The sequence below is a fragment of the Silene latifolia genome, chromosome 8 (assembly GCF_048544455.1).
Source record: "Silene latifolia isolate original U9 population chromosome 8, ASM4854445v1, whole genome shotgun sequence".
Lineage (NCBI taxonomy): Eukaryota > Viridiplantae > Streptophyta > Magnoliopsida > Caryophyllales > Caryophyllaceae > Silene > Silene latifolia.
In genome coordinates this window covers 38,773,391-38,845,479 of record NC_133533.1, presented here as the reverse complement: position 1 = coordinate 38,845,479, position 72,089 = coordinate 38,773,391, and the positions used below count along the sequence as shown (strand labels likewise).

At 36.7% G+C, this 72,089-nt stretch overlaps 1 protein-coding gene across 1 annotated transcript; it reads left to right on the top strand.

Annotated features, from left to right (window-relative positions):
* The first annotated feature begins 26,743 nt into the window (after positions 1-26,743).
* LOC141596746 (BEACH domain-containing protein C2-like) lies at positions 26,744-59,065 on the top strand. Its single transcript, XM_074416988.1, has 32 exons — positions 26,744-26,906; positions 27,616-29,689; positions 30,321-31,108; positions 35,506-36,219; positions 37,276-37,410; positions 38,436-38,540; positions 38,748-38,861; positions 39,441-39,517; positions 40,593-40,674; positions 41,019-41,306; positions 41,943-42,562; positions 43,811-43,895; positions 44,395-44,589; positions 44,900-45,445; positions 45,561-45,704; positions 46,220-46,684; positions 47,886-48,028; positions 48,242-48,311; positions 48,427-48,510; positions 48,634-48,690; positions 48,795-48,863; positions 48,965-49,051; positions 49,127-49,243; positions 49,560-49,709; positions 49,800-49,884; positions 49,976-50,096; positions 50,208-50,304; positions 50,439-50,552; positions 54,320-54,686; positions 55,234-56,018; positions 56,590-56,712; positions 58,480-59,065. Exons 2-32 carry the CDS (start codon positions 27,670-27,672, stop codon positions 58,543-58,545), a joined length of 8,913 nt encoding a protein of 2,970 aa, XP_074273089.1. The 5' UTR covers positions 26,744-26,906; positions 27,616-27,669; the 3' UTR covers positions 58,546-59,065.
* The last annotated feature ends 13,024 nt before the right edge of the window (positions 59,066-72,089 follow it).

Sequence of the window (72,089 nt, the reverse complement as noted above, 5' to 3'; positions counted from 1 at the left end):
TTTTTTTTACAAATGATACTGTGAACTAAGATTATAACTCCAAATCTCTCTGATTTGGATAAAATCCTCATTTTTTTATCAACAACCCTAGATTTACTAATCAAAACACAAGATTCAAACTTTTTTAACATAAATCAAACAAAAACCCAATAAAAATATCAACTTTGAGTAAAAAATGACATCACAATTTAAAAAAAAAACACAATAATCAACTTTTTACCTTCGATTGTTTTTTTCCAAGCTTCTTTGGATGTGTTTTTTAGCATTTTTTTTACCCATTGTCTTGAGGAAGGTAGGAGATGAAGATTATGATGGAAATGTTACCACTTTTTTTTTATGAAGATCTTGATGGAGATGAAAATGATGTTTATAGAAAAGGGAATTAGTTTGAATTTTGAAAATTGTACGAGAGAGGAGATGATGGTGATTACTGAGCAAAAGAGAAAAAAGAGGACTTTAGTCGTTGGGAAAGCTCCATCTTTTCTTTTTTATTAGGATTAATTGATATGAATACTCTGAACTATTAGTGTGCTGCTCAAAATACTCCAAATTCTATTTTAACTACCAATATAACCAACTAATGCCCTCCTCCGCTTTTATTATGATATGTGACCGGCTACCTACTAAGCAAGTAAATAATTTTCTAACTCTCCTTTTAACCCCTCTCTCTCTCTTTTTATTTCTCTGTTAATATAATGTCTTCACCCAATCCCACCATTAAAGCTCCCTCTCTTTTTATTTCTCTGTTAATGTCTTGTACATGCCCCAATCTAAATTCAAAACTGGATCATCTGGCATGTAGATTTTTCTCTTCTAAATTTGAAATGAACTATTGGTCCCCTAATCGACCTTAAACTAGTCGACATCATGACAATGTTTTATTCAGTTAGTTTCTTCTCATATTTAGATTTACTTTTGTTCTGTTGGATTTCAGACTGGTTGTCAGTAGTAATTTTATTTCCTTATCTGAACAACAATACCAGTTGTATAATACTAAACCAAGTACTATTTCAGTTTTTTGTTTTTCTGTATGAACCCCATTGCAACTTCAGAGGATTGGCGAGAGTTTGATCAATTTGTTTTAGGTGAATCTAGTTGATAACGGCTAATGACATCCACTAATTTTGCAGTAATTACCTACTGTTCGATACCTTTATCTGATGGCAATCATTTTTTTTATTTGTGCTTCAGCAATGCAAGTGATGCTCTTGATAAGTTGCGGTTTCTTAATGTAACACAACGGAGCTGTTAAAAGATTCAGTTGATCTCGATATTCGGATTCAGACATACAAAGATAATGGCAATCCCACCATTAATGTCTTCACCCAATCCCACCATTAAACCCACCCAATCCCATCATCTACATGCCAGATGATCCATATTTCGTTAATCTGAGTTTTTCTATTAAACTCTTAATTTTAATTTTTCTTAAATTATTTTCATAGATCTTGGGTTTTTATATGAAGCAAAACCCAGATTTTTTTTGTAGGTTTGTTCAAACCCGATGTTGATGGGGGTATTAATCAAATATGTGTTCAATTTAATGGGAACTGGAAAGTTGTGTTCTTTAGATTGTGAATATGATATTGAATATTTGTTCAAACCCTTATATTATTGTGTTTCTTATTTTATGATTATTGTTTAAATCAATTATTAAAATGGAAGAGGGTGATATAATTATAAAGGAAGAAGATGAACAATGGAGAAGGAAGAAACACGGGTTAAAAGGAAGAAGATGGAGACAATAAGGAAGGAGATGGAGATTCATAAAGGAGAAAAAAAATGGAGACAATAAGGAAGAAGAAGATGTAGAAGATGACCTGCTACATTAAGTTAACAAAACAACCAATTCTATTCAAAGCGAAAGAGAGTATTAGTTGGTTATATTGGTAGTTAAAATAAAGTTCGGAGTATTTTGAGCAGCACACCCATAGTTTAGAGTATTTTTATCAATTAATCCTTTTTATTATTTGTTTATTATGTATTGTCAAATCAACTTTAGACTAATTAATATAAAAATGGGTCAACTTTACCCATATTAACCAATATGGTATGGAACCGACCCGTCTCTCCCTTGTGACGGATAGTGCATGTCACAAGGGAGACTAATTGCATTCTAAGTTAGCTACCTTTTTTTTACTATGCAAAGGCTTTTTCTAGACATGATATTATATCGAAGAGTAATACTCAACAAGAGTGGTTCTAGAGATAACTTGAAAAGATTGACCCGTTTGAATAATTTCAAGTTGCTTTCTTCACTAATTTCCTATATAAGGCGATTTTATACAAAAATTTGTGCAAAATTACTTACCATTTTACTATAATACTCTTACAAAAGAAGTTACGATAATGACCATTATTTTTTTGGGGAATGTACCACTTTAATTTTAATTTTACTTGAAGTCATTTTACAAAAGACTAAATAAGTTCATACAACCCTCAAAGCGTGAAAGACGTGAACCAAGTTGATTGGACTATGTTCTCATAGAATCAAATCACTAAAAAATATTACAAGATAAATATTGAAGATCCCGTGAATTTCACGGGACACAAAACTAATTATTTCAGTAATTAATTGGATTTTACAAACACATACATGGTCTCAATTAAATTATGATTGATTGTCGAGTAAATCATATATTTCTCTAATGCAGTAGCCACATCCGCTGATGTGGCATCATAATTTATAAGCTTTGTCCCACGTGGTAGTTTATGAGCATCAGTGAAAAAAAATAAAAAAAAAATTGATGATAATAAATTTGTCAACGTGATTATTGTGGAAATTTCCATATCTTTATATGATTGTATATTTATATGATGTGATGGTATATTCCATATTCCATATCTTTATATCCTATATCTTTATTTTTGTTTCCTAATTACACTCAAACAAAGTAATTTTCATTGATAATTGATAGATAAGTCCAAGTCAACCTCATTTCCCAAGCAAAGCACGGTGATTTCAAAAAAAAGATATTTAGGGAAATCAATTAATATCCTCCCCAAAATAAAACTAAAATTATAAAAATTGAGAACTGATTGCCCATATTTTAGGGAAGAAATCAATTAATATCCTCCCAAAATATTGCTAATCAGTTAAACCCTACTACCTAAATCACAATAAAATTCACATTCAACCAAACGTTTCCCTCTATCACCATCGTTCATAAATTTCAAGAGAAAATTTCATAACTCCGCTATGGCCTCCAACTGCACTCCCGTCGCCATTCGTCACTTGAAAGAAGGTATTTGACCGACCGGATAAGGTATGACGCAGATGATGAGTCCGAATGATAATAGGTAGCAGATGATGGTGTTTCACGATTGGCAAGGAGGATGATGATGATGATGGAGATAGCATATGATGGGTTAGGTGTGATTAAGATGATGGTGTTTCACGATTGTTGCGATTAAAATGGAGTTAGGTGAGCTTGATTGAGTGAGTCGCAAAGTGAACTTAGTTTTCATCATATTGAACGAATTGATTACTGAAGTTATGGGGGTCAATCACCACTTCCCCGCTATTTATATAATAGTAAATAAGTAATCAATTAATAAAATTGAATCATCTCAGTGTCAAACAGTCGCACGCAATAACTGTTGTTTGCTATATCAACATTATTGAAAATATAATCAAATTTAAGTTTTTAACCCAACATTTTGTTTATATTTTCATTAACTGGGTCTTCTAATAATTTGTAATATACAAATATTTATTGTATAACTACTTTACATATTTTAAAAATGGTGCAATGAGTAATTAAAATCTTTACTAATTTTATTTTAAGTCTTGATTATACTAATGAACACAATATATAATAGTTCATGTATAATAATTCGAAAATAATAGTTATCTGTATATATTTATTATTATTAAGTATGTACATCTAAAATCATAAAAGCAGACCCGTACAACCTAGTTTGATAGAATTGAGAAGTTATAATCTTAAATTTTGAGAGAATTCACTTTTTGTTTGTTTTTAGTGAAGGGTACATAAATGGAAAGTTTTACGAAAAAAATACTGTATTATGACTAATGAACGATAGCAAATGGTTCGTATAACGAGTCACAACGACAAGGACAAATGACTCGCACAACGAGTCACAATGAGAAAGACAAATGGCTCGCACAACGAGTCACAATGACAAAGACAATTTGGTTCGCACAATAAGTCACAATGACTAATGAACGATGACAAATGGTCGCCAACGAGTTAGAATGACTAATGAACGATGACAAATAATTCGTGTAACGAGTTATAATGACAAGGACAAATAGTTCACAAAATAAGTCACAATGCGTATTGCAAAGCGAAATGGAGGTCAAAAAATTGAGGAAATGAGCGCGAGCAAAGCAAGTCACAATACATCTTAATTTTTGGAATGAATCTTCGTATTTGTTTACTGGTAATACCAAAATGGTAGTTTTTGCTGGTAGTCGTCGTTTGGTGAAGGTTGAGAATTTGAGGGTGATGGATGAATGGAGAATTTTATCTCATTTGTGATTAGGCTTTTATGAAATTGTTACATTACTAGTGTAGATCCCGCGCAAATGCGCGGTATTTTAGATAATAATTTACAAAGACGTTAAATATATAACTTGATAACATGCTTAAGCGATATAATAGAGAAAATTAGATAGTTTTCATATCAGATAAGATTGACATTTTAACTGTACCTAATTATATAAATTACTTCACTATTACATATAATAATATTATACGATTACATTAACCAAAAGAATAACCTCGAGTAATGACTTAATTATACAATAAAATTAGAAAATTGGCAAAAGAAGATAATCAACTTGTAGTACCTTTGTATAAAACACAGGAAAATAGAATTACGAAAAAAAATTAAGCATAATATTTTGCCTCATATCATACTTATTACTCCCTCTATTATTTTGTGGGGTAATATCCGTATAAAACCCATTAAAATTGAGGATTATAACGTAATTTAACATGTGATTAATTGTCATAAACGAAAAACAAGAGAAACGATAAAAGAATAAGAATCAACCTCGGGTCCTATGTGAATTTGGCCTAATGAACAGAAATCATTGTAGATTTCCTCCTAATCGTTGCACCCAAGATCGTCTGAGACTATGCCCCTTGTGCTAGAAATTACTCTCTAATTGCCTTGCAATATTGAGAGAGTTTTTGTGAGGTTTTCGATGTGAGATCTAGGATTTCAGAGAGAATGCCTCCAAAACCCTAATTTTTGTGCAAATGACAAAGATTAGGTCAAAAGGAAAGAAGAACTCCCCTTTTGTTCATCTCGGCCAAACCGTGTATTAGGGGAGGGAGTGGGCTTTCCACTTTCTCCTTATTTTAACTCGTGGTCCGACTGATTTTTTGCTAAATGTATATGACGGGTTTTAATTATAAATCGTCACTCGTTATCGGATAATAAAACATCGACTAGTAACATGAATTAGTCGATATATTAATACATGTCCGACAATGACAATATTGTATAATTAATTAATTCAATATACATTAATTAAATATAATCGTTTATATTCAATTTACGAATTAACCGCTTAATTCACATTAGCCAGTATTATTTAATCCGTATTAAATAATTATCTCAACATCGCGTTTGACTAATTATTGGTCAATAACTCCGACTAACCGCTTAGTCACATTAGGCATCAACATGACTGTATTTTCATACCGTCACATCTCTCAAACGTATCCTATAGGTGTGACTTTTAGGGACCAGTTGATCACCGCCATCTGTATGACAATAACGTCAAACTTATCTAGCAAGCCAACCGTTATTGATAAACGTGGATCAACTGATAATAATACAAAAGTATACCCTTTGATCCTTTTAGAGATTTATATGTCATTGCACTAACTGTGGAGGACACCAGCCCCAACAAGCTCTCACTTGTCCGTACAAGTGTTCGTGCAATAACGTTATCCGCACTAACTGGAGGACACCGGCTCCAACAAACTCCCACTTGTCCGTACAAGTGTATGTGCGATAACCGATTCTCATATCCATTTAAAATTTCTCCCACTTAATGTAAAACAATTTGCAGATCCGTATCCGCAAAGGTCGTATTTTACAATCGATCTGTATCAAGAGTGGTTTCCCCGACTAGAGAGTAACTTAACTGATAAAACGAATTCGTATTCGAGCATGGCCATGCATTTCGATTCTGACTCCTCGAGTGGCCCTGAGAAATATCGAGTACCTGATAAAGGCTGAATATTTCCTTCAACTCGACTCATGCCGATCTAAGCACAGCATGAAATGACCCAGAAAAAATCTACTTGGCCCCCTGTTACGGATGACCGTGAGAAAGAAACTAAAGTCACCCAAAATCTGCCTTAATCTCAAGAGACAGCCGATAGTCAAAAGAATCGACTCTTAGGATCACCATGGAGGTCTTATCCACGACCTGGCACCGAATGTTATAAAACATTTAGGACTCCACGTCGTTGTCACAATTGTGTCCTACGAGATATTCTGTGATTGGTCAGTCAACTGTTTGACTTATGGCTCGTTGAACCCACCATCAACCAACGTCACAAAATAATTACCAGAGTTATCAGCTCACTTGGGCAATTAAGGACCAAAATATAATGTTTGTTCAGTTCACTTTGTGGTGTTCAAAATTTTCGTACAACTCCATATGAAAAACAAAATATATAAATATCAAAACGATGATGTCGTATAGAGTACACGAGAAAATGAATCTAATCCATAAAAGAGTACTACAACTCAGGAAGACGTTTAATTCCCATGGAAATAACATGCCCTTCATGCTGATCTTGTCGTAATGGTTTAGTGAGAGGATCTGCTATATTATCATCTGTAGCAATCTTTTCTATCACTACCTCCTTTTGCTCCACGTAATCTCGGATTAGATGAGCTTTCCGTTGTACATGTCTAGACTTGTTGCTAGACTTAGGCTCCTTAGCCTGGAATATGGCACCTCTATTGTCGCAATAGACGGTGATCGGGTCATTCGAACTAGGCACTACTGATAGTCCTTGTAAGAATTGACGCATCCATATCACTTCCTTTGCAGCTTCAGACGCGGCATAGTACTCGGACTCAGTCGTAGAATCTGCTGTAACACTTTGTTTGGAACTCTTCGGTGATGCAGCGCCATTAAGAGTAAAAACGAATCCAGACTGAGATTTCGAGTCATCTCGATCCGTTTGGAAGCTAGCATCTGCGTAACCGGTTGCGTATAGCTTTTGATCGCCTCCATAAGTCAATGCCCAATCTTTAGTCCTCCGTAGGTACTTAAGAATGTTCTTGACAGCCATCCAATGTGATTCACCTGGATGCTGTTGGAATCGACTTGTCATACTCAATGCATATGCCATGTCCGGACGTGTGCATATCATGGCATACATGATTGATCCTATAGCCGAAGCATAAGGAATCTGGGTCATGCGCTCTTTCTCTTCCGGTGTCTCTGGTGCCTGAGACTTGCTCAAGTGCACCCCTGGAGCCATAGGAAGAAATATTGGAATATGTGTCCTCCGACAATAATGCGATCACGACTGTTGATCATGATGATCACATGTTTAAGTCTCATTAAAATGAATGCAATTGGGAAGTAATATTGTTACTGTCAACTGGTCAACATATATCGGTAATGATTGGCTGACTAGAGTTTGACATTACTGTCGTGTGACGGTGGTGATCAGTTGACTCCCTAGGTCATACCTAAAGGGCAATACTCTTAATTGATTATTTAATTAATCGTATATTAATATCGGTAATGATTGGCTGACTAGAGTTTGACATTACTGTCGTGTGACGGTGGTGATCAGTTGACCCCCTAGGTCATACCTAAAGGGCAATACTCTTAATTGATTATTTAATTAATCGTATATTGTTGCGAGTTAATTAAATTACTTGAAAATTGACGGACGATTTTGGAAGTATAATTTACGTATCAAATTGAAATATGATTAAATGAGATACGGTCTGAGTAATCAAATTGTATAATTACTCGGATGAAATAATTGTTTAATGTAACAATTAAATTGAATGAATTATTATAAATACAATCCGTTGTGATTTATAAATGGTAAAATATTTTGGCACAAGTAATTATGAAATTACTAAATCAATTTTTGTATGTGACGTATTTTTATTAATACGTTGATTTTTAATATGTTAAAAATACATAACAATTTTATGTTACATGTGACATGTTACATATTGAGAAATTGACAAAAATAATATGGACTCCATATTATGATTGTACCAAAATTAATGGGGTATTAGGTTAATATTGTGTTGATTAATTTATTAAGTAAACACAATGATTACCTAATTGTCTAGCCATGCATGCCTATGAACTTTGTTAAGAGCAACAACTTCATGCATTGGCTCCCCAAAAACCCCTCCTCTTACCCGGTTTTGAGAAGACAAAAACCATCATGGTTTTTGTTTATTTTTACCTAATAATATACATAATGTTGTAGAAGATTATTCATTCATTCCATCATCCAAAATTGAGATTTCTAGAGAGATAAAAAGCTCTCTTCTCCTCCCTCCATAATACCGAAATATTTAAGTGTTAATAAATATTTTGGATCAATTTTCTACTAAGATTAATGTTGTACTAGTATTTATAATATTAATTAAATTAAGAGAAAGCCTTGGGTATAAAGCTTAGGGAGAGATCCTATACTTGGATCTTATTCTTCCATTTTAGGGAAAGCTCAAGAACAAAAGAAAAGGAGATTTCTTTTGTGCCCTTAATACCGAAATCACCAATGTAAGGACATGATTTCTCCTCTATTTTATCATATTGTTTGCATGCATAAAATCCGTATTTAATTTTATGACAAATTATTTTAACATATATGAGTATGTTAGTATGTATTTGAATCTACATTTCCTTCAATCGGTATCATGAGCCACGGTTGTTTGCATGCAAATTGGTTAAAAGTTTTTCCGAGTTATAAGAATAACAAATAAAACTTGTAAAATTTGTGTTATTATGATATATCACGAAATTACTACATGCATGTTAATATTTCTGGTCCTAAAATGTTTTAGTATATTTTGGTTAATTTTTCGGATTTTTATTGTTCATAATTTACAATAATGGCATTTAAATGTGATTTTATGAGTAAAAATGTCATTTTTGGTCTAAAATTTGCTATACTTCGAATTTTCCAGTGATTTTTAGATATGTTGTCACATATATTATTTTGAGATAACCTGTAAATTTTCATAATTTTTGGACTTGTTATGCTCGAAAAATGGATTTTTCATTTTTAATTCGGATTTAAAGTGAAAAATAGGTTAATATGAGTTAAATTTTGAATCTGGTCATAGAAATTTTATATGTTGTCACATGAAATTTTACAAGATGTGTGTAAAATAATTGGCCATAAAGAAGTCCTTATGCATGATTTATGGATTTTTGAAGAAAAATAGCATAAATAGTGACATTATTAGTTAAAATATAAGAAAACATAATCTATGACTTAGGAAAAACGTCTAATGTTGCTTTTTATTATCATTTTCAGATCTAAAATTGAAAAGTTAATGAATATAATTTTTCCTCATGTTTTATGATTATTTTAGTTAAAATCGATAAACCGCAACATTGTTTTTCCGGGAAAATTTCGAAATTTTTAACCTAAGATTTTGAACATTATGAGTGTCATGGTATTTTTCCAGAATGTTCATAAATTTAAATTTCAAATTTTGAATTTATTTGAAATTTTGTGATTTATTTGAAGTTTAATAGCTTATTTTTGTATTTTTGGACTATTTATGAACAATTTTAGTAATATAAGTTAATTATGGTCAATTTATTAGTGAAGACTAAATTTTGAGTCCTAAGTGGTTAGGGTAATTAACTAATGCATAAATATGAATTTATGTATTTTTGTGATTATAAAATGTTGAAATCACGCAAATCCGTAAAAAGCGAGTAATATACGATATTGGCAATTTAAAGGCGATTTAGCATAAAATGTAGCATGTTCATACATATTATAATGCTGCATTTTCTTTATGATTGTCATATTTTTCATTTATGTAATTTTGAATTATGTATTTTACTTAGTATGGCCTTAGATTTTAATTGGTATTTCCCGAAATGTATGGGAATATCGATTCGGTTGTAATTTTTATTGTGATCTCGTATCACCGTTTTGTAATTTAATAGATTTATTTTATTTAGTTACAAATGTATAATAGGAATTTATGTAATTTTATTCATTCCGGAGTTCCCAAAGACGGATTTCTTCAAGAATGACGATACATAAAGACGGTGCTACCTCGAGATGCGTGCCACAACCGAAGTTCAAGGGAGCAATGGAGTTGGTTTCCGAATTTGTAATAGTTAAAGAGTTTTTCTATTTTAGGAAAGGCCATACTAGGATTTATTTATCTTTATGCTTGCATTTTATTTTATGTCACATGCATTGCTAAATCGCCATAACTAAACATGCATTGTCATTTTATCGAGTTTATCGACCGTGTCAATTAGAATTATCGTAGTTCACCGCTTTAGTTCACTTAAAACGTGATAGATAATAAATTGACATGACCTCTCGCTAAAACAATTAATTGGGGCATAGCCTTACCAAATAGTAGAAACCATGAAAACCTATTTCGCGAGGGAGTGCACTCGGCTACCCCGGGGTACAAACCTTGTTACGTAGGGGAAGTGGGTGATGAATGTTAATCCACCGAATTCATGTTAATAAAGGTTGAATCGGCTACCCCGTGCCTAAGTTGATATGGGTTTGGATAATGGACACATTTATTCGAAATTTGGATTGAACTCAACAAAAGTAATTGATAAGGGTTGCATCGGCTACCCCGTGCCCTTGTTGATGTGTTTTGGGCTATAGATAAACATTAGAGTAATTTTATCGACCAAGAGTTCTAAAAGTAGAATCGATTAAAAGGTTAATCCACCGAGTTATATTAATGAAGGTTGCATCGGCTACCCCGTGCCTAAGTTGATATGAATTTGGGTCTTGGAATCATTTATCTAGTTGGGTAGAGGTCACTAGAAAAATGCATAAAACTTGTTTAAGTCATACTTTTACGAGTATTATTAAAACGACAATTGTTTTACTCCTTATATTTTGTTTTGTAGACCACTTCTTTTTCATAACAAATGGCAACATCAACACCAACCCCTAATGCCACGCCTCTCGCTAGTTCGTCTTGGCTCCGATCCTTTATGGATCGATGTAAACTTGAAAAGAATGGGTCAAATTTCTCCGATTGGGATGCCCAACTCAAATTAGCCGCCGAAGGTGATGACAAGCTTCGTTACCTTACCGAGGCCTCTCCACCCGAGCCCTCCACTAGGTCCACCGCGGCCACTAGGGAAGCATATGAGGCTTACCAAAAGGAGTCCGCCGCAATGAAAAATGTCTTAATATTTGCGATGGAGACGGACCTCCAAAGGAGAGCCTTCAAAATGGGCAATGCTAATGAGATTTACTCCAAACTTGTGACCATGTTTTCACAAACTCGGCGGATCGTCCAATATGAGGCGGCCGCGGCATTCTTTGATCTCGACTTCAAAGAGGGCCAAAAGGTTAGCCCTCATGTGCTCAAACTCATGGAGCTTGTCGAGACCTTGAAAATTCAAAAGGTTGAAATCCCCAAAGAACTCATCGTAGATAGGATTCTACACTCCTTGTCTAAAGTCAAGGCATATGTGCAATTCCGGGTGAATTTCAACATGCAAGACAAGGATGTGTCTCTTGAGGAGTTGCACAAGTTACTTGTGCAAGCCGAAAGGGACATGGGGTTAAATGTGAACCCTCCCAAAGATGTGCTTAACATAAGCACTAAGAGTAAGGGAAAATTCAAGAAGAGTGGAAGAAAGGGTAAAAGGCAAGCTCCCACATTCACCAAAGCTAAGTCTTGTGAAGCTAGCACCTCCAAAGTCAAGAAGGGTCCTCTTGATAAGTGCCATTATTGTAATGGCATGGGACATTGGAAAAGAAATTGTTCCAAATACCTTGGTGATATCAAAGCTGGAAAGATCACTCCAGTAGGTAAATGACTAACCTTCTTTTATGTTTCTAATTCAACTATGGTATTATGATGCAAAGTTGTGATAATGTATCTCCCTTTTTATTGTAAATAGGGCCTCCACCAAGCAAAGACAAAGGAAAGGAAAAGCAAGCATAAGAAACCATGGAGAAGCTAAGGATAGCTTTTATGGAGCTTTGCTTTTCATTGTCTTGTTTTAAGTTCTGTTTTGAATCTTTAGAACTTTAAGTTTCCGTGTTCGACATGGAAAGGTATTTTGGATAATGGTTTGTATTTTGGATGATAGTGACTTGGTTTGCAACCCAAGTCACCCGTTTTATCATTTATCCTTTTATGTTCTAAAATTCATCTTTAAATGCTTGCACATTGAAACATAAGATTATTTACTTAAAGTGATCTAATAGACAAATATAATGACGGGTTTCATTATATGTCCACATGCTTAAGGCTTGTGTATGATCATTTATAAAGTAAATTGAGTCTATGAACTCTCTTAAAGGAATGTCTATCACCAAGTACACATACAAAATCTAAAACTATTAGTCAACCTATGAGGTAGTTCTCCTTATACTTCAAAAATCATTATTTGTGTCTCATATGCTATCTTTGAATCTCTAGCGTATTTATTCTAAAGATAGAGTGGGAGAAAATGAGGACACAACACACGAGGCGAGATTAAACTTGTGTACTTGTGTAAATGTCTACGCAAGAAAGAAGAATGATTTGAATAGTGGTATGTCTATTTAAATAGACATACCCAATAGATGTGATCTATGGTCTCAAGCAAGTTCTATATGACTAAAGAGACCACGTGAAGAATCGAAAGAAGATATTCTTGAGATTACTACGTGAGGACACCAAAAGAAAGTTTTGGAAGAAATGACTAAAGTAAAGTCTTAATAAAAGTTTTTGACTAAGTTTAGACTATTTTGTGATAAGTTTTGACCTATAGTTTCAACCGAGATTTACTTAAGAGCCTAAATGAATCATAGTAACTTTCTAGTATATATATATATATATATATATGAGATTTATGACTAGAAATTGCGAGGATTGATATACCGATATCTTCAAAAGCTAAGTTAAGTACTAACCTAGCAAATGTCACTTATTAACCTCTTTGTGAAAATCAAATGGTTAAACCTCCTTTCGAAAGGGTATTTCAAAGGATGTATTCTAAATATTATTTATATTTGAATAAAGACATTGCTACACATCATTATGATATGTGTGAGTTAGATATTAAAATCTTTTAATAAGGTTAAGATGAGACCACTTCAAAATAGGTATTTTGAAGGGATATGATGGGAACATATATGGTTCTATCTTAATAACTTGGCAAATGCAATTCTTCGATTTAAATTCCTTAAAAGTTCCGATTGAGAAGTCAATTTCGAAACATGTGGAATTGAGTGGGAGTTTGGCTATTATCATGTGAAGACATGGAATTTAGTGGGAGCAATCATCTTGGAAAAGTTATAACTCATCACTCATTGAAGAATGACGAGCTAATACCTTCCTTCATAAAGGAAGTTTTGAGTTTTCAATTCTGGATGAAAATGGACTATGATGAATCCAATTACATCAAGGGATGTTGGATTAGTATTGAGAGATACACATCACATCAACTTACATATAGGTTATTCATATGAATGAAAATGGAATTACCATTAGCAGTCATGGTCGTTCATAGAACCTGAGAACGGTTGATCTCATGATTATTAGTTACTAATGTTTCCGCCATTAGAATAATCAAGCATATGTCCAAATATGAATCATATGCATAAGAGCATGATGATTGATTGGCAAGCCATAATATAAACGTCATGAATTCTCAAGTAGAATCCGATGAGCGATTTCGGTGTTTGACGGAATACTCTATCATGTGACAAGAGGTTGCACATATAAATGAAATCCGAGCACATGTAAGGATTTATGAAAATCCTAAAACTTTCGAGCTAGAAAGAGAAATAATAAGTTAGGGGAAGAAATTTAGTTAAACAAGAAGTTGCTTAAAACTAATCTTTCCTAATAAGCTAGGACTTGTAAGAAGAAGTACTAGGCTAATCATCTTGACAATTGTTGTAAGATTCTACAAAACATTTACCTAGTGCATTGTGTGTGGATAGGTACTTGATCAGTACAAGTTATATCATTCACCACAAATTTGTTCGTTATGAGATAATCGATAAGAAAGTTCTTTCAAGTTAAAGAACCGAAACCAAGGTCGGGAACCTTGATGTGTACTTGGTAAGATTCATGCTATGAGAGAGAACGTGAATGTGAAGGAAATTGCAAGTGTAAGAAGTTTTGAACACATGGACACATGGCATGTTAAACTTCTATTGCAATCAATAAGTGTTTACACTTAGGATATACATCACAAGGTTGTAATATGATATTGACTACCCGAGTGTGATGTCGACATTTGTCGTTTGAGTTATTGTTAACTCACCTTATACTTTGTTACATCCAAACGGGTTGTGAAGACAATTGAACCCCGTTAAAGTGAACGCGGATTAACATAGTATTTGCCCATAGTTACTTATATGAGGTGACGTCTCGAAGTGACTAGAGTGTGATGCGATTGATGGCAAGTTCAAGTGCCATAGAGTCATATGAGATGACTAGTCGATCACATAGGCAGATTGTTAGGAACATTTTGTCGGGCCAAATGACCGCTTATAGAGTTCTGGCAAATTTATATAGCCTGGTCTTGGCGAGAGCTACTATAGTATTCAAATGAGTCGATTCTTTTGACTAAAGACTATTCACCTAAGATGACACAGTTTCAGATTAACTTTGATTTGTGTTACTACGACCTTCGTAAATGGGGTCAAATGGGCATATTTTGGGTTATGATGGCGATGGCCGGTGTGGCGATCGAAGGAATGAGTGCGATAGGAATTGTCCATCCCTAGTCAGGGTTATAACAATATCTCAGGGCCACTCGAGGAGTAATGAACTGGAAATGCGTGGCCACGCTCGGAAAGTATCCAGAGTAGATAAATCCGGTCAATCAGTTATTCTCCAGATCGAGGAAACCACTCTCGATATGATCACTTGCAAGTACGACCTGAAAGACACCTTGCATTGAGTGGGAGATAGTAATAGGACAAGAGAATTGGTGATGCACACTTGTCGAGGACAAGTGGGAGATTGTTGGAATATGTGTCCTCCGACAATAATGCGATCACGACTGTTGATCATGATGATCACATGTTTAAGTCTCATTAAAATGAATACAATTGGGAAGTAATATTGTTACTGTCAACTGGTCAACATATATCGGTAATGATTGGCTGACTAGAGTTTGACATTACTGTCGTGTGACGGTGGTGATCAGTTGACCCCCTAGGTCATACCTAAAGGGTAATACTCTTAATTGATTATTTAATTAATCGTATATTGTTGCGAGTTAATTAAATTACTTGAAAATTGACGGACGATTTTGGAAATATAATTTACGTATCAAATTGAAATATGATTAAATGAGATACGGTCTGAGTAATCAAATTGTATAATTACTCGGATGAAATAATTGTTTAATGTAACAATTAAATTGAATGAATTATTATAAATACAATCCGTTGTGATTTATAAATGGTAAAATATTTTGGCACAAGTAATTATGAAATTACTAAATCAATTTTTGTATGTGACGTATTTTTATTAATACGTTGATTTTTAATATGTTAAAAATACATAACAATTTTATGTTACATGTGACATGTTACATATTGAGAAATTGACAAAAATAATATGGACTCCATATTATGATTGTACCGAAATTAATGGGGTATTAGGTTAATATTGTGTTGATTAATTTATTAAGTAAACACAATGATTACCTAATTGTCTAGCCATGCATGCCTATGAACTTTGTTAAGAGCAACAACTTCATGCATTGGCTCCCCAAAAACCCCTCCTCTTACCCGGTTTTGAGAAGACAAAAACCATCATGGTTTTTGTTTATTTTTACCTAATAATATACATAATGTTGTAGAAGATTATTCATTCATTCCATCATCCAAAATTGAGATTTCTAGAGAGATAAAAAGCTCTCTTCTCCTCCCTCTATAATACCGAAATATTTAAGTGTTAATAAATATTTTGGATCAATTTTCTACTAAGATTAATGTTGTACTAGTATTTATAATATTAATTAAATTAAGAGAAAGCCTTGGGTATAAAGCTTAGGGAGAGATCCTATACTTGGATCTTGTTCTTCCATTTTAGGGAAAGCTCAAGAACAAAAGAAAAGGAGATTTCTTTTGTGCCCTTAATACCGAAATCACCAATGTAAGGACATGATTTCTCCTCTATTTTATCATATTGTTTGCATGCATAAAATCCGTATTTAATTTTATGACAAATTATTTTAACATATATGAGTATGTTAGTATGTATTTGAATCTACATTTCCTTCAAGAAACCCCTTTTTGGAGTTAGTCATGCTGAATCTCTCTAGAATCTTGTCTATGTAAGACTCCTGACTGAGAGATAACATCCGACGTGATCTATCTCGATAGATACGGATGCCCAAAATTCTTTGTGCCTCACCCAGATCTTTCATCTGGAAATGGTTCTTCAACCATACTTTTACCGAAGTTAAGAGAGGTATGTCATTCCCAATCAGGAGTATGTCATCAACATACAATATTAGGAAGACAATCTTGCTCCCACTCGACTTGATATATAAACATGGTTCCTCGACCGATCGAGTAAATCCATTTTCTTTTATCACTTGGTCGAAACGATGATTCCAACTCCGAGAAGCTTGCTTAAGTCCATAAATGGAACGCTTAAGCTTGCACACTTTCTTAGGATGTTCAGGATCGATGAAACCTTCGGGTTGTACCATGTACAACTCTTCCTCCAAATAACCGTTTAAGAAGGCGGTTTTCACATCCATCTGCCAAATTTCATAGTCATGAAAAGCGGCAATCGCTAAGATAATCCGAATGGAACGCAGCATGACTACGGGTGCAAAAATTTCATCGTAGTGCAAACCTGGCACTTGGGTGAAACCTTTAGCAACTAGTCGTGCTTTATAGATATCTTGTTGACCTTCCACAGAATGCTTTATCTTGTAAAGCCATTTGCATTGAAGGGGACGAACCTTAGCAGGCAAGTCAACAAGATCCCATACGTTGTTCTCATACATGGAGTCCATCTCGGATTGCATGGCCTCAAGCCATAGCTTTGAGTCGGAACTAGTCATGGCACCTTTATAGGTTGCGGGTTCACTACTCGTTAAGAGCATAATGTCATCTATGTCATGTTCCTCGACCATACCAATGTATCTGTCCGGAGGAATAGAGACTCTACCCGACCTCCTAGGTTCCTCAGAATATTAACATGAACCGGGATTGAAGGAACTGGTTCCTCCAATGGTTGCTCGGCATTTGGTTCTGGAATCTCCGACAGCTCGAAGGTTCTATTACTCTTCGCGTTCTCGAGAAACTCCTTCTCTAAGAATGTCGCACTAGCCGCAACAAATACACGTTGTTCGGTTGGCGAATAGAAGTAATGACCAAATGTTCCTTTAGGATAACCTATAAAGTATGTCTTGACCGATCGCGGGCCGAGCTTATCCTCGTATCTCCACTTGACATAAGCCTCGCAGCCCCAAACCCGTATAAAGGACAAGTTAGGGACTGTTCCCTTCCATAGTTCATATGGAGTCTTGTCAACTGACTTTAGACGGACTTGGTTAAGTATTTAGCAAGCGGTGATGTAAGAGCATAACCCCACAATGAATCAGGCAACACGGTGTGACTCATCATGGATCGAACCATATCAAGTAGTGTTCGATTTCTCCGTTCGGACACACCATTCAACTGAGGTGTTCCAGGTGGAGTTAACTGTAAGGCAATCCCACAGTCCTTAAGGTGTTGATCAAACTCGTGTGAAAGATACTCGCCACCACGGTCTGATCGTAGTGTTTTAATCTTTCTACCCAGTTGGTTCTGTACCCTGTTCTGGTATTCTTTGAATTTCTCAAAGGACTCACTTTTATGCTACATTAAGTAGACATAGCCATATCTACTTAAATCGTCCGTGAAAGTGATGAAATACCTATAGCCTTCTCGTGCGGTGATTGACATAGGTCCACATACATCCGTGTGTATGAGTCCTAATAGGTCAGTAGCACGCATTCCAACACCTTTTAAGGAAATCCGAGTCATCTTACCAATGAGACATGATTCACACGTGCCAAATGATTGAAAATCAAAGGCCGAGATAGCTCCATTCTGTATGAGCTATTTAACGCGTTTCTCATTAATGTGTCCCATACGGTAGTGCCATAGATAAGTTTGATCTTTGTCACCAACCTTTAACTTTTTATTCATTACGTGCAATATTTCAGTGGTCTGATCTAAAACATAAATTCCATTCATGGAGACTGCCTTGCCATAAATCATATCGTGTAATGAGAAAATGCAGCTATTATTCCCTATTACAAATGAAAAACCAAGTTTGTCAAGTGCAGAAACTGAAATAATGTTTTTGGATAGACTGGGTACATAATAGCAGTTATATAAAAATAACTCAAATCCGCTAGGAAGCTGGATCACATATGTTCCCCTCGAGACGGCAGCCACTCGTGCTCCATTCCCGACACGCAGGTCCACCTCACCCTTTATGAGGGGTTCGATGTTTCGGAGCCCCTGCACATGATTGCACAGATGAGAACCACAACCAGTATCTAGTACCCAAGTTCCGTAACTTGCGTGGTTAATCTCAATCATATGAATAGAAGAAGAAGAAGTAGACATACCAACAGGAATAACGCGACCTGCTTTTATGTCCTCATGGTATACAGGACATGTACGCCTCCAATGCCCAGTTTTGTGGCAATGATGGCATTCCATGTTACCGTTCTTGCTCTTTGTCGCGCCTGATGAGGTGCTCGACTCACCAGGCCCACTCTTACCTGATCCCGACTTCTTAAACTTCGGTTTACCCCTCGCTAGGTCCGCCCGAGCTTTGCCCTTACCCTTGCCCTTGTTTGACACAACGAGAACATCCTGTTTCATGCTCCCACTAAACTTCATGTCCTTCTCTGTGCGTACGAGAAGGGAGTGTAGTGCATGAGGACTTTTCTTCAAATCATTCATATAGTAATTGGCTCTAAAGAGCGCAAAACCATCGTGGAGTGAATGAAGCATGCGGTCAATCACGATGTTCTCACTGATCTTACAATCAAGTGCCTCCAGTTTTTCAACATTCTCAATCATCTTTGAGAATGTGTGGGCTAACCGGTTGGCCCTTCCGGAGTTTCGCCTCAAAGAAGCGAGTGGTATGCTCATATGTCACGATTCTCGGTGCTTTCGAGAATTCCTTAGTGAGCGTGGTGAAAATCTTGTTTGCACCTTGGGCTATGAAGCGTTTCTGCAAATTGGATTCCCTTGCAAAAATGAGTACGTTCTTGATCGCACCCGCTTCCATGACGAAATCGCTATACTTGGCGATCTCGTTAGCTCCAGCCGTGGGGCCTGGGTTTGGCGGGATGGGCTCTATCAAATGTTTGAGCTTCCCGTCAGCAATGGCAGCATTCCGTAATGCCGCCTCCCATTCCGCGAAGTTTGATCCATCATTCTTCAGTCGAGTAGACTGATTCATCTGATTCATGAAGATCCGAAGCCAGGACTCACGGTCCAATGTGGCACTTGGCATTGGGTCGTCTATAAGACCAGCCATTTTGTTATTAGCAGTTTAAATGATCGTGTTCTACACTGAAAAAGAAAGAAAAACAAAAACGAAATAAGCAACTCATCGAGGTGATTTAAGTCTATTTAAAATTCATTTTAACGTGTAGACTCATTACACTTGTATAATTGATCTACCTCAAGAATTATACAAATGATCCCAAAACTCAATTTCCGTAAATTGATAAGCCAACTGTTTGATTAGTTCTACCGTTTAGAACTCTTGGTCGATAGATTTCCGTAAATCCTATCTTTAGTCCACCATAATCACAGGATCGTACGAGTGACCATAGTGTTGAGATAAAATAGGTCAATTAGTTCCAACTTACTCGACGTAGAAGGGGTCATATTATGCCTACCGACGAAGAAGGGATTCATTGGAGTTTGACCTATAAAGACTATTCTCAATTTTTGGTTATACGAGGAAGATCCCATCAACTTAGTTTTAATTCATTTTAAGTGAACGAAAAACTAGCATTACGTGTATGAATTAACTTAGGTGATGGCTTATAAATGATCGTGTGACATCTGTATGTCAAAGAAAACTAACGCGTAACCTCTATATGAGTCAGTTTTCATGCAAATATTAGGTGGTTTGGTTTTAGGCGGAAAATGATGCAAACTATCGTTACGATGAAAAACATAAAAGAATGCAAAACGTAAATAAAAGTCCTAGTGTGGCCTATCCTAGCAAAATGAACGTAATACAACTTTGGAATCCACTGTTGGACCCGAGAAGCTTGTCTTGATGTTCCATCTTGATCCATGCAGCGGGAGTGAGCATCCGATCTCCATCTTTGGTCTTCTCAAAATTACAATTTAAAATTTACAAAATATAAATCTATTTACATTCTAAAAAAAAAAAAAAAAAACTGTAATTACAAGGAAAAAACAAAACGGAGATGCGAGATCTCAAAAATACAACCAAGACCGTGTTCCATCATTACGGTAACACGATCTACTAAGGCCACACTAAGTTACAACCGTTTGTAAAATTAAATACGTAATAAAAACATTCATGACATTCAAAAGTAACGATAAATAAAAATTGCATCAACTAAAACAAAATTTATTCGTGACATAATTCCGCAATTATGTTAAATTTATCCAAACCACCTTTTAATGATTAAAATTATGTGACAAAACCGCTTCTATCAACTTAATTTTAATTCATGATAATCCGTTACTTTAAATTTCTTTAAAATAACTAAATGGTACGTGAGTGAACCGTTTCACTATCAAGCGAGTGTACAACATCCGTATAATGTACATATTATGGCCAAAAAAAAAAAAATCGGCTCGGCCAAAAGAAAGAAAAAAAAAACGATTTTTTTTTTTTTTATTTCAGCGGTTATGCCGGGAGCCAACAATCAAAACAATATCGTTTTGACAAAATAAAACCAATTGCAAATTGATCTAATCCGTATAAAATTAAATCAACAATTGATAAAACCTTAACATATTGCTATAAAGACCGTTTATAATAACAATATGCAAAAACAAATCGAAAACAAAACCAATCGATCAAGACACTATAGTCCTCGATCGACTGAACAGTTCGGCTGACTGTTAACAACAGCAAAAAAAAACGAACGTGGCATATTGAAAAACAGTTCGGCCGAAAGGATTTCAAGGCAAAAACAAAATTATCGATTCAAATCGTTTTATGAAAATCACGATGAAAAATACACGTGGCCTCGCTCTGATACCACTTGTGGGGTAATATCCGTATAAAACCCATTAAAATTGAGGATTATAACGCAATTTAACATGTGATTAATTGTCATAAACGAAAAACAAGAGAAACGATAAAAGAATAAGAATCAACCTCAGGTCCTATGTGAATTCGGCCTAATGAACAGAAATCAATGTAGATTTCCTCCTAATCGTTGCACCCAATATCGTCTGAGACTATGCCCCTTGTGCTAGAAATTACTCTCTAATTGCCTTGCAATATTGAGAGAGTTTTTGTGAGGTTTTCGATGTGAGATCTAGGATTTCAGAGAGAATGCCTCCAAAACCCTAATTTTTGTGCAAATGACAAAGATTAGGTCAAAAGGAAAGAAGAACTCCCCTTTTGTTCATCTCGGCCAAACCGTGTATTAGGGGAGGGAGTGGGCTTTCCACTTTCTCCTTATTTTAACTCGTGGTCCGACTGATTTTTTGCTAAATGTATATGACGGGTTTTAATTATAAATCGTCACTCGTTATCGGATAATAAAACATCGGCTAGTAACATGAATTAGTCGATATATTAATACATGTCCGACAATGACAATATTGTATAATTAATTAATTCAATATACATTAATTAAATATAATCGTTTATATTCAATTTACGAATTAACCGCTTAATTCACATTAGCCAGTATTATTTAATCCGTATTAAATAATTATCTCAACATCGCGTTTGACTAATTATTGGTCAATAACTCCGACTAACCGCTTAGTCACATTAGGCATCAACATGACAGTATTTTCATACCGTCACATCTCTCAAACGTATCCTATAGGTGTGACTTTTAGGGACCAGTTGATCACCGCCATCTGTATGAAAATAACTTCAAACTTATCTAGCAAGCCAACCGTTATTGATAAACGTGGATCAACTGATAATAATACAAAAGTATACCCTTTGATCCTTTTAGAGATTTATATGTCATTGCACTAACTGTGGAGGACACCAGCCCCAACATATTTTATACGAGTATATGTTATTCTCACATTTCGAGAAACTCAATTCTCTCTTTAATATCTCTCAAAATATATAAGTTAATAATATGAAATGTATACTCTTTTGAAAGCAAATTTTATGACGAACCTAATGATATAATTTTCATAATATTTTCTAAAGTATATTTTTATATAATTGAAAGTCAAAGGCTTACCTCGTAAAACGAAAACGTCATATATAAAATAATGGAGTGAGTATTAATGTATTACCACATGTATAACAAAATTAAAATATCTCATTAATGTGTGTTTACAAATTAAAATTAAAAATTAGTAGTAATATCTCCTATTTATGGTATAGAATTAATATGATATAATGTTAAGAATGATGACCAATTATAAAACATTTCACTTAGGCGGTATTAATATGATATAATATGAGGAGTAAGGACCAATCATTAAACATTTCACTTAGACGAAAAAAAGTTAGAGAGCTCTTATTCTTTTAGTAGAAGAGAGATTTTTTGCACATGTCGCCTCTATTAGTAATATTAAATTGTTCCACATGTCGAAATTTTATTAGTGTTATATAGAAATTTCTATACACTGAGTGTAACTGTTTCATCTCCGAGTGTGTTTATGTGGTCCAAATTATAATGAGATAATTTGTTTAGACCCCGTTACAGATTTTAAATTGAGCAAGGCGGCATATTTTTTAGTCAACTTCTTATCATAAAATGTCAAAATAAATTATCGTATATGCTACAAATACTTAGCCCAATTTAGGAAATATTTTTTAGGCGGGAAAAATGGGAGTTTCACCTATTCATTTAGTAAATAAGGGATATTCCGTAAAATAAAGTTACGTTGTTTACTTTTGCAATACGTATTGTGACTTGTTTTGTGAACTATTTGTCCTTGCCATTATAACTCGTTACACGAATTATTTGTCATCGTTCATTAGTCATTCTAACTCATTGGCGACCACAGTAAGTGGATTATACATATGATGTACTACATCAGATGATATAGTTTTTGAGCATTAAGATAAAGTTTTTGAGTTTTATTTTTAAAATTATAAGTTTTATTAGAAAGTTTTTGAGTTTATTCATTTCAACATAAAACTAAAAAAATTACAATATAATTCAAAAACATTACATATAAGCTCAGAAAAAATTAAGTTTTGACGTCAAAAAACTAACATACTCCCTCCAATTTCCTATTATCTTCCCTCTTTCCTTTTTCACACTAGTTTGGTTATCTTTCCTCTTTCCTTTTTTGGTAAGTTTTTATTTATACTTTTTCTCGTCCACTTTTCATTTTTATGTTTGCTCCATCTACATAGTATAAAAGATGGGTTTTTTCCTGGCTTCCTATTGGTCCCTATTTTCTAGGAAAAATTTCTTTTGTTTTTTGCTGAAGAAACCCACGTTCTTTAGAGGATTTAATTATTTACTGTCTTTGGTTGTGCATTGTGCATTCATTCAGCTAGATCATAATAAAACCAATTCATGCATCATACATTACATTATATTATAATTATAATACAATATAAAAAATTACAAAAATAACATATTTGTGCTGAAAAAAAATGACCATATAATCAAATTAAACTAAAATCAGAAAAATAATTAAAAAGTAGATTACATGCAGGTTATAAAAGAAAACTTATTGTGAATTGATTTGAAGAGGGTAAAAATATTATAGAAAAAGACGAAAGTATAATTTAATTAAAAAGAAAAAATAATTTAAATATGTAATTTTAATGCAAAAATAATGTACCTTTAAATCTCTCTTGCATTCCCAGTAAATTAGACCGGATTTTTTTTGGCACAAACATAGTTTATTCTCAAAAGATTAAAAACAAAGAAATAAACCAGGTTTAAATCACATGTAAAGGTAATATAATCTTAACTTCTTAAATATTAAGAAAAAAATTATACCTTTACAAAAGTATATGATAGAAAATACTCCGTAAGATCCATATCACAAAGAATTTTCAAATAAAAAAATCTTTAATTTCTGAAATAAAATGTGTTCTAACATTTAAACCCAAATAAACCATCATTTTTTGCCAGAAATTAACTTTAATTTTGATAATTGTAGAATAGAAAAAAAATGGAAAGTTTAAAGAGAACATGCATTGAAGTCTTATCAAATTTAAGACTTAAGAAGAACAGAAATTGACTAAAAAGCAACTAGACAAAATATTGGATCCAAACTGAAAATATTATAAAATTAAACATACCAACCCTGAACCAAATCATATCAAGCCTTAAAATAAAAGGTCTGGATTAGCTATAATTTTTCGAGCATGTGCTTGAATTTGTCGTACAAAGAAATTTTTTAAAACAAAAAAATTAATAGGCAAATTTCGAAAGAGTAAATAAAGGGCAATGCATATGATCTAAGGTTCATCAACTATTGGTAGTAAGGGTGATTGAGAGAGAGAGGGGGTGACGGTATGATGGGTGAGATTAAATATTTTAGGTTTGGTAAATTTGGGGGAGTGACGGTAGTGATGAGGTTAATTGAATATGATAATTGTGTGTTTGTTTGGTTATTAATAATGTGTTTAGATCCCGCGCAATGAATGCGCGGTATTTATAGACTTTTTATTTTTATATTACTTAATCATGCTAAACTAAATGTTCATTAATTTTTCATATTTCACGTTATTATATTTTGAGAAAAAAATTGAACTTTAAAATTATTCAAGAAAACTAAGTAAAATTAAACTATAAAATAATAGTGGTATCTCATTAATTGTTTATTTTTCTCGTTATATATTTTGTTTCGAGCAAAAAATAAATTAAAACTGAAAATTAATCCAAGAGGATTGAGTAATGTGCTGAAATACATTTTTTTAAAATTATTTTTTATACCACAACGCTAATGATTCCAATTTATAAATTCTCTCAACTTTTTTTTTTGTTATGAAAGTAATCAAAACCAGTTATAGTTTTATTTATACATAGTATGAATAGTATGAGTCTAGTCATTATCAAATAATAATATCAAAAAAAAATTAATAATTTATAGTCTTATATTATTTATACTTTAATTAAAAACCTATTCATTTAGTAAATAGGGGATGTGGGTTTAGGGTTTAAAATGGGTAAATGGCTGGTAAATTTGGCCCACACTTGAATATGTAATGATCATTGTTTTGAGTTACTATTTTACTTCTTAGCCCATTGTATATACACCAATTCCTATTTTAAACAACATTAAAACGGGTCTTAAGGTTAAAAATAGTACTCCCTCCAATTCACAATAAACCTCCAATTTCATTTTGGGACAAAAATTAAGGAAACACACTACCCCACCATATAATTAAATTTGGACCACACAAATACACTACCCCACCATACAATTAAATTTAGACCACACAAACACTTACCATAAAAGGAAATATGGAGGTTATTATGAATAACCGAAAAAGGAAATAGGGAGGTTTATTGTGAATTGGAGGGAGTATTATAAATCCTCTTTTAAGATGGTTACTTTTAAGACGGATATAACCGTCTTAAAATTAAAACGGGTCAAATATATGTCAATAAAGATAAGTCTTTCGCTAATATCTAGGCATTTTATTTTATCATATCTTAAAAAATGTTAGTTATTTGACCCGTCTTAAATTTGAGACGGATAATGCCTTTTTTAAAAGAAAATTTGTGCTTAATTCAATACGTCAAAAACGTTATATAACATTTTATTTTCATCGTATAAGCTCTAATTATAGAAATTAATAATAACCTTTATCGTAACTTTATATTATCCATGTTTTTTAAACGATATGATAAGGAATACAAATGTATTATCTAAGAACCGATGTGCTTTCAAATATTAAAAATTTGTTCGAATTAATCGTAATTCATGACTACAAATGTGCGTTTTTGACTGATAGTTCGTACATTGCAATCTATTATTATTTCGTATTTTATTATAATTTTATGGCATTTTGTTTTCAGTTTAGAAGCATTTAGCGAAATTGCTTAATTTTCAGTCCAGTGCAATTCATATTATAATGGAATTTAAATTTAAATTGCCATCCATATATGTGTGATATTGATAAATGAGTATTTTTTCATTATATGTGAGTCCAGGTCAATTACTTCCACCACTACATATTCATAAACAATCATAAATAAAATATTTAGCATAGTGAATAAACGTTTTAAATTCTAAACAATTTAACTTCTGTATCAAATGATAGCGCATGCTACTATGATAATATGACCCGTGCATTTTTTGCACGGGTTTAAAACTAGTTAGACCATTAAATTTAGTTCACATTATTAAATTAAATAAAATCACAAGAACAATAATATAACAAAACAAAACATAACATAACATTGGATCAATTTTTTGACCTCCATTTTCTTCCCTTCGTCATTTCGCTTTGCTCGCGCTCATTTCCTCATCCTCCGATCTCCGTCGATTTTCCGATTTCTCCGATTTCTCTTTTACATTGCCGGATCAATCTCAACGGTAACATTTCTCCAATCTTAATCAATTTTTTTGTCATTTTTTTGATTTTTTTTAATGCACTTCAATTTGATCTGTAGAATTAATCTCACATTGACTAGGTTTAGATGATGAATGAGTTTCCGTGTGATTTTATCTAAGTAGATCGTGTTGCATTATTTTAATTAGTCTACATTTACATGTTTCAGGTACGAATTTGTTAATTTTAATTTTTTTGACGTATTTTATAGCTTTAAATTGAGTATTTATCGACTAATTAGGTTATCCGCACTACTGATATGTTGACTTACTTGATTGGAGCTAACTCGTGTTTTTTCGGATTCGTTGCATTGATAATGGTGATTTTATGGTAAGTATAGAAGGAGCAAGTTGAAATTTAGATTGTAGGTAATTAATGTACTTCTATATTAGGACTAGTAGGATTTTAGTCGTTTAGCTTATCGATGTGATGACTGGAAGATTTGGAGGATAGTTTATATTTTAAAAAGTAAGATGAATATGGAGTGTTTTCATTTCGGTGTAAAATGAGGCACAAGAGCTGATAAAATATTGGGGAAGGGGATTCGAACTTTGTCCATACTATACGTCAGTCTTAACCACTAGACTTTAGGCTAAGACGTATTTGTTAAGGAAGACGGGTATTGTGAGGTTGTTTAGAGGGATTTTTATTGTTCTTTAGTAAGTTGTTGACATAGTCTAATGAATTTTTCAGGTAGTTGCTTTTGAAAAATTAGCATGAGGGTTTACTAGGTCAAAAGAAAGTGATATGACGGAGGAAGAGGAAGTCAAACATGTTGATATTTTGGGGGATGACTTACACTTTGATGGAAAAGGAGGTGTTGGAATTGAAAAAGAAGAAGAAGAAGAAGTAGGGCAAAAACTATCATCACCGACTCTTGAAAGTCGTGATATTAGTATGGATGGTTCAGGTGATGTTGTGGGTAGCTCTGTTGTGGATGTTGCTGATGAGGAGCAGTTTGAGCAGGTATCTCTGAAGGATCAAGGGAAAACCATTGGTGGCCTTCATGATAGGGAGGGCTCAAGTGCGTCACTGGTGCCTGACAATGACGGAAGTCCATCTGGTGCAGCGGAGGAAAACATTGAATTTTCAGGTGGGAAACTTGTAGATAGGTTAGATTCTTCCCAGACTGAAGAAATGAGAGACGAGCCCGGTAGCTTGAGTGCTGGTGATACGAGGAATTCTTCTTTATCTACCGGTCTTGATGCGTACAATAATTCAGGGTACTCTCCTATGGAATCGCCACAAAAGTTCAAGCCTAAATCTGTAATGCCTAGTGTGTCTCCTGAGCTCTTGCACTTAATTGATTCTGCTATTATGGGGAAGCCGGAGAGTTTGGATAAACTTAAAAATATAGTGAGTGGTGTTGATGCCTTTGGTTATGATGAAGACAATGACACCATGGCCTTGTTGGTGGTAGACTCTCTTCTAGCTACAATGGGCGGTGTTGAAAGTTTTGAAGATGACGAGGATAACAACCCACCTAGTGTTATGTTGAACTCTAGGGCTGCAATTGTTTCAGGCGAGTTAATTCCGTGGCTGCCTTGTGATGGTGATGGCATGGGTCTAATGTCCTCAAGAACGCGTATGGTTAGAGGATTGCTTACTATTTTACGCGCTTGCACAAGAAATAGAGCAATGTGCTCAACTGCTGGTTTATTAGGTGTTCTCCTTAGATCAGCTGAGAGAATTTTCATGCCAAATGCTGATTCAGCTGATCAGCTACATTGGGATGGCAGCCCTTTATGCTACTGTATTCAATACTTGGCCGGGCATTCTCTTAGTGTCATTGATTTGCATAGGTGGTTTGAGGTTATCTCAAAGACACTTACTACTGCGTGGGCCCCTCGTTTAATGCTTGCACTTGAGAAGGCTGTGGGTGGAAAGGAATGCCGAGGTCCTGCTTGCACATTTGAGTTTGACGGTGAGAGCTCCGGTTTACTTGGACCGGGTGACAGTCGTTGGCCATTTGCCAATGGGTATGCATTTGCCACGTGGATCTATATAGAGTCGTTCGCGGACACAGTAAACACTGCAACAGCCGCTGCCGCAATTGCGGCCGCCGCGGCTGCAACAGCTGGCAAATCATCTCCAATGTCTGCTGCAGCTGCTGCAAGTGCACTTGCTGGTGAAGGCACGGCCCACATGCCACGGCTTTTTAGTTTCTTATCTGCAGATAATCAGGGTTTGGAGGCTTATTTCCATGCTCAGTTTCTGGTGGTTGAATGTGGGACTGGCAAGGGAAAGAAGGCTTCATTGCATTTCACCCATGCATTTAAACCGCAGTGCTGGTATTTCATAGGTTTAGAGCATACTAGCAGACAGGGATTACTTGGCAAGGCAGAGAGTGAGCTGAGACTATATATTGACGGATCGTTGTATGAGTCCCGTCCTTTTGAGTTTCCTCGGATATCCAAGCCTCTTGCATTTTGTTGTGTGGGGACAAATCCTCCTCCGACAATGGCTGGTTTACAACGTCGTCGTCGTCAATGTCCCCTTTTTGCTGAAATGGGACCTGTTTATATTTTCAAGGAACCAATTGGCTCTGATAAGATGACTCGTTTGGCTGCTAGAGGAGGTGATGTGCTTCCTTCTTTTGGGAGTGGGGTTGGACTTCCTTGGTTGGCAACAAGTGATTATGTTCAAAAAATAGCCGAAGAAAGTTCGATACTAGATGCTGAGCTGGCTGGATCTATACACCTTCTGTATCACCCAAGGTTGCTTAATGGGCGTTATTGTCCAGATGCTTCTCCAAGTGGTGCTGCAGGTAAGCTTACATTTCACACTCTCTCAATCCCAAAATTATTTATTTACCATATGTCAAAAAAGTCGGTTTATAATGCGTAAATCTTTTAATTAAGCATTAATACTGTAATATGAGGAGAAAACATTGAAGCTTTCTTCAAGTTATTGATCTTTCTGGGAAGCACAAAAGTAGCCCCTGTGCCTAGTATCTACTGGATGAAGAGGGTGGAGTGGGGGTATTATACATTTATAATACTTGCATCAGTTCCATCTTCAAAGATCAACATTTTGATGATTAACTTGGGGTTTTCCCTTAACAATCTTCTTCAACTGTCGTTATTGCACTGCTTAGATTGTTGTTATTATTTGCGCTTCTCTTGGGGTCATTCTTTTGCAGGAGCTTCATTTAGTTTTAGCCTTGTACCAGCTCTTGATTCAATGAACATTTTTACCTTTGCTTGATCAAGGGGCTTTGTGAAATTGATTAATCCTCAACCCAGGAAATCAGCTTTCATTTTCTGGTCTCATTTTGGGAGAGCCTTCTTGTGTATTTCTTTTTCATGCAAAACTCAATGAATTGGGTGTAGATTTCCAGTGTGATTTTTCCAGTGTTGTGAATTTATAGTCCCCTGCAAATATTTCGTGTTTGTCAGGTGTCATTCGAAGACCAGCTGAAGTTCTCGGGCAAGTACATGTTGCTTCAAGGATGAGGCCTGTGGAGGCTTTATGGGCATTGGCTTATGGGGGTCCAATGTCTTTACTTACATTAACGGTAACACATGTAAAGAAAGACAGTTTGGAGCCTGAACCAGGGAACCTTAGTGTATCGCTAGCCACAGCTGCGGTTTCTGCTCCAATATTTAGAATTATTGCCATGGCTATGCAGCACCCTGGAAACAATGAAGAGATATGTCGTGCCAGAGGTCCTGAAGTATTGTCTAGGATCTTGAACTATCTCTTACAGTCCTTGTCTTCCTCTGATGTAAGACACCGTGATGGTGTGGGAGATGAAGAACTTGTTGCAGCTATTGTCTCGCTGTGCCACGCTCAGAAACACAATCATGCACTCAAAATCCAGCTTTTTAGTACACTTCTACTGGATCTTAAGATATGGAGCTTGTGCAACTATGGACTGCAGAAGAAACTCTTGTCATCTTTGGCCGATATGGTTTTTACTGAATCTTCTGTTATGCGGGATGCAAATGCTATTCAGATGCTTCTTGATGGCTGCAGAAGATGTTACTGGACGGTTCGAGAGAGGGATTCAGTCAAAACTTTTTCTGTAAATGAGGATACACGTCCTGTTGGTGAAGTGAATGCCTTGATTGATGAACTTCTTGTGGTAATTGAACTCCTAATGGTAGCTGCACCACCTTCACTGGCGGCAGATGATATGCGTTGTTTGCTTAGCTTCTTGGTAGACTCCCCGCAACCTAATCAGGTAATCTTAGAATACTTTATTATTATGGCCAATATGGTTAGTTGATTGAAATCTGGAATACTTATATCTGTGATTGGGTTTCGTCCTGTATACCATTGTATTAATATTGGTCTAGCCTTGATCACAGAATCAGTAGCAGCTTGATTTCAGTTGGTGTTATAAATTCAGCCTTAACTACACGGCTACACCACCTCAAAATGCGTTCACAGAAAGCTTAAAAACATTTATAAATCATTCGTGATATCGTGTTGCAGCTCCGATGTAATCATGCTGCATACATATAAAATTCGAGGAGTTATAGTCCGTGTTCTCGTCTCACAAATTGTTGAGTGGCTGACACTTTCTTGTGTCCTATTGATTACCAATGATATAGACTATTTTTCCCATAATCCATTATATAAGAGCTTTAATATGTCCATCTTCTTTCATAAATCAGTAAAGGGTTTAAATTGGGAAACATAAGCATCAATTACAAGGACCTATTTGAGAAAGTATTTCCTTTCTAAATGCAAAACAAATGTTCTATATAACTATTATTTCTAGGTTCAAGTTCTTATTAGCTATTAACAAAATAATAAGGGATTTGAAGTTCATATGTTAGTCTTATATCACTGATTTAATTATTTGCTGGCATATGGCTCCCATGTGAAACACCCTTGTCAGTTATCACAGTTCAGCCCTTGTTTACCCCCTCTCCTTTTCTATTTGTTTTAGAATGGAGTGATCTCACATACGTAGACCTGTTAAACAGATCGTGCGGGTCGAGGTTTGAGTTATATGTTTTGGGTTAGAATACAGGTCAGGTTTAACACTGACCAGGTCAATACTGGCCCAGATTGGTCATGCTAGAAATCTAGAGCACGGGTAAAAAAATATTTTCTGAAGCTTTTTTTTTTCTTCCAATTTTTAATATGAAATTATGAGCATGTTTGGCCTCAATTCTCAAAAATGGGTATTTGTTTTTCAAGCTTAATTTTTTAAAAGTAGAAGCAGCAAATTGCTGCTTCTGTTTTAATGGGCAAAAATATGGCTTTTTAGCTTTTGGGATTTTTTTTTTAACTTTTAAAAAATGTTGTGTTTGGCCAAAAAGTGCTTTTAAGTCCAAAAACACATTTACAAGCTAGGCCAAACACACACTATGTCAAATAATCTAACAGTCTTAAATAATCTAACAGTTATTCTTAATATTATTTTACAATTAAGATTATTAGTATTTTCTTCATATATTTGATTCACATGTCTTATATTTAAAAGATAATTAATACTCCCTCCCGTCCAACCATTTCTAAACATATTCCTTTTTGGGCATTTCCATCCAATTCTATACGCTTCCTTATTTGGTATGTTTGCGTCACAAAGTTACTAGAATGCCCTTGTTTATACCCTTACGCTTCCTCTCTTCCTTGTCTCTACTCACCAGCTCTTCAAAGCCAAGACCACCACACTCCCATCAAGCTATGGCCTCGACACTCCAACTGTCCAACCAAGCTAATACCACCACACCCACTGGTCTACACACCATCACCTGTTCTCCACCACCACATCCACCTCCCAGCCCTAGACTTACCACCCACCACTCATCACCAACCTCGACTTATGATGGAGTCGACCACCCCTTGCCACACCCTGACCTAGGAATTTCGATCACACCCTTGACCCACCAGCGGCAGCATCAAGGCGTTTGGGTGGCAAGTTGTTGGAATGGTTGATGTATTGTACGATGTGGTGGATCTAAAGTACGATGGATTGTGAATGTTGTTGTGAGGGATTGGGGTTTGGCATGCGGGGTTGTCGGCGTCGAGTGGTGGTGTGGAGCTGCCACCGACATGGTTGGTGGTGTAGGCGAGGATGGTGGTGTTATGGTGTCGGCGATAACTGATTCTTCTAGTGGTGGGTTGGGTGGGCATGTGGTGGTGGTTGGGGGTACCAATGTGGGACTGAGTACAGAATTGTTGGGTGGCTGGTTTGGGAGGAGGGGGCTGGGGTGGGGTTTGATAAGATGAGGGTAAAATTGGATTTATGATTATTTAATAATATTTTGCCTTAAAGTTTGTGCCAATAACATGAATAAAAACCTAAATATATCTATCATATATCTGTGTGGCTTATGATCCTATATTCAAATATTTACTAATATTGAATAATTTTTTTTAATTATACTACCTCCAATCCACACGAAACTACCCATTTTCCTTTTTGGGCAAATCCACACCAAACTATCCATTCCTTTTTTTAGTAAAAGAAGCTCTCACATGCAATATTCTATTATTCTATTTTTCTCTTTCATACTTCTTCAACTACAAACACTATAGTTTTTCTTAACCTTTGTGCATAAAGTGGATGGGTAGTTTGGAGTGGATTGGAGATAGTATCTGTTTTATATGATTTTGAGAGCTACCATCTTTAGTTGATGGTTTTCTGTATTATACGTAGTATGATTAGAAACACATGTCTAGTAAATTTATCTAATTTACGGGGCCAAGTCGCGGGTTGGGAGTTTTTCTCTTTAAATTTGGGAGTCATTTTTGGCTAAAAAAGGGTTAGGTCGTTCATGAGTTGGATCACAAATTGTCAAGTCTACATGTATCACTTGCTATTTTCGAAAGAATCATACAAAAATGGAGTCAAACTGTCATTATACGGGGTGGAAAAATAGAGCACATTGACATCTTATATTGTAAGTGCTTCTTATGTTGTGAAGACATGAAGTAGTAGTTGGTTGATGCATCTCTCAATGCAATTTTTAGTATTGGTCTCCAGAAAAGAATTTAGTATTGTTTGATTGTTTCCAACACAATGATCAGGCGGCACACATTTGACCCCTACCCCACTACAGGTGACTGCCTTTAAGATGATGGGATAATGTTGTTTAAATATTATAAAACAGTGACAACAATCCTCATTAAGGACTTGCCCAAAATTGGAGGGAAAGGGAGGGGAGGGGGAAGGAGGGAAGGGAAAGGGAAGGAAGGGAGAAGGAGAGAGAATGGGGAGAGGAGTTTTCCCTCCAAATATTTCCTTTGTTGGAGGGGAATTAATTTGCTTCGGAGGAGGGAAATGGGGGGATCCATTTTATTCCGTCACCTCCACTTTGCAATCCAAACAAAGGATATTGCGTCCCTCCAACTCCGTCCTCCTTTCCCTTCAAATCCGCCTATCCGTACAAGGCCTAAAAGTAATTGAACATGGTTTGTTTAGGCTAGTTTTTATTCCGACCTTTTGAATTCTAATTTATTATATTGTGCCCTTTTCCAATCAAAATTAGAAACCGAGAACTGAAACAATGATAAAGACATGTGACTTATATGGGGATGAATTTATAGCAGGCGATTATCAACCAAAGGTTGTTTTTAGCTTTACTAGGCCATTTAAGCATTTGGTTTGCCGGATCTTGGAATTAGAGACGGGCTTGCAATGATGCAGATGGCCAGACACGTAACTTGAGTTTGGTTTTGGCTGTGTTGGATTTGGAACCCCTTTAATCCCCTTGGTAGTTTCTGTTTGGAAGGCTGATGAAGAAGAGTGGAAGAAAATAGAGTCATTCACCGTCTTTGATCTTTTCCTTTACAAGTCCCACTTTGGGGCTTGTTCATCTCATCTTGTCTCCAGTGCCAGACATGCACTATAGGTTTTTTTTTTTCCACTTTTTTTTTGGGTATGTTAGTCTCTCTTGTTTTGATTGGTCGACATCGATCTGGAAGCCAAACAAAACAGAGGTATTTAATTGAGCCAATAACTCATTCCAGAAGTAAATCCAACCCAATAAAGATACCAACTATACCAAATCCCAAAGTCACGTGGTTTTAACCAGATCATACTACTGTTCTTTTGACATGTAAGATATAGTACGTTATTAATTAATGGACACCAACGGGGTGACGGCCATGAACAAAAGATATCATAGATGTGGTGGCGTGGCAGCCATCTACAAAGAGACTCAACGAGGGTGACGGCGATATACAGAAAGGCACTCTAAATTTGACGCCTATATACACAATGAGAGATGAGTAATTACGCTCCCAAATTATCACACAATGAGAGGATAGTCCACACTACTATTTGCAGCAAAGTCACCTTACATAATCTCTAACTTGACTACCCTAGTTATGATTCTATATTCATCATTCATGCTAATGCATTTATTCATTGTGAATAATCTGTTGTTTGATTTTCTACTGTTAGCTCAGTCATGGCATCGACTTCTTCACATATATTGATCTGATTGAGTTTGATTGTTGATTTGTAACTGACTTTGATTTTGGAAGTGAATCAATTTTAGTCACACACTGACACACCCTGATAACTAATCAAAATGAGTTTGATTGTTGGTTTGTGATTGACATTTTCTTGAAGGTGAAACTTTTTAGTCCATATGTAACTGTTGTGATTTTGTCCAGGTTGCAAGAGTTTTGCACCTAATCTATAGGTTGGTGGTTCAACCAAATGCATCAAGAGCTCAGAATTTCGCCGAGGCATTTATCTCAAGTGGTGGGATAGAGACAGTACTTGTTCTTTTGCAACGTGAAGCAAAGGCTGGTGATCAGGATTTTTTTGACTCCTCTGTTGAAAACAACAATAAGGATTTGGCTGAGGACCGTGGAGGATCAGAAAGTTGCGATGATAATAGACTTGAATCTTTAGAAGTAAAGAAACCTACATCTGAAAGCAATTTGGACTCTGAACGCCTTGGTATTTCAAAGACGGTTGATCTTGATCTTTTAGATGATGATGGTGAATTCAGTGATACAGGAATGCCTATAGAGAGAATGACATCTGTCACAGAGAACTTATTTGTGACAAATGTCGGTGGAATAAATTTATCCATTAGCGCTGATAGTGCCAGAAACAATGTGTACAATTTCGATAGAAGTGATGGTATTGTGGTCGGAATTATCAAACTTTTGGGTACTCTAGTTGCTTCTGGACAACTGAAACTTAAGTCAAACAGCCCATTACCAGATGTTACAAGCAGTGCTGGAACACCTGATTCGGGTGGCTCTATGTTTGATGATAAAGTGTCTCTTATACTTTTTGCTTTGCAGAAAGCTTTTCAGGCAGCTCCTAGAAGGCTCATGACTACCAATGTGTATACAGCTTTATTTGCAGCCTCGGTATGTGTTTACTTTAGTTGGTTGATTCTGGAGTTTGTATTTGTATATATTGCTTAATCTGTTGTTTGTTTACTTGCCTAAACATTATATGCATGTCTGGTCTGTACATTTTAAGTTCCATCATCCGACCTTTCTTCTTTCTGTTTTCAATGCACTTTTTTCTGTATGGTATGCGTGGGATGGCCGTTAGCCTTTCCATTCTAGTCTCGATGACCATGTCAGGGAAAAAAATGATAGGCGGTTGAGGGCTAGAGGCCGCAAGGAATCCCCATACTGTGTTATCCACTTCATTTAAATAAGGGGTTAAGGCGTTTAGGTATCACTCAGAATTGAACTTGTGGTGAGCTAACTCAGGCCTCAAGCATTCTAAATTTGAGCCGATTCGTCTTTTTACTGGCTAATAAACACCTTTTGCATCTACGTAAACCGTAAACATGTTTTAGCCATATTTGCCTTTCTTGTGATATCAGCCTAAAACCCAATTTTTCCTCTCCCATCCCCTCTCTATTGACGGAGTATTGATGTCAGAAAGTGAAAGTAGAGTTGATGGTATGGGTGGGCATTTAGAACACCCATTTGTCTCTCCACTGCGCGTAACTCAAATTACTGCCTCTCTGGTGTTTGTTATTTGCTATATCGGTTAATCCCAACAAGTAGTTAGGGTGAGGAAAACACTCAAATTTGTTTTTCAGTGTAGACGGAATCAGTTTGAGGTGGTAGTTTCTGTAACGAGGCAATTATAGATGTAAAGGTCTCTCTTATTCGCTTATTTAGATTGCTGTTTGAATAATTGAAGCGGGTTCATGGCAGATTTACTAAATCTTTCCTTACCCATGAAAGCAGTTGTTCTACACTCCTGCTGGCTGACTTAGTGGGTGGTTACGTGTGAGGGAGAAGGGGATGCTCTCGCATGACAGCACTTTTTTCCCTTTCAATGCAATTTGTGTTTAAAAGGTGGTGGTGATAGCCGCCATCTACTTGTTATCATGTTTCTATTACCTTTATTGCAAAAATCTGTTGAGTGAGTACTTGACATTTTGTTCTTTATTATTTTAGATAAATGCTACATCGACTGAAGATGGATTGAACTTGTATGATTCTGGACATCAATTTGAACATATCGAGCTTCTGCTGATACTGTTAAGGTCGCTCCCCTATGCGTCTGCAGTGTTGCAGAGTCGGGTGCTACAGGTCTGACCTTTCTCTCTCCCACAGCAGCGTATCTTATGTTTATAAGCCTTTGGCTTCTCATAATTTCGAAAATATCAGAGATACATTGGCAGACGAGGAGACTTCAATTGAAAAAGGGCATAGTTTCTCTATATAAGGAGAAATTGAACACCCTAGAAATCTAGAATCCACGATAGCGTTTGCCCAACTAGAGGCTAGATAAATCGCCCTCCTGCAGATAAACTCCAAGGAAGCAAATACTGAAACATTTTGAGAAGTCCACTGCAACCAAACTTCAAAATTATAGCAAGTAGCCAAGTTCTGGACATCCTCAATTCAACACTTACTGTTAATCTAAGAAGAGTCATCAATGGCTTTTAAATCCAATACACTAGTATTTTTAATATTTACAATGTCATGAGTAATTGAAATTGTCAATGTTTGAGAGATGATTTATTAGACTTTTGGTGGAATATGTCTTGTTAACGTGAAGTATTGAAGTTTGGATCGGAGTTATTAGCTGTTAGCTTCAGAAACTTGGGATGTACCTCCCCCCAACCATCTCTCCTCACTTTTATCCCTCCTTTGTCTCCCACCTATAGGTTCATTTTCTCCTTCACTTCAAGCAAGATTTAAAAAAAAATAGTGCTATTGCTTGATACAATTTCACCTTGTATTTCTAGAAAAGTTTATATTCTGTGCTATCTTAATTAAAATTTACTTTCAGGCATAGTTGAAGGCATTTTATAGTACCGCCATTTTGTTACTCTTTTATTTACAGATATGTGTGACTTAGAAATCTCTTGTAGCTAATACTGTTACATGTAAATATCAGTGCTCATTTCTGTCGACAAACTTATGTGAATCAGTTCTCTGTATTATATTAGAGAAAGACTATACTTTTTTTTTTTATATTTGAAAATTTCTGTTAGTGTGAAGATTGCCATCAGCTTATTAGCAAATGGGCTATCTTCTCTTTTAGTAGTAAATTCTAAACCGCTATTTTTTTGGTAGTAGTTTCTAAACTACTGTCTACTTGATTTCAGGATCTTCTGTTTTTGGCTTGCAGTCATCCAACAAACAGGAGTTCCCTTATACAGATGGAGGAGTGGCCTGAGTGGCTTTTGGAGGTTCTTATTTCAAATTATGAGGTAGTTCATCTCCAAACGCATAACATTTGCTTTTTATGCAGTAGTTTATAATAGATGGTCTGACTAAAAGCCGACTCATTTTAATGGGCGAGATATCTTACACATCCATCTTGCAATGCTCGTTCAATTAGTTTGTTTCTGGCCCTTTGTGCATTGGTTAATTAGTTTGTAGTTCATATTGATATTTTTATTCTCTTGGCGGACCAGAGAGGGCCTGCAAAAGGTTTGAATATGTCCAGCTTGGGAGATGTTGAAGACCTTATACATAATTTCTTGATCATCATGTTAGAGCATTCAATGCGACAAAAGGATGGATGGAAGGTGGGTACATTTACATAATTACTCTTCTTTTGTGTATCTAGCTTACACATACCTGCAATGAAAACTCTACAATGGCGACCAGTGGATTATGGCTACAAAAGTAGGAAATTAGAGCATTTGAAAGATTAGAAAGATCTTTATTACGGAGCTTCTATTAAGTTGTCCTCGAAAAGTGAGATAAATAAATTATCAAAACACCTAATAATCTACATTAAAAAATATATGATTGTCAGATCTTTATTGTTATTGTCACAATATGCAATATGTAGCCTGCTATAAGCGATGGACATTGGCAAAACATCTGCCAGCAATAGTTCTCATTTTACCTTGGCTGGGAGAAGAATTTAGTGGCTAGTTGCGTTTATGTTGCTGAGGTTCATCAATGTTTTGATATTGTCTTTTTAATCTTTCTATCAAACAATACTAATTTACCTTCGCGCTTTTGTTCTTGACTCCATGAAAGCAATTTTTTTTAGGAAACTCCTTTCATTGCGATAGTCTGTGTTCTCTCAGTTTCAGTCTGGTATTTTTTCATTTTTAATTCTTGTGTCCTGAGTTTGTTATTATGTTCGAGTACAGGATATAGAGGCTACAATTCACTGTGCAGAGTGGTTATCTATGGTGGGTGGATCTAGCACTGGGGAGCAACGCATTAGGTACCACCTTGTCATCCGATATTGGCTTCAATTGTCAGCGTCTATATGGAAATGACTAATTATTGCTGTCTTACTGCGGGGAGAAAATCTTATATAATCTTATGGTCTTCTATTCTGTCACTGGCTAATTCAAAGGTGATCATGTTCTTTGATACTAGGGAAAATTTTAGATCATCACATTAGAAAAGTGTTAAATGTTTTTTTGCTCTTGCACTTGGTGTATCGCATAAACTTAGACCATTGCAAATCTATGAATAACAAAGAAAGGGATATATCATTCTTTTTGATGTGTATGATGGGGTGGGCATGCGCGTCAAGCTGGAGGGAGACTTCGTACTAGGTGCATTAGAGTCAGAGAGGTAGATGTAGCATATTACTATACTGGATGGTTGAACTACGTTGGATTTTGATGGCTAATACGCTTGATATCTTGTCTGGTTTGGACGATAAATAGACCAGAGATTGAGTCAATTTCATAAGCCTGAAGGAAGTTCTATTTCAGGACCAATTGACAATTTGAGACTATGAGTAACTCCTTGGTTTTTTAAATTATTAATTCTTGCTTCTTTTATCAATGTGGAAGGCAACTGGAGGACTGATGATCATGGTGTTTTAAAGTATCAATTATTTCTTCTTTTATCAATTTCAAACATGTGGGCAAAAATATCATAATAGGAGGTATTTTAACTAGATATGACAGATTTGCTGTGTGACTATCAGTCTACCGAGTAACTTTGTAGTTGTAATTTTCCAGTGAACCATAAATACAGGACAATGCTCTTTATAGCATATATGTATTGCTAACACATCTTTTGATCGAAAAAAGCTATCTGTTGGATGTACGGAAAACGTATGATTATTTGGAACAGTGATTTCCTTTGACTGAGGGAATTAGGCAAACAATGTAAAAGATAATGTCTGGCAAATCTGTTGTGGTGTTTTTTGGTTTTAATTCTAGAGATAAATGTCGACGGCTTGAGAAATAAATATCACTGTGACTAGTTATCGTATTCTGATCTATTTTGACCTTTTATCGCATATTATGCTAACTGATTATTTTATGTCTGCATGGAAGACGAGAAGAATCATTACCGATATTCAAGAGAAGGCTTCTGGGGAGTTTACTAGACTTCTCAGCCAGGGAACTTCAGGTTCAGGTAAAATGCTGTTCTGAACTTCTCTTCTGTGTAGAAAATATTGCATGGAGTCAAAAATCTTTTTCTTCTTAGGGAACCTACTGGTGATTATTTCTTTGTGGTCACTGTTCTTAGCTCAAGGAGAGAATTATGGTTATTTCTGATATCTATATTGACCTTTTGTCATATAAGCATGATTTTGTTAGCTAACTTTAGAACTAATAGTGATGGTTGGAACTTGAAACTATATAGTAAATCTCTAGGACCTCATGAAAGGCAGTGAAAACAGGGAGATATTACAGAATTATGAAACTGCCATTACTGTCCTATGTTTATTTCTACTGACTTTCATATATGTTGAGCAGACTGAAGTAATTGCTGCTGCAGCAGCAGGTGTTGCAGCAGAGTGTTCGTCACCAACGAATGCCAAGGCAGAAGCTGAGAATGCTGCTCAACTTTCTGTGGCATTGGTAGAGAATGCCATTGTGATTCTGATGCTAGTTGAGGATCACTTACGTTTGCAGAGCAAACTGTTTTGTGCTCAAAGGACTGTTAATGGCTCTATACCATCTACTAGCAGCTCAAATTCTGTAACTATGGGCGCTGGAGAACTGAAGGATGCTTTGGGTGACCACAAGTCACTCCCTCTTGATGTACGTGCCTGTCATGTTTAATGTTTCTCGTAAAATTAATTGATTTGTGACTTTGATATGCATTTAAGGGAGATACACTTATGGTTCAAAATCGCGGTATCGGTCGCGATCACGGACGCGGCTCCGTCCTTTACTCGGCCATTGTGCTCCGACTCACGTTTGTCGCGGTGATATTTATTTTACAAGCTTTGTAGATATTATATCATCCATTGGCTATTTCATAATTCATATAAAGTTAAGATTAAGATTAATTCTATTTAGAGTAATTAATTTTACCAATGCTATACAATTTTTAAGAGTTTTTCATTACAAAATTTGGCCGGTACAAGTTACAAGTTATAACTCGTTAATCTCGGGTTCATCGTGGGCCATATCTGGTCGATTTGGCTGATACACGTTATAAATCGGTTGCCTCGGCCAATATTTTCCTATTTTTAATTTACCCGATACATCTCGGAATCTCAGGAATCTCAGGATATCTCGTATTAGCCGCTTCCGATACTGATACATCTCGGGAGATACGATGCGATACGTCTCGCCGAGATTTTAAACCGCGGATACACGCTTGTGTCAGTGTTCTGCTTAATTATTCTCGAATATTCTAGAATTGTTACTTACAATTTGTAGCCAAACTAGGTCCTTGCTTCAATGGCTGATGAAAATGGTCAAATATCCGCGGCAGTTATGGAGAGACTGACAGCGGCAGCTGCAGCTGAACCATATGAATCAGTCTCTTGTGCCTTTGCATCATATGGAAGCTGTGCAAAAGATTTGTCAGAGGGATGGAAATATAGGAGCCGGATGTGGTATGGTGTTGGCGTTCCTTCCAAAACATCTACGTTTGGTGGTGGTGGCAGTGGTTGGGAATCTTGGCACTCTGTTTTAGAGACAGATGAAAGTGGGAGTTGGGTTGAGCTCCCTTTGTTAAAAAAATCTATGACCATGTTGCAAGCATTGTTGTTAGATGAATCTGGACTAGGTGGCGGACTTGGAATTGGCGGAGGCTCTGGTACAGGAATGGGAGGTATGGCAGCTCTTTATCAATTGCTTGATAGTGATCAACCATTCTTATGTATGCTTCGAATGGTGCTCGTATCAATGAGAGAAGAAGACAGTGGCGATGAAAGTGCGCTCATGAGGAATTCAACTTTTGATGATGCATCTTATGATGGATTACATAGACAATCAGTCAACATGGCTACTGATAACTATGGCAGAGTGTCCACCAGAAAACCTAGATCAGCATTGCTGTGGAGGTAAATGAATATTATAAGACTATTTTTTATATCTTATGACTCTGTAATCTTCTGCAGGACATGGCCGGCAATTTAGTACTCTGCTTTTTATTTTTCCCTCACAAGTCATAATTGTATGTAATGTTAGACTACACCGGGCTCCTCTGCCTAGATGTGAAGCTTTGAAGGGAAAAAATGGGAATAAAAGGTGCTGGTGTTGAGAGTTGAGCCCCTTCCTGCTTACTACTAAGGCATTTGAAAACAGATAATTCGACAGTTCAGATAGGGGATTCTCCTATGTCATATCAGATTGTTGTTTGTGGTCAGACCTGTTGGGTTTTATGATATATTTTGCAATGTTTTTAAGATGATAGTTTGAGTTGTCAAAATTTGTAACATCTCATTTTTAAAAGAGGATGGCACTTATTCTTTCTTGGGGAAGTCTTGCGGTTAATATAGAAAACCCCACTGATCTGACCATAACCCTATAGGCAAACTGCCTAAAGTTTTGTCTGATTCCACAGACATGTACTTTCTAGGGCTTGTTCTGCGCCCTCACTTGTGTAGTATTATGCGCGTATTAATTTATGTGTGATTCAGCTCATTTGATGCATTTTGGGGGAAGAGATGTTTTTGGATCTTGCATAAGTGATCATTTTCTCGTAGTTTCCGATTGGATTTTCTAATACATGTGCCGTCATGGATATTCATTTGGTATCTATGATCTCATTTGTGTCACCAAATTCCCGGGTACAGTTATCTACAATGAGTACAATCTGAGTTGCTCCAGTTCTTTCCAAAAAATTATTATTTCACCTAGAAGTCAAAAGAAAGTGTTTGTGCAAAGAGTGTAAACAGAGGTCTACCTTGAATTGAAATTGGTTTTTAACGCAAATGTTTTGTTAATTTATGTTCATGATCTGTTTACTTTATAACAAATTTCTTGTTTATAAATTTGTACAAGAGATATTGTATATGTGCCTTCTGTTTTGCTGGTTAACAAAGTATACAATTCCTCTCAAAAATTCCCTTCTTATACAGCACTAATTGCTTTGGACGATATTATCATTTTTCATGTGTTGATCAGCACTTAGTTTTAATGATCAAGATAAGAGACTTTTTTTTAATGATTGAGGCCGGATTCTGCTGATTAGATTGAATTCATGTGCGCTACTCATGATGATAAAATTGTTTAATTTGTGCTTGTTTTGTTCCCTTTACCTATCTTTCTATTATTGATAGCTGAACTCTTGCTAATGTTTTGTTCAGTGTGCTCTCACCTGTTCTAAACATGCCCATCTCCGAATCCAAACGACAGAGAGTACTTGTTGCGTCATGTGTACTTTATTCTGAGGTTAGTTTCGTCAGTGTTGGCTATTTTAAGTTCAAGTTGCTGAGCTCAACTGTACGATTTTTTGTCTGTTTCTTTAACCTCTTATCCTTGGTTCCTATACACGTTAAGGAGGGTAGGGAAGATGAGGGGGAATGGGTCAATGTCATTTTTCTTCCAAATCTTTCTCCTGTTGAAAGAGTTTCAATTTTACCTTGTACAGTTGTAGGTAGTAAAGTTGATCTCTTCATTCCCCTCATACCCAATTAACTGAGCAGATAATGGAATTTATCCACTCTCTAACCCTCCATATTCCTCCATCTAAGAAAAGGGTTATAGTAAACTTCCTTTTTGTATGAGTATATGTAGACATTCGCTGCTGCGTACTTTGATTTATGCTCTCTGCAGTTTTAGGTGTGATATGCTACTTCCCATTTCACTTTAGATTATTGACTATGATTAATGGTCTCCAGGAGTTTCCAATAATTATTAATTTTATTAAGGATCTTGACGATTGATCCAGGTGTGGCATGCAGTTGGCAAAGAGAGGATTCCTCTTCGCAAACAATATCTAGAGGCTATTATGCCCCCATTTGTAGCTGTTTTACGAAGATGGCGGCCACTTTTAGCTGGAATTCACGAACTTGCAACTGCTGATGGTTTTAATCCTCTGGTTGTGGATGACCGGGCTTTAGCTGTGGACGTTCTACCTGTGGAGGTGAATGACGTCTGTTAGTGTCATATAAAGTCAATGACTCAAATCGTTTAATACTCCGTATGAAATACTGCTGAAATCTCGATTCCTTTTTGCTGAACATAACTCCTGGCATTAACTATTAAGAGTATCACTGAGCTTGTACTTTACTGCTTCATACTCCCTCTATTCCCAGTCCATCACCACCACCACCTCTGCCATCTCACCAACAGGTGTCCTTATCAGGATTTAGGTTTATTTAGGATGTGTCTAAACTCAAATGTCTCTATATTGGTGTGATGCGCTCATCAGACAATCTATGTTGCTGTTTTAGGGTGCTCTTGCCATGGTATCTCCAGCCTGGGCCGCTGCTTTTGCGTCCCCACCTGCTGCAATGGCATTGGCAATGATTGCTGCTGGTGCATCTGGGGGCGATGCCCCAACACGTGCATCAACAACTCATCTTAAACGGGACATGTCATTGCTTGAGCGTAAGGCAGCTAAGCTTCAGACATTTTCAAGTTTCCAGAAAGCGTCACAGGTCCGTAATTCATCTCTTGGTACACCAAAGGACAAGGCATCTGCAAAAGCGGCTGCCTTAGCTGCAGCCCGTGACCTGGAACGTAATGCAAAAATTGGTTCAGGGAGGGGCCTAAGTGCTGTAGCAATGGCCACTTCGGCACAGCGAAGAAATGCAAGTGACATGGAACGTGTCAAGAGGTGGACTCTCTCCGAGGCCATGGCAACAGCATGGATGGAGTGCTTACAGCCAGTTGGTACTAGGTCTGTCTACGGCAAAGACTTCAATGCTCTATCCTACAAATTCATTGCGGTCCTTGTCGCAACTCTTGCCTTGGCGCGGAACATTCAGCGATCAGAGGTTTGTGTTGAGTGTTATCATTAGCAATTACTATGATTGGCAGTATTATGATTTATGAATATGGAAAATTATGATCTTGTATGTTATTTAATGTATTGTTGTTATTCTTCTGTAGATTGACAGGCGTTCCCAAGTTGATATGTTATCACGCCATCGCCTGGCATCAGGGACTCGTGCTTGGAGAAAACTCATTCACTATTTATTAGAGACAAATTGTCTTTTTGGGCCATTCAGTGACGCCTTATGCAACCCTGAACATGTATGTATCGTGCATTGATTTTTTAAGATGATATTGTTATCTTTATGTGATTTTTGTACGGAAGACAGTGCTAGTTGTATCTATCCAAGGTTAGTTCATGTTCGACTGCTATCAAATTCTGATATTCGGTTCTTTCCATACCCCGCCTGGGCCTCGGTTGTAAAAAGAATGCCCTCAAATTTCTATCCAAAGTTTCTCAAATGACAATTTATTGTCGTTTAGAAATTTCTAGTTTTTGGGGTTTCAAATGAAAAAAAAACCTCTGCTTCCTGAAGATTGCAGCAGCTTCGTCCCAAAATAGTATGGAGGTTGGTCAATATGAACCAAAGTTAGGAAACAAGGGAATTGATTGAGTAGAAACTATCAAACTAGGCAACGCATCTGAAAGAAAATTGAAATAGAAGTTCTTTATCACAGTCAAGTGTTTTTTTGTTTGTTTGTTTTTGCAAGTAGCAGTCTAGTGTTTTGAAAGGCAAGTTAGGCAACACATCTGCTCAAATTGATCTTTCTTTCAGGTGTTCTGGAAGCTAGATGTCATGGAAACCTCTTCAAGAATGAGAAGGTGCTTGAGGAAGAATTATAGAGGTTCTGCCCATGTTGGTGCCGCGGCTAATTATGAAGATGATAGAGCCGGTACACATGATGATCAGAAAGTTGTAAATGCATCAAATGCTTCTCTCGTAGCAGAGGCAATATCTGTGGAGGTAATAAATGAAGACGATGTTAACAATAGGGCGAGCAGTGATTTTGGCGGAGAGCCGAATGAGGACTATTACCCAACGCAATCCAATGGTGCAGAGTCTTCAATACAGGTGTCAGCAGAATTTATTGATCCGCGAACTAGTAGTGGGCAAGAAATAGCTGAAGATCCTTCTGCAGTTGCACCTGGATATGTTCCTAGTGAGCGCGATGAGAGAATTTTGATTGAAATTCCATGTTCCATGGTGAAGCCTCTGAGGGTTGCTCATGGGACTTTTCAAGTAAGTGTTGCATGTCCTATGCTGGCTAATATTACTATTATTTTCTGAATTGCAATGTACCTATTTTAATTTTACTGAATAAATATCCGTGGAAGGGGAGATTTTCAGAAACTATGAGTCAAACTTGCATCAAATCTGTAACTGTGATATGCAAATGTCATAGACGCGCAACAGATGATTAGAACACTTGGGAATTACATTGTTGATAATCACCATGGGCTAACACCCTGACACATAGTTGTTGCAAATATAGTAAACGACTCCAGCTTAGCTCCTCATGGAAGGTGGTCCTTCAGGAGTGCCTCATCTATATTTCAGCTCTCTAGATTAAATCTGTAGGGAAGTCCATCATATAATATGATGTATTTTATATCCATCCTGACTCTTCTCCTATCACGATTCATGAATCAAGCCTTTTCTGATATGAGTACTTTAGATTTAGCACAACTGTGCAAGCGACATTTGGAGACAGCCCCATAAGGGTTACTTCTTTCGAAGATGAACTTCTCCACGGATATGAAGATTGAGTTGATCAAAAGAAATCGTGCCAAGAGAAGATGCTTTTTGTTTACCTTAAAAAAATGACTCGTGTATTGGAAGGTTTCTAAAGCTTTTATCCTTCAGAATGTGGGTGTTATCCCTGTTGGAACGAGTGTAGACGAAAGACATAGTGACATACAATCTTCTTTTCCCTGAGAATTTCTGCTTTCCGTACGGAGGTCAGAGAGAATACAAGGATTAGGGATGAAGCGGTGAAATCCTGTATACATCAAGATTTCATTTTGCCTGCCTCGGCTATATACATTCCAATTTCTTTTGATTTGTTGTTCATGAATCATGAGCCAGATTCATGAGGCATATTATGTTTCAAGCGGCTGCACTAGTGAGCTCTTCTGATAATCTTCAAAGCCATCTGTCCTCAGAAAGCGCCCCATTTATTTTAGTGTTATCTATTGGAGTTCTGCGTAAGGCACATCCAAAGAAGTAAAATGAATGTCTTCTTGTCAATTCCCGAAAAAATTTAGTTTTTTGAGGGGACACCTACGGAGGTTAAGTCTACAGATTTGCATTTCAACGGAAAGGCGTATCTTGATTTTTTTTTTTTTTTTTTTTTTTTTTGGATTCAGTTGTTAATTGTTCTCTAATTTGTTTTTGACTCACATTGCAACTTTTAATGACATATCATGTTTGCCATGATCAGATAACAACAAAAAAGATCAACTTCATAGCTGAGAACGAAGTTAGTTCTTCAGGAAATGAGTTGGATCATGGTCCTGAAAGCCAAGATCAGGAAAAGAATCGTAGCTGGTTAATATCTTCACTTCATCAAATTTATAGTAGAAGGTAAGATAATATGGAATGTCAGTTTATTTAACTTCTATTGCCCGTGTCAAATCTTTGGTAATTTGTTCAGTACCAAGAAGGTAAAAATGTACCTTGAAGCATTTCCATAGTTTGTCTTTGTGGAGCACAGTTTTCCTTCAAGCTCTATAATCTTATACAGTGAGTCTGTGATATACTTGTCTGATTTTGTTTTTATTGAATTGCTATTTGCAGGTATCTTTTGAGAAGAAGTGCACTGGAGCTGTTTATGCTTGATCGTTCCAATTACTTTTTTGATTTTGGGGTATTGATTTTACTTTCTGTTCCTACTTTTATTATTGTATTTATCCAACCAGCTTTTACTCCAGTAATTCATTTTGGGTTGTTACCGTTCTTTGCTATTGATGTTCAAAATGTAGACCAGCGAAGGTAGAAAAAATGCATATCGTGCTATTGTTCATGCACATCCTCCTCATTTGAACAACATATATCTGGCAACTCAGGTTTGTCTTAGTGCTACTTAATTTATCAATTTTAACTCCGAGGCGTGGACAAATTTTGTAGATTTGTAGCTCTTTATTTCTGTTTCACTTTAATTTTTTTTATTTTATGTCTATACTTCGTAGAGACCTGATCAACTTCTTAAAAGAACTCAACTTATGGAGCGTTGGGCTCGGTGGGAGGTATCAGAAACATCTCTGTTCTATTGGTATTCAGTATTAACAAATTTTGTTTCAACTATTTGTGAAATTGATCTAGTTCTGGCATCCTGACTTTTTTTTTCCAGATCAGCAACTTCGAATACCTAATGCAGCTCAACACACTGGCTGGGCGAAGCTATAACGATATCACCCAGGTATCTTCTGTTTCTACAATATTTGTCAGAAGCTTCTTTGATAATGATTATGACACTCTATAGCTGCTAATATCTCGCCTCTTCACTTGTGCCTGATGCAGTATCCAGTATTTCCTTGGATTCTGGCTGACTATTCTTCAAAGAATCTGGATCTTTCAAATCCTTCTTCCTATCGAGACCTATCAAAGGTAGAATAGCTTCTTTGAGCTTTGCTATACGGTAATTTGAACTCCGGTTGGCTAACCAATTGGTTTTGTTGACAGCCTGTTGGTGCCTTAAATTCAGAACGGCTGAAAAAATTCCAGGAGCGATATTCTAGCTTTGATGATCCAGTTATCCCAAAGTTCCATTATGGCTCCCATTATTCAAGTGCTGGAACTGTATGTTTCTTCTTTCATTTATCCTTGTGATATTGCTATTAACACATTGTAATTTTGTGATAAAGTATATTCATGATGCATTTGGTTTTCTGACCTTAATGAAAAGTGAGTGAACATATAATGATCTGTGTGCAAATGGTTGAGTGCACATTTGAACCTGATGAGATCAAAGGACTTATAAAAGAAGGGCTTTACTTTCTATAGTGTTGGAGTATATATTCCAGTGTCTCGCCTTTTCTGCCCTGTAGGGCGTAACTAATTGTAAATGATTCCATGTTTTTGTACTCTAAGCTTCATAGGCGTTCTCTCTTCACAGGTGCTGTATTACCTAGTCCGGTTGGAGCCTTTCACCACTCATTCTATTCAGCTTCAAGGTGGAAAGTTCGACCATGCAGACAGGATGTTTCTCGATATTGCTACTACTTGGGATGGAGTTCTTGAGGACATGAGCGATGTGAAGGAATTGGTATAGTTTTTTTCTGTAGGTCACTTAAGAAGTTCGTTGTCGATAATATATGTAGTTGACAAATTTTGATACTTTGGGCTAATTTCCTAGGTCCCGGAACTGTTTTACCTCCCTGAGGTAGTAACAAATGAGAACGCTATAGATTTTGGTACTACACAACTTGGGGAAAAGCTTGGTATGTTATCAATATACAGTTTCTCGATTATATTCAGCCATTTAGGGCATTACTTTATGTGTAATACTGCGTTTCCTTCGTCACCAACCAGATTCAGTCAAGCTCCCTCCTTGGGCTGGAAATCCTGTTGAATTTATCCATAAACATAGAATGGCTCTTGAGAGCGAGCATGTTTCTGCTCATTTGCATGAGTGGATTGATCTTATATTTGGGTAAGCTCTATCATAAGTTAGTCTATCTTTATATATCTAAAATTTGAGTATTTTCTTCTTAACAAAACTGGGCTATTATTGACTCGAAAATATGACATGCTTGACATATAGGTACAAGCAAAGGGGAAAAGAAGCAATAGCGGCCAATAATGTATTCTTTTACATTACATATGAAGGAACGGTTGATATTGACAAGATCTCAGACCCCGTAAGTGAGCCTTATGTGTCCATGCTATTTTCTCTATGATGTTTGCATGTCCAGTTTATATTTATGATAGTAAATGAGAGTGAAATAATGCTGCTGCATAATAATTCCCACAAATTCTTTTTGATTGTATGAAGGTACAACAACGTGCTACTCAAGATCAAATAGCTTATTTTGGGCAAACTCCATCTCAGCTTTTGACCGTTCCTCATATGAAAAGAATGCCACTGCCTGAAGTTCTCCAATTACAGGTAGGATTTTCATTTTAAATTTATCATTTCATATCTGCTAGAAATGACTTGTCACTCTTGTGTGGTTTTATTAACTGTGAAAGTTATGTTCATTTGAGGTTTTACCTTAATCCTCTCCTCGCTCCTTATGGTCGAACCTCTCACCATTCACCACATTACCAAAGAGTTGTGAGACATCATGATTTGTAGAAATTATCCTCGTGTTTTTGCTCTTTAAAGGGCGTTTGGACATTTGGTTGGGGGATTACATAAAGGGAATTAATTTCCCCCTTTCCTTCCTTGGTGTTTGGTTGCTACCGTTTTCCTTGCCCTTTATCCATTATTCAGATTAGTATTACACCATATTCCCCACATCGCACCCCATACGTTTCCCAAACCCTTACCCTATTATCTGAATCACCACTACTTCAACCACCAATACCCACCATGGTTTAAAATCGTGGTATCGATCGCGGCCGCGGTAGTGCTCTGTGTCTCGGTTTATCGCGATGATATTTGTTTTACAAGCTTTTGTAGATATTTTATCATCTATTGGCTATTTCCCATAAAGTTAAGATTAATTCTATTTAGAATAATTAATTTGACCGATGTTGTACAATACTTTTAGAGTTTTTCATTACAAAATCCGGCTGGTACAAGTGTAACTCATTCTCTCGGGTTCATTGCGAGTCGTATCAGGCTGAGTTGTCCGAGACACGTTATAATTCGGTCATCTCGGCCGATATTTTCCTATTTTAAATTTACCTTATACATCTCGGGATATCGGCCGTTTCCGATAACGATACATCTCAGATGATACAATACATCTTGGCCGAGATTTTAAACCATGAAACCCACCATCAATACCCATAACCAACCCTGTCAAACTCCCACTCCTTCCATCTGCCACCTCCTCGTTGGTTGTTGGGTTTGTGTATCTTTCCCTTACATGTATAAACCAAAAAGATAAGGGAATCAAGGGTCATTCTTTTCCTTTCCCCAGGTATACCTTTCTTGATTCTTTTTCCTTGGCCCTTTGTGAACCAAACATCCCCCTTAGTTTGCTTTGTTTGGCTCTTCTATTTTCATTGTAAAAAGAAAAATGCTTAGGTGCAGGCCGTGCAGCTTTATCCATCTCCGTTCAGGTATCCCTGCTGCCAGGTTATAGTTGAAAATGTTGGCTCAAAGATCATAAGATTATTCCCACTTAGGTACCTCAAGGTCTAAGCTTGTTCCACTTGGGTGCCATGAGATTTCAAAGCTCCACTTTGGTGACCTGAGCTTTAGGGGATATCTCGCTTTTGTCACCTGAAAATTTTTCATTATTGTGACTCTTTATAAATTAGTGCTATTTCATGTTAATTAATAATGTTTTTTTTTTTTTTTAAACTTTTTGACATAATAGAGTGAATATAATCGTTAGAATTGATATCCCAATGAAATTTTGCAAACTATTACTCACTTTGTTTTCTATTTTCTTCCCACTTTCCTTTTTGTGATTTTATTTTCTAACTTCTTATTCTTTCCTTTTCTTGCAACTATTTTGATAGCTTTTTACCAATTTGTCCTCATACCCACACTTAACTTTACAGATTTACCCTTATATTAAAAATTAAAACCTAAAGTCTCAACCTACATTCCCATCCAAGTCGATAACCGCAGTACCACCCCATCCAATACCCAACGGCAACCCCACCACCAAAAAACCCACGAGGCCACGATCCCTTCTTTTATATCTCTCCTCTCCTCGTCGTTGTTACACAGCTGGGATCTGGTGGTATTTGTTGGTAGTGCGGTGGTTTTTGGGGGTGGTGAAGTTTCATGGGCGGTGGGGCCGAGTGGATTTGGTTGGTTGGATAGGTCAAGTCTGGTGGTGTGGTGCTTTTAGAATGTTGTCGATAGGGTGGTGGTGGTTATGTTGGTTTGATGGGTTGGGGTGCGGTTGGCGTTTGGAGGGCTGTGATTGGAAAATCTGAGAGAAGGGGATGCAATTCTGGATGTGAAAGAGCTAGAACCAGAGTCGAACCCGCGGTGTCTTCAACAGACACCCAAATCGAGGCATATGAGTCCTAATCATAATCATACCAGGAGGACGGGTGGAATAATCGGGTTCGACTAGGATACAAGTTAGTTATTAGTTATCTGTTAGTTTTTATTTAAATACAATAAAAACGATTCCGATCGTTCATAGGATTGTATTAGGCGTGTGATGTGTTAGAATAGGAGTTTTATTTCAATTAGAATTAGTCATTATTATTAGTATAAATAGCATGCATTGTATTAGGAATTAATCATTTATTTCAGAAAATCCATCAAGTTTGATCACCAAATTCAAGGTTTGAACGATTAATTTTCAAATCTCGTTTCGAATAAAGATATGCATCTTTATTCCAAACATCCATTGACTCGAATCTAGGTGGATTTTAGTCAAATATCCATCGAGAAAGAACCTCGTTCCTTCGTGAATCAAGGTGCGAGCTCGACTCTCAACCCGAACAACGTTTGTTGTTTATTATTGCTTTCGTATTCAGATCATTAGTGGTGTGGTATCAGTTCTTGATTTCCATCTAAGTCAAGACCATCCTAAGCGCATCAAAGCCAAGATGTTAGTTGAGTTTCTGATTGTGATTGGAGTTCAAGTGTTAAACTCGAGCGAGCTGGGTAGTTCGAGGGTTAATCGGTTTTGATTACTCATCTCAAGAGCACGGTTCAAAAAAAAAAAGTTCACTGAAAAAAAAAAGAGGAGAAGATATGTCGGAAGTGTTCTCGTTTGAAAGCACCAACGAGGAGAATGTTTCGTTTGATCCGACATTCTCTCCTATTTTCGACCATTATAATGATGAGGAAACGTGTGATACAATACCTATAAATTTTTATAAGGCCACTTTTCAAGAGAAGGAGTAGTATCACACGTCGCTTAAAAAGGAGGAGGGAATGATACGATTCTGGATGTGAAAGAGCTAGAACCAGAGTCGAACTCGCGGGGTCCTCAACAGACATCCAAATCGAGGCATAGGAGTTCTAATCATACCAGGAGGACGGGTGGAATAATTATGTTCGACTAGGATAGAAGTTAGTTATTAGTTATCTATTAGAACTTATTTAAATAAAATAAAAACGATTCCGACATTCCGTGTGTTAGGCGTGTGATGTTGTTAGAATAGGAGTTTTATTTCAATTAGAATTAGTCATTATTATTAGTATAAATAGCATGCATTGTATAGGTAATTAATCATTCAAGTTATAACAATAAAATCTCAGAAAATCGATCAAGTTTGATCACCAAATTCAAGGTTTGAACGGTTAATTTTCTTCGAATAAAGATTGGCGTCTTTATTCCAAACATCCATTGACTCGAATCTAGGCGGATTTTAGTCAAATATCCATCGAGAAAGAACCATGTTCCTCCAACAACGTTTGTTGTTTATTATCGCTTCCGTACTCTCATCAGAAGGTGCTGTGAGATTGTCAGGTGGGTATGGTTAGTATGTGAAGGGAAAACATGGTATTTTATTCGCTTATAAATAAATGTTACCAAAATGAGAAATAGCTAACGACACCATAGTGGAATTAATCCAAATCTCGGGCCAACAAAGTGGAACTAATCCAAGATGTTATTGCCCCCCACAATCTTATTAATGTATCAAACGAATATTTGATTCTATAGATCATCAACTTGGCATGAAATCAAGTTGCTTTGTGTTCCTTCAGATAAATATAGTCTGTAGAATTTTGTATCCTCATCAGTTTGGTATTTGATATCAATTTGTTTGTCATTGTGACCATAGACTATTTTTCGGAACCCAAAAGAACTCAAACCATATACGGTTCCTATGCCTGAACGCTGCAATCTTCCTGCATCTGCAATGCTTGCATCCACGGATTCTATCATCGTCGTTGATATACATGCTCCAGCTGCACATGTGGCACAGCACAAATGGCAACCTAATACCCCTGATAAGGGCGCACCTTTCCTTTTCCAACATGGGAAGGCCACTCAGAGCTCGTCTGGTGGAGCATTGATGCGTATGTTCAAAGGGCCGACTGGTGCTATCTCAGATGATTCACAATTTCCTCAAGCATTGGCATTTCCTGTTTCAGGAATCAGAAGTTCAGCTATTGTTGCTATTACTAGCGACAAAGACATTATAACGGGTATGCATTTTGCTATTTGATTCTCATGTATTTGTGTCACGGGTCTCTGTTCACGCGTTGTTGAAGTTATTTATAACCAATTTGTTTACTACTTAAAATCAACGGAACATATTAATTTAGAATGTATTGATTGTGACACCCACAATGGTTGAGCATATATCTATTATGTAATGAGATCTCATTAGTTTAGAGGATTGGTTGGAGTGTTGAACATACCAGAAATTTGTATATGGAATTGGTGTTAATTTTCATTGGTGAAGATAGTACAATATTTGAGCTGAGTTGCAGGATCTAAGCTCTAACTGTACAGAGTTGAACAAGTACTATAATAAAGAGTTCTGAGTCAGCAATTGGGCTAATTAAGTTCTTTTATTTTCCTCCCTTTAAGGGGAGGGGTAGACAAAGACTGTAATGGAAGTTATGCCAACCAAATGTGAAAAATAGTCTCAGTTCTCTGCCACTGTTGTATGAAAACTGGCTTTTGAAAACAGTATTTGTCATATCCGCGCCTTATGAATAAATATTTGTTATTTGATTACTCATCCAGGTGGCCATGTTGACAGTAGTATCAGAATCATATCAGCTGATGGAGCTAGGACCCTTGAGATAGCCACGGGCCATTGTGCTCCTGTCACGTGCTTGTCTCTCTCATCCGATAGTAATTATCTTGTGACCGGATCTCGAGATACTACCGTGCTACTCTGGAGGATACATCGTACTGTCACATCCTCTACTAGTGCTTCAGAACTGTCCATGGGTTCAGGTACTCCGACGTCAACCAGTAGTAATGCTTTGGCAAGTATCTTAGCTGACAAGAGCAGGAAGCGACGTATTGAAGGACCCATACAAGTCATGCGTGGACACTTGAGAGAAGTCCTTTGTTGCTGTGTTAGTTCAGATCTAGGAGTTGTTGTTTCTTGCTCTCAGTCACCCGACATTCTATTGCATTCTATTAGAAGGGGTCGCTTACTTAGAAGGCTAGTTGGTGTGGAGGCCCATGCTTTATGTCTTTCATCTGATGGCGTCATAATGGCATGGAATCAGTCAAGTCATACTCTTAGTACCTTTACTCTTAATGGCATTTCTGTAGCTAAGGTCCAGATTCCTTTATCGGGAAGCATAGGATGCATGGAAGTGTCGTCTGATGGACAGACTGCTTTGCTTGGAGTGAACTCCTGCCCGGCCAAGGAAGTATCGCTTGACAACAGTAGGTCTTGGCAAGCAAAGCAACAAGTTACTGAACTTATCCCTTCGCGTTTGGATGTGGAACAGTACAGCAGATTGAATGTATCATCTCCTTCAATTTGTTTTATTGATCTATATACTTTAAAGGTGCCCTGAATTCTCTTGATCTATTACACACTTTTCTTTCTTCTTTTCTGATCATATATGAACTTATGTTATTCAGACTCATTTGGAATTATCCAACATAGATGCACGTCTCAGTGTCAGATCCGGCTATTTAATGAAAAAATCTCATGTTTTTGATATAAACCGACGTGTCAAGTGTCATACCCATGTCGGAGTATTGAGTGTTGGATGTGGGTGTGCGATGTAATATGAAAAGTTAGATAACATATTATACTCCCTCTAGCTGAGTCCAATCTTCTCATTTACTTTGTATGGTCTCACAATGAGACGTTGGCCGTAATTTCCTTCAATTATAGATTACTTTTTTTTTTTACCCAAAAAACTTTTTTCAAAGATTGTTTTGACAACATATGTAAATTTATTAGTGTTCTATTTTAAGTTACGGAGTAATATTTTTTTAGATCCTTACAGTTAAACTTTTAAAACTGGGTTGGCCTGGAGGGAGTAGCATTCGGACATGCATCACGCAGGCTGAACAACATATGGGAATACATTTTTATAGTACGCCCCTTCTGATAAGACATTTTTTCAGGTGTTACATTCAATGAAGCTTCAAGCTGGGCAGGATATCACAGCAATAGCTTTGAATAAGGACAACACAAATCTTCTGGTGTCTACTGTGGATAAGCAGTTGATAATTTTCACGGACCCTGCTGTAAGTTGTTTTTTTTTACCTTTATTCCCTTTGTACTGATGCTCTTCAATGTTATTTCTCTCCTGTTTGTTGGCATTGTTGTTTGGTTAACCTTCTCAGACACTTTCAGTTACACAATGCACCATCTTAACAATCATACCCAGTTCCTCTTTGATAGGTTTTTTTTCTTATTAGTGACTAGAATCCCGATATACAGGAGTAATGTCCTTTACTTTTCTGGAACCTTCTTCTTTCGCGCTCATAACAATGAACTTCATCTGAAGTAATGAATTCCACTTGTGTCTGTCGCAAACTCCCAGCCAATAGTTAGTTTCTGTTTTAGGCATTATTGCCCACTTGTGTCCATCAACTTTGCATTTTTGCCAACTTGGACGTGCTTACGCTAAAAAACCCGATCAGAAAGTAAACATTATCTATCTAACAGTGACAGAGGGGGTATATATTGTGCTTTGGCAAACAAAAAGTTTATACTACGACGCGTTATTATGTGAATTTGTGCAAGGAGGCAGTTTGTAAGAAGGTAACAGTAGTACATATCACATCTGTCGGATTACTCAAAATATATTGATATTTACTTTGATGGATAGGTATAGGCCATAGATAGTCTCTAAACTGTTTGTTGTATTGTTTGTGCATGTCGCATGATCTATTCTGATGAAAAGGACTATTGTTCAAAGTAATTTGACTTTTCTGTGAAACTTTCCCAAGCACAATGCCTTTCAAAAACTTTTTTTTTCATTGTTATGTCGTTCTAAAGGATGATTCATGTCAGCCGACCCCAAATCATTTTGGGATTAAGGCTTTGATGTTGTTGTTGTTGTTGTTGTTGTTGTGTTGTGTCGTTCTAATTACAACTTGCTGGAGATCTATTGCGTCGTCCCTAATCTTGCTCAGATGTACCCTGTTGGTATTTGACTGATGAAGTATTTACCTGGCATGCATTTAGGTTGTATCACGGTTATATGATACTCCCTCCTTTCCTAATTTATTGTCAAATTTTTTTACTTTGAAAGTCAAACGATGTCAACTGTGACATTTATTTCCTGAATGCAAGTCATATCTGATTTATGAATACTACGGAGTACTATTTTCACACGGAGTATTACGTAATTTTTTTAGGTTTCAAATATTGTACAGCTTGAGGAACTGTCGGTCTAAGTCGTTATTGTTTGACCACCAAAGTCATATAGGGACGACGCAATAGATCTCCAGAGAAACTTAGGACGTATTTATAAAGGCACAAAGGCGATTCATTCCTGAATTCATATACTGTATAAGATCAAGTGAAAAACAAAAAAACAAAATAGACTAATAATAGGTTGTTTAGTACTCTTTTTAGTGTAAGACCCTAATTTGGGAATTGGATGGAGTTATTACTAGTATAATAAAATATTCATTGACTTTCAAACCCTAAGGGCTTGCTTGGGATGGGAGTAATCATTAAGGGAGTAATAAGAGCTAAAATAAGAAGAAATGGGAGGAGATTGGTGCTTTGTGGTGGTTGTGGATGGTGGAAAGAGGAGGTGAGGGAGAAATTATTACCTCTATATGGAGGTAATTATTACTTGGAGAGGGAGGTGGGTAACAATTACTCCCTTAATAGAGGGAATATTACACTATATTTTCCCATTTCTATCCATTTCTATCTCCAACCCCCATCCCTTCCCTCCATTTTTTAGTTCATTTTATCTCTATTACTCCCTTAATTATTACTCTCATCTCAAGCAAGCCCTAACTCATAACTTAAATTTTGCTGGTTACTTGCAGTTGAGTTTGAAAGTGGTAGATCAAATGCTCAAGCTCGGATGGGAAGGTGAGGGACTGATGAAGTGAAGATCTAGAAACAAGGTAATATGATTGTCAAACACTCACACATATAGTTTCGTCAATATGACTATCACAAGATCATATGAGACCGTCTCACTGTGGGAGGGTCCTGGTAATTAAATGATGAATATTAAATATTCATAGGGCAATGTGTATTATTCATACAACAAACTTTGATGTACAACACTGAATACCCAAAACGAACCAAAATTAGCTAGGATACAGGGAATAGGTTAAAATTTTGACTCGAGTTTGTTGTAAATTCTTGCTTTCACGTAGATTAGGCTGTATTTCTCATTTGTTCAATGTTTATTTATGATTCAAGTAATGATGAGTTTTGGTGCTTATACTTTTCGGGTAGGCTTATTTCCAAGGGGAAAATGCCTTCTTCCTATGATCCTGTAATTTTTGAAGTGCAAATGTGCAATGTATAACGATACAAAATGTTTCCATCTATTTTGTGGTTATGACTTATGTCAAATGTTGGCTGATTTAATGTACGGAGTACTAGTTTTGAATCTCAAAAGTTTACCTTTATTTTTGCTATAGCAATCAATGGGTACAGATTTTAAAACGTACTTTTATATAGCAATAGCAATCTTCGCCTGGATGGTGAGCTAGTTTCCGTAGATGCTATCTTGTGACATAATCCAACCACATTATATACGTGCAGCCGTATTGTTACGAAGAAGTAGAAAAGGATTCTTCCAAGTTCCAACTCATCTGGGCTGATGATCTGATATTGGGATGGGTTAATTTGGTTCGGATTAGCAGGGGCGGAGCCGGGATTTTGAGTTTGGGGTAGCAAAATTTTTTTAGCATATAATCGTCAAAAAAATGAAAATTGCGAAAACTAAATTACATACTTACGATTAACATCGTCAACTTAATGGATGATACATAACTCATTATTTTAATTAGATGGAGACAATATATATATACTAGTTTGCTAAAAATTTGAGCAACAATGTCGATTTCCAGCTTTAAGCAAAAACTCGGAGGTTAATCAACTTATTTTCATTTTGTATTTAAGCAAGCTTGCTTATAAAAATATCAGCGAGTTTTGTTTGTGATTATTCTGTTTCATGACGTCGACAACCTCCTTTTATTTTAAACATTATTTCAATTGGATCTGAATCGTTACCAGCTTGTAACCGTCACAAGTAAGAATTTGTGTCTAAATATAAATCTGATTAACAAAAGTTAACAAAGATGCGACTATTGTAATTATTTGGACCCAATTTCGATAAGTGTAGCATGCAATTATTTAGTGCAACCATGCTGAAGCAAAAAAAGTAGAAAATTACATCGAAGAGGATTTGAACCCTAGTTTCATGATCATCTACTACTTTTACCACTGCACCACAAGCAATATTGTTAATATTTCATGCACCTAGTTTTATTTAACCTTTACTAGGCGTAGCAGAAATTGTTCCTTTTCACCATTTTTTTAGGGTTTAGGGTAGCAAGTGCTACCCCATGCTACTTCATTAGCTACGCCACTGCAGATTAGTTGGGGTACGTATGTCATGTATATGGATTAGATTGAGTCTGGTCATGTTAGGGTTTCGACCTTATTTCAGATGTTAGTTGTCGGGTCAGCTTAAGCCATTTCTAATCGGATCATTTTGCGTATGGGAGCTTAGCACATTTTCGACTTAGTGCTTAAAATGGGATTTCCTTCGTATTTTTGACCAAAATGGTGTTTGTAAAATTACCTCTTTATAGTGAGGTGATTACTGCGGTTAATTGTTTATTTAAACGTATATTAACTGATCGCAAAGAGGAAGAGGCACACCATGATCTATAATTTGAAAATAACCAAATTTTGACGATGCTGGTTTGATTTGCTCAACAAAGTCAGCCTCGGGAAGCTGCATACTGATAATCGGTATGGGATTATCATTATAGACTTTTGTGAACATAGTCCTCAGGGGTGACTGACTCTAAAACGGACGAGAGACATGAGGTAAATTGTCAGCTAACCATTTTATGTCAAGTTTTTTTTCCGTCAAATTCCTTTGCCCATTTCATTTTATCAGATTCGTCGGATGATTCACCACTAAAAAAATTGTTGTTTCTACCGGATAATTCACCAACAAAGAAATGATTGTATCTATTGACAACCATTATAGATATAGTTTATGGATATTTTTTTAAGATTAGCTTGTGATGGTTGTGTTGGTTGGTTTTTTTTTAAGATTTTAAAGTGTAGTAGAAGCTAATAAAAACCCATCCCCCACTCTTCTATTTATACAATCCAAGGAGTAGTACTGAGGATTTCGTAGTAGGGACAAATGATGGAATGAGATGCTCTTATGTGATTGACTATTGTTATACCTTTTGTCTCACAACATCCAGATAATGTTACTTTTGCTATTGAAAATGTATACTATATTTTATGTATTTACAACAAAACAAATTATCATTTGTGACGGGTAATACCCGTCACCAACAAATGGTTTTCTTAAGACATGCCTTAAAGTAAAATAGATTAAATAGAACACCACTTATTTAGATAAGACAATTATTTTACTAATATTTAGGAACATTTTTTTTGTCTTATCCTAGACGGGTACCCGTCTTAAAAGGAGAATTTGTGTATTTCTCAAAAAAGAGTTCTAGTTGGAACAAATTTCCGTACAGCATATGCTAGGCACTCTTATGTCTTGATCACGTGTCATTCTGAGATTTGTTAGCACGTCACCATGAATAGAAATTCCGTTTTAAAAAAAAATCGAGTATTTCATTTTCTAAAATGATCGAAGATTGTATGCATATTTTATTTTGCTCTTATATGGTTCAAATTGTTAAGATTGAAGGTCATGTTCCTCAAAATTGGACCAATAATATTTTAAGAGATACTTTTTATGTTTTCTAATGTAAATCATTTCATATTATAAAAGAAAAAAAAGTATTAGTAAATGTTGTATTATTAGTTAGCTATTATAAATGCTTTTTGAAAAAAAAAAGTAAACTTTTTTCCCACAATAAAGTGTCATAAATTACATATTTTTCCTAATTATTAGTGCTTTAGGAAATGAAAATACCATGTAATACATGGAAAAATGTAAAATGACATATTAAAAAAAATTAATTTTTTCTAAAACGACTTATATTATTAAATGAGGGAGTATTAAAATATTATTGTTAATCTTGCAGTAGCAACCAGAAACAAAGCTGAAAGTAAATTATAAAAATAAACAAGTATAAATGATAACGATAAGGAACAAAGTTGACCCGATGGACTTCCTGCTTTGTTTTTCCAAAAATATTGGCATATTGTTGGACACTCAGTTACAAAAGCCGTGCTAGCCTTCTTTTATTCGGGAAAAAATATTAAAGAAATCAATAACACTTTTTCTAGCTTTGATTCCTACAATAGATAACCCATTGGCCGCAAACAATTTTAGACCTATTAGTCTTTATTTTGCCATCTATAAAATAATTGCAAAAATTTTAGCTAATCGTCTTAAAACTATTTGGTCCGGACCAGAAGAATCATATGTTATTTGGTCCGGTCCGGTCTGGCACACGCGTTTTTTCTGGTCCAGACCAAATTGAACCAATATTAATAATATGCTCTATTCCCGGTCCACCTTTTAACCCTGATTTTGTCTTCGGTCCAGAGAGTTTGGTCCGGTCCGGTCATCCCGGACCAATACACACCCCTAAATGTGTGCCCAACTCCACAAAGCTAACAAAAAGCAAACTATCTTCAAAAACAACACCACTTTTTCCTGGTCTCCTTCATCGTTTGTTCCTAAAGAATAATCACACAAGACAAATTCCAAGATCGCTATTGCCTGCTTATTATAGGGGTAATGAAGAGTCAAATTCTGATATAAAGTTTCAATAGGGGGTCCGTATTCTAAAAATAGCAAGTCTGAATTTCACAATGTATCATATTGGAACTTGGGTTCGTAAGTTAAACTTTTCCAGCATTCCCATCTAGTATGTTCGTGATGACGAACTATCGTGTCGTTCGTCGGCGTAGTGGTCATTCTGGTGGTAGTTGTGGGAAAGGGTAAAGAGGAAGGAGGAAATGGGGATAGAACAAGGTTATAAACACAACATGACAACAATCACTAAGGAGGGTAATTAGTCAGTTTTCTACTTAATTATGTTACGGAATATATTGTATTATATGGTAGTCGTAGTAAATGAGTTGGATATCTTGTTTTATGGTAAATATGTTATATGGGTCGATATGGTTTCCTAAACCGATTAGGGTTGTATGAGTATATAATGTATCGTTATGCAGTCAATACAATTAACACAATAATTCCAAACCCTATCTTTTGTCAAGTATCCTCTTAACTAATTAGAGCAATGTAATGGAACAAAGTGACGAGAAATCAAAGTTGATCAATATTCATACAGTTTAAAGTCCCCATTGATAGTATGAAAAACAAGAGCTATCACGTAGAATTCGAAAAAACAGGATTGTACCACATAAAAAGAAGTCAATAAATTAATTTCATGCTATCTTTTTTAGAAATAATAACTACTCCTATATAGTAACAATATTCTTAATTTCTTCCCCTACTATTCCCTCTGTATGTAGTTATAAAAATAGGGGTCAAAATGAGTTGGATATCTTGTTTTATGGTAAATATATTATATGGGTCGATATGGTTTCCTAAACCGATTAGGGTTGTATGAGTATATAATGTATCGTTATGCAGTCAATACAATTAACACAATAATTCCAAACCCTATCTTTTGTCAAGTATCCTCTTAACTTGGTATCAGAAGACTATCAAGTGTGTCGGCGGTAGAGTTTTTCGTTCACAAGTATGACGAAAGACGGAGATGCGTCCAAATCAGACAAGAAAACCTCCATTAGTCCTTACTTCCTAGGGCCAGGCGATAAACTCGGTGATAAAGTCGTACAAGTCATGTTGAATGGTGATAATTACGACGAGTGGTCTGTGAAGTTGCGTGGTGCCCTACGTGCCAGGAAGAAGACGGGATTCATTGATGGTACTATCAAGAAGCCCAGTGATACGTCGGAGGAGTGTGAAGATTGGTACATGGTAAACGCAATGATCGTCAATTGGATTTTCAATGTTATCGAACCCGGGTTGGGTTTAACGATAACGTATGTCGATGATGCAAGAGTTTTGTGGGAAGATATTGAACAACGGTTCAGTGAGAGTAATGGACCGAAGCTTCACCGTGTCAAAGGCTCCATCAAGTCGTGTAGGCAGAATGAGAAGGAGCCCGTGTCCGAGTACTATGGTCGCTTGAAGAAATTGTGGGATGAACTCGATAAATACGATCGAAATCCCACATGTGAATGTCGTGGTTGCAAGTGTAACATTAAAGGCAAATTGGATAAGAAGCGTGATGAAGGCAAGGTGCACGATTTTCTTATGGGACTCGATCCTCAGTACATTACTGTTCGTTCCAATTTGTTGATGCAGGAACCTCTTCCGTCCCTCAACCGCGCCTATGCTGCTATTGTTCAAGAAGAAGGGGTGCATGGAGTCAACACTGGCAGCAACTCTGGTTCTCGTGGTGATAGCAGGTCCGAGCCTATTGGCTTTGTCGCGAAAACAGCCAACAATGTCGGCTTTAATTCACGGTCGATGGACTCGGATAATGATGGTCGTCCTCGCTGTGAGAAGTGCAACAGGTGGGGGCATCTCAAGGAGAAGTGTTTTGATATAATTGGGTATCCTAAGGGATGGAAGGAGCGAACCAGGCAGAGCTATGGTGGTGGACGCGGTGGAGGTCGAGGTCGCGGTTATGGTGTTGGTCGTGGTGGAGCAAATCATGCACATGGAAGTGATGAGACGACGGAGAATAAAGAGCAGTTCGTTAGTGTGCCTAAGGAGCAGTGGGATGCATACGTAAATAATGCCAAAGCTAATAATGCGAGTGCCTCGAGTTCTCGGATGTCTGGTAAGAATGATAATGATGTACTTTGGCTATTAGATTCGGGTGCTACCCATCATATGACAAGTAGTAGGCATTTATTGAAGGATGTATGTAAAATTAAGCCATGTCCAGTGACTTTACCAAATGGAAAATCGTCACAGGCCGTCGAAGAAGGAAAAGTCGAATTAGGAGGCAAAATTGTTTTGAATAATGTGCTCTTTGTTCCCGAGTTTGAGTGTAATCGTATTTCGGTTTATCAGTTAAGCAACAATCTTGACTGTACTGTTCAGTTTACTAATTCATCTTGTGTTATACAGGACCGCGCATCGAAGACGAAGATTGGTATGCTTGAGCAATGCGGCCGGTTGTATCTGCTTCGTGGTTCAACAACACGTGCGTATGGGTCACAGAAGCGGGGTGATGAGGTTGGTATGTGGCATCGTAGATTGGGTCATCCTTCCAAGAAAATAGTGCAGTATTTACCGTTTATTAGTCATAAGAATAATAGTCATGATAGTAAGCTGTGTGAAATTTGTTATCGTGCCAAACAAACGCGTGAGAAATTTGTTGTTAGTAATAATAAAGCTACTGGTAATTTTGAGTTGATTCATTGTGATTTGTGGGGTGATTATCGTACGCCCTCTTCTTGTGGTAGTCGTTACTTTCTGACAATAGTGGATGATTTTTCTCGTGCCGTATGGGTATATCTTATTAAAGCAAAGAGTGAAGTGTCACAGTTCTTGAAAAATTTTGTTGCCATGGTGAGACGTCAATTTAACACTGATGTTAAAATTATTCGTACGGATAATGGAACAGAATTTACTTGTTTAAAGTCATTTTTCTTGAACAAGGGATAATGCATCAAACCACTTGTGTCGGAACTTCACAACAAAACGGGAGGGTAGAGAGAAAACATCGTCATATTTTGAATGTTGCTCGTGCTCTTCGTTTTGAGTCGGGTTTACCTGTCAGTTTTTGGGGTGAATGCGCGTTAACTGCAGGATATTTAATAAATCGCACCCCGTCTGTTTTGTTAAATGGAAAGACGCCATTTGAAATATTGTTTGGCAAACCGCCAATTTATGATAATATCCGTGTGTTTGGATGTCTCTGTTTTGTGAAGCATTCTCGTCGTGACGGTGATAAATTTGCTTCCCGTAGTCATCGTTGTGTATTTGTAGGGTATCCTTTTGGTAAAAACGGACGGGAAGTCTATGATATGGAATCTAAAGAATTTTTTGTGTCACGAGATGTAGTTTTTGATGAGACGGAATTTCCGTTTCGTGTGATTCCTTGTTGTCTCGAAATATTGGAAAGAATGACGAGGTGTATGATGATGTGGTGTATGATGAGGAAATATTGTTGGGTGATGGACCCCATTTGTTAGTAGGCCCTCGGGTGACGAGTCGGTGACTTCGGGGGTGCTGGAGGTGACGTGATTGAGACCACGCAGGAACCCGAGCATGGTAGTGGTGATGCGGGTCCGAGTGATGGTGGTGCGGACGAAGTTGAGGGTGAATTGGGTCGGGGCAAGCGGCCTCATGTTCCATGGTCAAAATATGATGAGAGTGAGTATGTTACAGGTGCAGCACGTGTTGTTGAACCCGTTGAAGGTCATGATCGTCTGTCTTGCTCGAATGTCTCATCTTCGTCAGGTATGCCTTATCCTTTAGCACATTATGTAAAGTATGATCAGTTTTCAGTTTTGCATCGTTGTTTTCTGACTAACCTTGATGATAATGTCGAGCCTAAGTCTTTTCGTGAAGCAGTGAGGAGTGAAAAGTGGCGTCAGGCCATGCAGGCCGAGGTGGATGCTCTGGTTCGGAACGGCACGTGGGAGATTGTTGACTCTCCTTCTGGTAAGAAAGTAATCGGTAATAAATGGGTGTATAAGGTGAAGCTACGTGCTGATGGTTCCGTTGAGAGATATAAGGCGCGTTTGGTTATCCTTGGTAACAAACAGGAAGCTGGGATTGATTATTATGAAACTTTTGCTCCTACTGCTAAGATGGTGACAGTTCGTGTTTTTTTAGCCCTTGCTGGCTGGTCGTTGGGAGTTGCATCAGATGGATGTGCACAACGCTTTTTTACACGGGGATTTGGAGGAGGAAGTATACATGCGTCTCCCTCTTGGATACTCGACCGGCACACCAGGTAAAGTGTGTAAGTTAAAGAAATCTTTGTATGGGCTACGTCAGGCTCCGCGCTGTTGGTTTGCTAAGTTATCCGCTGCTCTTGTCGCGTTTGGTTTTGTGCAATGTCTATCCGATTACTCATTATTTTGCTATGCCAAAGGTAATGCTGTTGTCTACATTCTGGTGTATGTTGATGATTTGGTTCTTGGTGGTAATGATAATTCTCTTGTTGTCCGGGTAAAAGAATATTTGAATACGTGTTTTCATATGAAGGATCTTGGAGCCCTGAAATATTTCTTGGGTATTGAGGTTGCCCGGAATTCGACTGGTATTTTTGTGTGTCAACGAAAATACGCTCTTGATATTTTATCCGAGACGGGTATTATTGGTGGAAAGCCAGAAAACGTTCCAATGGAACAAAATCATCGGTTGGCATTGGCTAATGATGAGTTGCTAACTGAGCCGGAGAAGTATCGTCGTTTGGTTGGTCGTCTTATTTATCTTACTATCACCCGCCGGAAGTTTGTCTTACCCTGTTCATATTTTGTCTACTTTTATGCAGCAGCCGCGCTTGTCTCACTGGCATGCTGCTTTGCGAGTCGTTCGTTATTTGAAGAAGTGTCCTGGTCAGGGTCTTTTGTTTCGCATCAACAATAATTTGGAGTTGTCTATTTATTGTGATGCGGATTATGCGAGTTGTCCTCTTTCTCGTCGTTCTTTAACAGCTTATTTTGCGTTTCTGGGTGGCTGTCCGATTTCTTGGAAGACGAAGAAACAGCCTACAGTGGCGTGTTCATCTGCTGAGGCTGAGTATCGTGCGATGGCAGCTGCTACTTGTGAGGTTAAGTGGCTGCGTGGTTTATTTCGTTTTCTCCGTATTCCAGTTGCTCGGCCAGCTGTATTGTTTTGTGATAGTCAGTCAGCGTTGTCTATTGCTCGTAATCCAGTGTTTCACGAGCGTACGAAGCATATTGAAGTGGATTGTCATCTTGTACGCGACGCTATTAATGATGGTGTTATTTGCCCCTCGTATGTTCATACGTCTGAACAGGTTGCTGATATTCTCACGAAAGCTCTTGGTGGTCGTCAGTTTGAGTTTTTATTGTCCAAGTCCGGCGTGTTTGATCCCCACGCTCCGACTTGAGAGGGGGGGGGGGGGGTGTTACGGAATATATTGTATTATATGGTAGTCGTAGTAAATGAGTTGGATATCTTGTTTTATGGTAAATATGTTATATGGGTCGATATGGTTTCCTAAACCGATTAGGGTTGTATGAGTATATAATGTATCGTTATGCAGTCAATACAATTAACACAATAATTCCAAACCCTATCTTTTGTCAAGTATCCTCTTAACTAATTAGAGCAATGTAATGGAACAAAGTGACGAGAAATCAAAGTTGATCAATATTCATACAGTTTAAAGTCCCCATTGATAGTATGAAAAACAAGAGCTATCACGTAGAATTCGAAAAAACAGGATTGTACCACATAAAAAGAAGTCAATAAATTAATTTCATGCTATCTTTTTTAGAAATAATAACTACTCCTATATAGTAACAATATTCTTAATTTCTTCCCCTACTATTCCCTCTGTATGTAGTTATAAAAATAGGGGTCAAAATTAATTAAAAAGGTCTAAGAGTGACAATATTAATATTAAGTTGACTATGAAAAAACAATGATATGATGCATACAAGAACACAATCAAGTTTTGTATTTGTTCTTAATTTTAAGCATTCCCAACACCTCCTAGTTTATCATCTACAATCCTAGAAATGATTCCCAGTATCAAGTCAGAAAACAATGTTTTCCCTCTCAAAGACTCCACACAATCATTCATGTGTAAGTATTATGTGAGTGATAAACTGACAATGACATCAAAATATAATCAAGAGTTCATTCAGAAGTAAGGATATTTCACCTAGGTAAAACATTCATTGGATTTATCCTATTTAAAATGATATGAAGCTGCATTCAAATGATAAATGTAAATATTGGACATTAAGGGTCATGTAAGTCAGGGAATAGTAGGCTGAACTCCAAATGTACCAAACGTAGAAACAGTGGCGGAGCCAGGATTTGAACTCAGGGGGGGCGAAAAATTTTAGGGGGGGGCGAACGACTAATTTCATAAGGTACCCTCGAAAAAATTTCAAAAAATTTAACTAAAACTTCGAAAATTTCATCCGACAGGGGGGGCGACCGCCCCTGCTAGCCCCCCTAGCTCCACCACTGCGTAGAAAGGTGCAATGAAAACTTGTTCTACTATGACCATGAAGAGCAACTAATATGCTAACTTATATGATAGAATATGTGAATAATATAGTAAATATTCTAGTTGATATTGTTTCCTGTATTATTGTTTGTATTGCCTATATTGTCGGATAATAGGTTACACACCAACTCTTGTATATATTTCATTGAAACAAAACAAAAGTATACATACAAGTGGTTGCAGTAGTGGTCACTTGTGATGAGAACGATGGAGGTCGATATGGTGGTTTAATTATTGAGATAGTGGTGGATATCCATGGTGTTAGGAAAATGATGATGAAATGTCGTTGATATAGTTAAGAATGGGTTTTTGCGAGAAAGAGAATGATTAAAATGGATTTGGGCGTGTATTTGGTCGAGGTCAATGGTGACTTTGGCTAAGCTCCACTTCAATTTACTCACTTCCACCGTCTTGACCGCCTTGCTCCTCAATTATTTATGAGCTAACACCTACAATGGCAAAATAACAAATCGCAGTAATTAGTTCTCACGATAAAACAATTATTAATTATTTTAATAAAACTAATTGTTTCAAAATAAATAGTAAAATGAGCTACTTAACAATTAGAGCACACAAAAGCGAGTCTAATAAAGGGTAAAATTAGGGGGAAAATATGATAAATATTATACTTATCAGCCCTCCATTGTTTAACTGGGACAGTGCGAAATGAAAGGAGGACGATCACTGAGAGTGAGTGCAAGTGGGTAGAAATAAGAAAAGGACAAGGGAGAGAATGGGACATGCCAGGGATGTGAAAAAAAGGGAGTAAGAACTAAGGACTAGTGAAGAGGGAGTGGATGCAACCGTGAGGTGAAGGGGGATATGAGCGGAGAGAATAGTATGACACTGACATCAATCTACAGTATTGCATGTCTCAATTTTAAAGAACTAGTTGTTGAACTACACCCTATCACGCACGGTTCTCCAACATATTAGTCCGATTTCTACTCAATGCTTAGGACATGGTTTTTATTGTGCTACTGTGCCTCCACACTTCTGGGAGAATGTATACGTGTTTAGACACAAAAGAACACGGATGCAAAGTGTGTAAAAGAGTGAACTTACTTCGCCAGCCAACACAAGATTACATTAAGGGGACAGAAACATCAAAGGCCTTTGCAAGAAACACTCAGCTCCATGAGTATCAATGTTTCTCTAAAAGAAAAAGACCTTGCCCCCATAGAATATATACCACTCGGTCACGCACCTAAACTTCACTCTATCATCCCCCAACATTCTATCAGCAATCCCACCACCCATTCTACTGCCCACATCTACCCAAAGTCGCTGTGGAACCCAATCTCACCACTCAAGTGATTCCCACAACCCAAAAACCGAAGCCACTACCGCCACCCACGTTTGCAATAACCCATGAAACAACACACCAATTGACAATCCCTTTCCACCCACCACCGTGCAACCCTACTCCAGCTCCAAATTCGCCATCACTCAATCTGCCATCCCCCAACCACGCGACACCCCACGCACCTTGTCTTCTACCTCTTCGTGTCTCCTCAATGTCCTCCCACAACCATGACCACCAGGAGCAAGTTAATGGTGGTGGAGGGTTTTGGGTTGTGAGTTTGGTGGAGTGGATTCTTAGTCGTGAGGTTTGACCGTTTATTTGTTAGTTTTCATCTATGTTACTTTTACTCGTGCAAGTGTTGGGCATGACACGGTGTCTGGGTTTCAGATACACCTATTTTCCTTTAAACTTTCAATTTTCGGTCTAAAATGAATTGCCGTGTCAGACACTTCAACTGTCGGAGTAACATAGGTTGTCAGTGGGCGAGGTAGTGCTAAAACTGTAATCATAAGTACTAGTAGTAGGAGTAGTAGCTATAGGTGGGTTCTGGGCTTTTGGCTATTGGTAAGAGAAGGAGGGAAATATGGTAAATAAAGCACATACTTCTTGTTAGCCTATATACTCTCCCCAATTTCCTATTATCTTTCCTCTTTCCTTTTCCACACAAGTTCGATTATCTTCCCTCTTTCCATTTTTGGTAAGTTTCATTCATTATTTTATTATTTTTTCTCTCATAAAAATCAACAACTCCCACTACTTTATCCATTCTTTTATTTATTATTCATTCTTTATTATTTTCTCTCTTCTATAATCTTTACAATTTACAATATATTACCAATACTTTATTCCTCTTTCTTCCCCTTTCTTATTTTTTCTGCCCAAAAGAAAGGGGGAAGATATTAGGAAATTGGAGGGAGTATAATATATTTATGCAAACTTAAATGGTACCAATCCAAAGAATGGGGGGGGGGGTTACTCAAGGATGCACCCATATCGAGTTGTAGACTTGTAGCCGATATTTTAGTAACATACTGAGAAGGTACCCTATATCATTTCCCAGATACCATGTTCCATCTAAACATGTACATCTCAGAGATCCATTCTATAAAAAACATCAACCCAAATTTTATACCAAATACATCCATGATTAAATAGAACATTAACACAAAAACAAGCGAACCCCTAATAACGCATTAATGGTCAATCCTCAAGAAAAGACATGACAAGCATTAGATTATCCACCAAGTATAACCCTTTGTCTGAATAGAAAAGCAAATATTTGATTACAAATAAGAAAGAGGTAATCCACCCTCAAACATAGTCCCCATCGAATGAAAAAATCTCAAACAATAGAGATGACATGGGTCATGGGGTCCTTCCAAAGCTCTAAGTCAACAACCAGAGGAACCTTTCCTCCATATTAATAAAAGTTAATCAAGACAAAACGAATATTTGCCTCAATCTTGGAGATTCCATTTTCAAGAAACTTGTTAAATCCTACATGAAAGATTCTCATATAATCAAAATAGACATATCTTCTCACAACATCCAAAGAGAAATGGCTAGTGAAACAACAGAAAATGGTTGAAACAAGCAAGTTAGTAAACAAAAATAAAATCACGATCGAATGATATACCTTGCCGCCTCTTCAGAAACATTTTATGATTTTATCTATGCCTCAAAAGAGCCATTCGGTAATGTTCCAACCTTCTTTGTTTGTGAAATAAACATCACGATTACTTTCACCTATCTCTCTAGTCCAACTTGGGAGGGGAATTTGCACATCAACACCAACATTTGATCCATATTCATTAAAAGACATAACGACCTACGAAAACAGTGCAGTCTTTTGAGCTTGTGTGACTACTTCACAATGCGTCTGTGAATAAGATGCCCAAACCATCAACTTTTGCCACCTGGGGTTTAGAGGTAGGTGTTTGATCTA

Excerpts from the sequence above, each read along its gene's own strand:
- LOC141596746 (XM_074416988.1), top strand. The coding sequence starts at position 27,670 with ATGACGGAGGAAGAGGAAGTCAAACATGTTGATATTTTGGGGGATGAC. Across the intron at positions 38,862-39,440 it reads GACAAAAGGATGGATGGAAG|GATATAGAGGCTACAATTCA; the intron begins GTGGGTACATTT and ends GTTCGAGTACAG. Across the intron at positions 48,029-48,241 it reads CATCAAATTTATAGTAGAAG|GTATCTTTTGAGAAGAAGTG; the intron begins GTAAGATAATAT and ends TGCTATTTGCAG.